General features: G+C 45.3%; 3 protein-coding genes across 3 annotated transcripts; all 3 read left to right on the top strand.

The window, feature by feature from the left end:
• The first annotated feature begins 52,825 nt into the window (after positions 1-52,825).
• On the top strand, positions 52,826-56,208 carry LOC139839084 (uncharacterized). Its single transcript, XM_071829133.1, has 2 exons — positions 52,826-56,075; positions 56,186-56,208. The coding sequence occupies exons 1-2, from the start codon at positions 52,826-52,828 to the stop codon at positions 56,206-56,208; spliced, it is 3,273 nt and encodes a 1,090-aa protein (XP_071685234.1).
• A 6,405-nt stretch (positions 56,209-62,613) lies between these two features.
• On the top strand, positions 62,614-64,331 carry LOC127347112 (putative cyclic nucleotide-gated ion channel 9). Its single transcript, XM_051373337.2, has 3 exons — positions 62,614-62,913; positions 63,005-63,116; positions 63,205-64,331. The coding sequence occupies exons 1-3, from the start codon at positions 62,702-62,704 to the stop codon at positions 64,093-64,095; spliced, it is 1,215 nt and encodes a 404-aa protein (XP_051229297.2). The 5' UTR covers positions 62,614-62,701; the 3' UTR covers positions 64,096-64,331.
• A 4,909-nt stretch (positions 64,332-69,240) lies between these two features.
• LOC127347111 (protein FAR1-RELATED SEQUENCE 5-like) lies at positions 69,241-71,790 on the top strand. The gene has a single exon (XM_051373336.1). The coding sequence runs from the start codon at positions 69,241-69,243 to the stop codon at positions 71,788-71,790; it is 2,550 nt and encodes an 849-aa protein (XP_051229296.1).
• The last annotated feature ends 299 nt before the right edge of the window (positions 71,791-72,089 follow it).

Below are 72,089 nucleotides of genomic sequence, written 5' to 3'. Positions count from 1 at the left end.
TCAGCTAGATTTCTAGTTTTCTACGTCGCAGAACAGCTTTTGTATCACTTTTGCAAGATATATGTTTTGCTGCCAACTTATAGAGCATGCAGCAACCCGACAGAGTTGCTTTAGTTTGCCGGTAAACCTGGCGGAGATCTCATTTTGCCACTTTTGCAAGATATATGTTTTCCCGCCGACTTAAAGAGCATGCAGCAACATTTAGTTTGCCGGTCAACCTGGCGGAGATCTCATTTTGCCAGTACTTGATCATTTATTCCTCCGTTACTGAAATTATTTGTGTTACTGTAATTAGTTGTTACATCTTAATTGCTCAATCTTATTTATTCCAACATCTGTTGTTTGACACATTCAAAATTGGTTCCTTGTAGGTAACAGATCCGGCAATCGATAGAACATCAGCCGAGATTGCGTGCACACTTGAGAAGAAGTTGAAAGCAATTGCATCTACTGCTAAGAAGAGGAAGGGTGGAAGTCAGAAAGTTACTGCTTAGATACACTGCTTAGATACTATCATCAAATTACTGCATAGTTACTGTCATTGTCTTATGCATATGTGCAAGACAATGCCTCCAAAACTGCAAAGTTATGCATCTGTATTGCAATGTGATTACTGTGATTGCCTTATGCATCTGTGCATGTTAGTACTATAATGTGACCACTATGATTGTTATTACTACTGTAATATGACTTATACCCTGACTTTGACCAAATCTGTGCATGTTAGTACTGTAAGGTTTTCAGAGGCATTTTGTTTACTAGCTTGTAAAGATATTTAGAGGCACATCTCAAACTGCCTCTAAAGACATTTAGAGGCAAATTTCAATGTGCCCCTGAAAACCTTTAGAGGCAAATCTCAAACTGCCTCTAAAAACATTTAGAGGCAAAACACTAAGTGCCCCTAAAAACCTTTAGAGGCAAATCTCGAACTGCCCCTAAAAACCTTTAGAGGCAAATCTAAAAGTGCCCCTAAAAACCTTTAGAGGCAAATCTCGAACTGCCCCTAAAAACCTTTAGAGGCAAATCTAAAAGTGCCCCTAAAAACCTTTAGAGGCAAATCTCGAACTGCCCCTAAAAACCTTTAGAGGCAAATCTAAAAGTGCCCCTAAAAACCTTTAGAGGCAAATCTAAAAGTGCCCCTAAAAACCTTTAGAGGCAAATCTAAAAGTGCCCCTAAAAACCTTTAGAGGCACTTTTCAAACTGCCCCTAAAAACCTTTAGAGGCACTTTTCAAACTGCCCCTAAATGTATTTGGGGCATTTCATTCAAAGTGCCCCAAATACATTTAGGGACACAAGCATCCGGGGCACTTTTTATAGTGCTACCTATTGGGGCACTTTGAAGTGCCCCTAAATATGGACCGTACAGTAGTGCACGGTGCATGGGCCAGTAGGCCACTCCGCGTACCACGACAGCGGGGCCTAGCCGGCGCAGCTTACCGGCATCCATCTTGGCGCCGGGCATCCTGCCTTCCGGCCCCCAGCTGCCGACGTCGGAGGAGAAGATCCGCAGCGCCGTGAAACTGCGGCGGTTGTAGACGAGGAGCACGCGGAAGAAGCCCAGCGGAGTGCTGGCGGCGTCAAGATCGTCGCCCGTGAGTATGGCGCACGCGTAGTAGCCGGGGCAGTCCTCGCCGGCGAGGGAGGGAAGCACGGACACCTCCCCAGTCATGGGGTTGTAGACGCTGAGGGTGAGGCCTTGGGCGCGCTCCTCGCGCCGGAGCTCCAGGACGAGGCGCCCGTTCCGGGACGCGACCGGGCGGGCATGCTCGAACAGGCCGCCCAAGAGATGGGAGCCCAGCGACAGCGTGCCTAGGAGGTGCGAGGCGGACGCTGTCGGCACGAAGCTCGGCTGCGCGGAGTCGCAAGGTCGGCGGCGCCTGTGGAAGGCGCGGACGTCTTCGTTTTCTTGATGGAAGAAGCCGAGGGTGAGGTGCGTCTGGTACCGTGTGGGCGGAGGTAGTGAGCGGCAGATGGCGGCGGCGTGCGTGGCCACGGCGAAGCCCCAGCGGCGGCACGTGGAGGAGAAGCGCGCGACGTCGGCGGCGCCCGAAGATGCGCGGGCAATGATCTCGGAGAGGACGTTGGCCGGTAGGGCCCCATCACCATCGGCGCGCCTGGTTCTGCTCCGGCGGTGGCGTCGCGACAGCCAGCCGTTGGGGTATGGCGTCGCCGCGGAACGGGCGCGATCGAGGTGTCGTCGAATCGGCGGCATCGATCGGGGCTTGTTAATGGGATCCTTCTGTTTCTGTCGAGGGCATATTTGTAGGCCTGGGCCGGGGCGATCGCGCGCCTGGATCAGCATATGACTCGTCGACGGATTGCTCTCCGACTCCTGTTCCTGAACAATCTGTATCTCCAACTCTCCATAAGTTCATCTCAAAAAAACCCTACATAAGTTCTAAAACAAATTTTAAAGATAAAAAAGTTTAAAAAATAATTGTGCTTCCTAAATTGTCATTCAGTTTTCACACGTGACTTGGTCAGCAGAGGTCATGCCAAAAATCGCATCATACTCCCATCCATATACTAAGTGTCAGAATTTTAGTTTAAATTTAAATTAATTTTAAACTGACACTTATGGATTCTGAGGGAGTACGGAGATTTTGCTCGTATGCTGAAGCTGTATGTCGTGTAGACCAGCCGCTGAATGGAGAACCTACAAAACTGTCCGCTCTACAGCGAAGAGCTTTTCCCAGGTGATCCACAAGATATAAAATACATAAACTAACCAGTCTAAGGATGCATTATTTGAAGAATGAATAGACATCCATCCTGAGTGAAGGTGTCAGCACTAGAGGCCAAACAAACCAAAATAATCACAACCAAAGAAAAGATGACAACCAGCTACACTCTTTTTATCAACAAAAATAGGAATCATCCAATAGACATTCAATCAAAAGAACATGCCGGGTTTCCTTAGGAGAAAATTCCTTATTTGACACTACACTAAAATGTAGTTCCTTATTTGACACTGAAAAACTTTTTCTTCCCAATTTGACACTAGGTCTAAAATTTGTTCCTTGTATGACACTACCGTCTACTCTGTTAGACTATTCCGTCCAAATACAAATTAGGCTGGTCAATTTTTAGTTGGAGTGACCAAATTACCCCTGATATACACGTGAGTACAGATCTGAGACCGAACCATGCAGGACTCCAAGTCTCCACTGACGTTGCAAAACCTCTCACACACTCACGAATTCAGTGGGAAACGAATGAGAGAGACGCAGTTTTGTGCTGCGTACAACATACAAACATACAGCTTTTCACCTTGTATTTTCCTTATTTATGTGGTCAAGCATCTGATCCGCTTACAACTGAAAACAAACGGAAAATCAGCTAACAGAGCGTGTATGCCGGTCGTGCCATCCCACGTCCACTCGCACGTTGCTGCAAGGGCATCTCCAGCATCTCCAGCGGCGCGACGTGAGCATCCGTTTGCGTCCGTCGGGCCGAAAGTGCGTCTTGTACCTCCTCCAGCGGGGCGACGCAAAGTGATCACCATCCGCGGCGACGTAAACCTGACCTAAATATGCGCCTCGGATCCGGCGGCGCTCAAGGACGATGACGCCAACACAAGGCTACAACAGTGCTTGCAAGAGAACGCGGCAGCGCACCAAGCCATAACGGCCGCACGGGAGGCGGCGGAGAAGCAGGCGAGGGAGCGACGCAACAACGGGGCCAGCCCGTCAGGTAGCAAGTAGTCTAGGTTCTAGAACTACTTTGTATAGTTTCTATGTTTTGAAATGTACTACTTTTATTTGCTTTCAAATATGTTGCAAATCTACAAATGGATCGCCCCGGTGGAAGCACACCCAGACGCAAATGGACGCGTGGACAAAAAATGTCCGCGGGGCGACGGAAACGGACGCTCGCGGCCATTTTTTGGCGTCCGTAATGCGTCGCCCCGTTGGAGATGCCCTAATGCCGCTGCACGAACTGGTATCGTACCATCCCACGAAGCTCGTGCATCAGCCTAACTAACTAGCAGGGTGCGGGGGCAGCAAAGGCTCGTCTGCGGCGGGCGGCCAAGGTTTGGCTCGGCAAAGCGTCAGTCGGCGAGCTTAGCTTTGGGGTCTGACCATGGTGTTGTAGGGTTGGGCGTGGATGCGAGCTCGATTTTGGGCACGGCTGAAAGGTTGGGCCACAGAGCGATCGCGGGCTCGGTCTGAGGTGCGGCCATGTCCTCCCGCCAGACAACGTCGTGTAGTCGTGGCGCTCAACTCTGGCGAGATTCTGGTGCAGATTCGTTGGAGACTGGGGAGGAAGTAGGCATGTGCTGTGAAATTGATCGCTTGGCGTGATGTGCACTAAAAAGGGAAAAATCCTCAAATGTTGAGATTTGCACACATTGGGATGCGTGATTTGCCTGCTATGCTACTGCCTGATAATGTATGTGGTAGTTGGTAAATGTCGATGAGTCAGTCTCGAAAAAAAGATGTCCATGAGGTATGGAGATGCATTGTAGAAATACAAAATTAGTGTACACCACTAAATGCAAAGTATAGACTCAATACAACATACACAAAGGAGATGCTGCGTACGCACTCAGATACAGAGCACTGTTGCTGGTAGCCTAAATAGGTTTTTTTCCTGATAAAGATTTTTTTTTGTCACACAACGCATCAGGGGCATAAAAGTCTTTTCATGTGTCATCTAACACCGTTAGTAGCAAAAATGGACGGAGTGTCATATAAGGAACAAATTTTAGAGCTAGGGTCAAATAGGGAAGAAAAAAAAATTCGGTGTCAAATAAGGAAACACATTTTAAGGTAGTGTCAAATAAGGAATTTTCTCTTTCCTTAGTATGAAAAGAAACATACAGGTCAAAACACAAAGGCATCTGTATATATGAAGGCATTAGGGACAGAGGTGTTTTGACTAAATAGAGTTGATCTTTTTTACATATAGTCTCTTGTCGCACTCAGAAGCATAGAATCATCATCCAAACAGAAGCTGTTCACCGCTATGGTAAAGAGAACATTCGACGGAAGGATTTTCCTCAAAAATGTTGTATATTTCCGCCCATTTTCTGTTACTTCCCAAAACATTTGTGGAAAGTTGCACGGCCATTGTTTTCATCTGAGTTGCGCATCGGAACAGAAGTTTCAAGAAATCAATTTCGTGGTCAGTTCCATTGAAACCATTTATTTCCACTTGTTCAAGAGCCGCCAAGGAGACGCTCTGACTTCTCCAGTTTCGTGGTAGATCACAAGCACATTCTGGTGGGCATGATTCTTCGTCCTGAAACAAAAGTAAAGTAATGTTGATTCTTCATATGCGAAAACAACATCAACTTATGCAGCTAACTCAACACATTTTCAAAAGTGTATACATCAATGATCTTGGTTAAAGAATCAATTACCACATGATGTTGAATGACCACCTTAAGCCTTCTTATAGTGGAACGAATTTCAAGTAGGTTCAACACTGCTGCTCCAAAAACATGTTCTCCGTTTAGTAGATATAGCTCCATAACAGAAAAGGCGGGGAGTTGTCCTATATGTTGATTAAAGTTTCGCTGTGCGGGCGGCATATACTTCTGCAAATATTTAAAAAGTTACGTGTGAAAAGGAAATAATTAACAATATACCATGTACCACAGAAGTAATTTCATCAACAAAGTGATAACTGGAACATGCATGTTTGTGTGACTTATGATACGGTATTTATTATTGTTAGTTTCAAAAGAAGGTCAAATAAAGGTTTTATGTCTTTCTCGGAAGGAAGTGCCTTATAAGAGAGACATCAAAGTGGTAGTTGCCAAGTTTTATGCAAAGTTTATGAGACTGGATTTTTAGAGCACCTGCGTAGAGCGCACCATGTACTGTACTAGCACCAACTCTCTTTGTGTGGGGCCCTCTATAACTTGTCTTCTTTCTTCCCTGTGCAGCCCGTGAGAGAGAAAATGAGTGTGCTGCATGCATCTTTTTTAGAGAGAGAGTTTGCTGCATGCATTTTTTACAGAGAGTGAGGAGAGAGAGGTGAGAGAGCGACAACTTTTTCAGGAGAGAGTAGAGAGAGTTAGGAGAGAGAAGAGAAACTTTAGAGAGGGAGGACTGTAAGAGACTTTTGACTTTTTGAGACAGAGTGGCAGCAGATTTTTTTTAGAAGTACTCGCATGTAGCTGGCCCTGCCGCAGAAATCCTGAGGGGAGGAAACAAATTTGACGGAGGCGATACGGGTGCGCAGGGCGCACGTGCTCCACCACTCTTTCTCCTTTATGCAAATGTAAACTGAAGTATACACCAAGGTGAGTAAACATCAGCCAATCATTATCTTTTTGTGGATAAATTTGGAACTTCTTGCGATAGACCCCCATGTATTAAAAAATATCCATAATATATTTAAACATGATAAAATTGGTTGACCAAATCAAAATAACTAACCTTACCAACAGAAAATTAAAATCAAATGTCAATGTTCTTCAGTCATTGAGAGAATCTCATAGTAAATTTGTAGAAATGATTCCTAGTATGCTGGGTGTAATTTAGGATGATTTCGCGATCCCACGACCCCGGCCACTCCTGTCCTCATGATCTCACCACTACGTTGTTGTCGCCCAAGAGATTGCCAACACCGTGAGCTCATTATTGTTTCGTCGGATACCAACGAGAACGAGGAGCGCCTAGGCTTAGTTGGAAACTACATATCCTCGCCTGATGAGCTAAAAAAATTAGGGTTACCCGATTGGGGTTTTCATGAACTTTTGTGGATTTAAATTTGATTTGTGAATTTCTAATCGACGTGTGCATGCGTTTTTCCGGGTTTGATAATCGAGTGCAAGCACTAACTCAAAGAAAAATATTAATTTTGGAATAGCTGAAGTTCACAATCTACGAGAAGAAATCTGATGAAAGGAAGTAGGTTGAAGAGAAGCTAGAGCTAGCACGTGAGGCAACCTGAAAGATGGAGAAGCAATGAAGAAAATTGAGGAAGAAGGAAAGAAGTCAATCAAAGAAGATAAGATAATTCAAGAAGACAAGACAAATTGAGCTACACTTGGCCAATATCCTCCATGAACACAAGATTAATGCTGATGTATCTAGGTTGGAGATCGATGAAGCTCAAAACATATGCTCCTAGAAAACAAATATGTCTACGGTGCTATTTTATCCTAGTTGCGATTGTAATTGCAATATTAGGATTATTTGAAGGCATGAAGCAGTTTTATGTCGTATGTTAGACCAAATATAATATTCGGAATTGCTTCACACACGATAATTCACCTCCGATCCCTGTACGACACTTCCTCCATCTCATGCTACTTACTTCTAAGCTAACATCTAGCCCAAATCCACAATACTGCCGAAGCCCATCAAAATATGTCCGACTCCACCTCTTCCCCCTCTTCAAAGTGAGTGTAGAATAACTAGCAGTCTGTCACTAACCTCTCACATTAGTGCATCTTCAACGGCCTGACTTAAATGAACACAGAGCGACCATTTTTAACCGCGTAGTCTGTCGTAATATGCGTTTGCATCCACACTCAGCAGCCCGACATATAGTGGACGGTCTGCCAGCTGAGACGTCTCTGCCTCCAGCTGCTCGGCCTGGAGGATGTACGCGGCCGTCTGTTCCTCCACGAACGCCTCTGTCGCGTGGATGGCGGTAAGGTCCGGATCATACGGGTAGGCGCAGCGGGCCATCTCAACAAGGCGAGCCCAGGTGCGGTCGTGCTCGGCCATGGATGATTTCTATGGTTAGTGGGTTCAGTTGTGCCTTCTCGTCCGCCGGCGTCGACCATATATTGTCACGGCGGGGCGGGAAACACCAATCGCGCGCCAGCCGCTTCCCGCGCGCGAAAAACGACATCGAAATGCGCCAATCTATTGGTCGTGCACGGGAACCGCCAGCCCCGCGAGGGAAGCGGTAATCGCCAACGGCAAGCCTCAATGGGGCCTTGACGCTGTTAGGGTAAAAAATGCGTCGGCCCTGCTCCATCTCTAAATTTCATGTCGAGCCAGCAAAATTGTGAGCTCCACTTGTCCCTACAAGCTGCATCCAGGCGGCTAGCACAATCTGATTTATGCCACCGACGAGCATAGTCGCTGAGAACATCCCCACTGGCGGCCCCTAAATAGGCGCTGGCAACTGCGCCGTCCCTCGATTATGGGGGACGCCATCACGCCTTCCTCCGTTTGGGAAATACAGATAGTAAACTGGCGGCGGTGTGAACTGGTGTGAGCGCACCGCTTCTGCCGGCCTCGTAGTTGTGCGCTATGGATTTGAGACAGCTGTGGCTAGGGTTGGGCGGAGACGGCGGTGGCTAGGGTTGGGCGGAGACGGTGGTGTCGACGGGTGTTTTAAATTAGCTGCACCGGCCATTACACGTCTTGAAAAATGCAACCGACACCATGTCTCGCTGACGGACGCGCCCATTTGGAACCCCGCGTGGTGGAACCGGCACGAGGCTGCCAACGGTTTTATTGGGCTCGAAACGGTGCCAGCGCCTTATTAGGCGCGCCATTGTGACTCCAATTTTGCCGCTAGCCCCCATATCGGTGTCGGGGGCTCTATTTGACTCGCAGGTGGAGATGCTATGATCTCCCTTGCTACAGTCTCAAGCTGAATCCTTCAGCCTGATGACGGTAGCCTATCTAATCAATCTCACGTAGAGCTCACCTTGGTGAAATTTCTACACGAATTGGTTGCTACCGCTAGTCCGCTACTAGAACACTCCGCCCAAGCAACAAAGAGATAAGGCAAAGTGTGATGGCAAAAAAGATAAATAAGGCAAAGTAAAAAAATAATGATTATTTGCCAGGTTGGGCCTACCAGAAAGAGAGAGCTGGGCCGATAGTTGGACCCAAACCCAAAATCGTGTTTACCTCCCGTTGCCTCGCGCGAGTAGCAGTGCAGCCACATAGGATCGTACGATTATCGGACGATGTTTGTCGTATGTATAGCAGGACTCTATAATATTTATGGAGCACATTTTAGGAAAGCTGCTAAATACGAAGAATTTTGACTTGCCAAAAAAATTCACTCCCCTGTCCCAAAAACGTCCTTTTGGAAGTGAAATATCATGGATCTAAGGGGAGATGCTCTAAGCACATGCATACAAGTATACAATAGCCCACCTTAAAAAAAAGTATACAATAGCACAACCAACATATATTGTAAACTCTTGAAGAGGGCTTGTAACACATTTGTATTCCTCCATCCACTTCCCATGTTCGATAACAAAAACGTATATAAAGTAAGAAGATTTATCATCGTGCTTTTAGTGGGTCTTTAGCAATATGATTTTGGGAAATTACTCACTTTTTTCAGTTATGTATATTGTTTGGTATTAAGTTAATTTGAGAAACCTGGCAGCATGCGATGCCCTATTTACGACTAGTCTACCTGATCTCGATAACAAGGACTATACATGGAATTAGGTTGACATTTGAACACCCATATCTAGTGATGAGGACATCCCTACCTCACTACTACCTCCGTCATTAACAAATGAAGATGAACCTGCTGTGAAGCTCAAGTCCAATGAAGTTCGGATTGGACCAATTACAAGAGCTCGTGCGAAGCTACTTAAACAACATGTGAACTTGTTTCTAAACGATATTTTGATTGATGAGAACTTTATACTGCCTAAGTCCTATTACTTATGTATCATCAGGTATCAAGAGGAGACAAGCATCGCACGAGGAGAGGAGCAGCTGGACATGAAGACGGACGTCAAGAGGGCCGTGAAGCTGGACATGGAGCTGGACATGAAGATATCTCATGGACGCGCGAGGGAGGAGCGGGAGGAATGCGCGAGAGGAGAAGAAGAAGTCCAGGCCGGTCCAGAACCCGGTCAGACCGGCCCCCAGACCGGCCAGCCCGGTCCCTGGTCCGGTCGACCGGTCGTAAACCGGCCACCAACCGGAGGGAGCGTATCGTACCGGACAGAAACCGGAAACCTCGCAGTTTTCCGGTTTCCGACCGGTTGACCGGACCACAGACCGGACCGCCCGGTCCACAGCCCGGTTGACCGGATCCCAGACCGGACTAGTCCGAGTCTGTCTCGACCAGATCTATTCTGGGTCGGTTTTACTTGTATTTTTCGACCAGAACTCGTCCCGGACGCCTATATAAGTGCCTTGGACGACCCCCTAGCTGCTTTAGACCACGTTTAAGATAAACCCTAGTTCTTAGTTGTTTGGTCTGCAAAACTATTGAATTCCCTACACCATATTGCTTGGATATTGTGTAGATCCTGTTTAAGTCTTGTGTGATCTGCTGTTCCATTGGGAATTAGACGGTTGCAACTTACCGCTTCGTGGTCGGCGGCTACGTGCGCAAGTGTGTGGAGTTGCGAATATCTTGCAGGGTTGAGAGTTGTTGCATTGGCGACAGGGACCAATCGAGAGATCTCGTTGCGTCATACAAGTTATCATCCACTACATCGTCGTGTTTCTCCGCTGCCATCGCCCCGTGATCATCATCACCACCATTGCTTACTGAGAAGATCGGGCCACCCCTTATCATCTTGGTATCAGATTTCCAGTTTTCCTCGGTAAGCCATCCACAATCCACCCCATAGTTGAGTTGTGAGTGTTTTCCTATCCAGAAAAAGCCATAAAAAGTTAGGGTTAGGGTTTGCCATCGCCTTAGATTGCACTAATTTCGAGTTTTAGTTGCTTTTCGTAGTTGTTTTTGCGTATCTTTATCTTTCATCTAGTAGAATTGTTAGGGTTTGTGTTTTCTCTATCATCTAGTTATTATATCGTGTCAGTTTTGTTACTCCGAGTCCACATAGCGTACAGTGTGCTTATTCCCAACCATAGACACAGCCTATCGATATAAAGTGACTAGGAACTTCCCCAGAAGAGACTAGTTTTACCGCTCGACAGGCTGCTCGTTAGGTTATCGGTGCTTTGCATATTTCTGTTGGCCGTGTTATCAAGGAGTTGTGTCATATATCAAAAAAAATTTTGAAAAGAAGCAAAAAGAGCTACATAGCTGCGTGTGTTATACAAAAAGAAAAATCAAAAAAAAAGAGAAGTGTTGTGCTAGTTGAATCAAGTGAAGGCCTAAGTTTAATTTACTGCACCCGTAGTTGAGCAATCTTGTGCCTGTCTCGTTGAGCTTTGCTAGCGTCTTTCTAGTGCATTGCAACCTTTTCCTCCATATAGTTGCATTGCCCCATTATATCGCCTTGTGTGAGTATCATTGGTTGTCTACGGTCAGCGCTAGAGCTTGTTATTGGTGCAAATAGGTAGCCTACCTACAGCCCCACATATATCCTGCTTTGTCGTATGATTGTTCTTATACCCTTGGTATTCGCTTCGCTACATCCGTGCACTAGTTGTTACTACAAGTGGTAAGCAACACTAATTTACTTTGGAACGGTAAGATTTCCTTTTCTTATCAGTTTTGAGTGAGTTGTGAGAGTACCACCATATATTTTTGATTTAGTGCACTAACCTACTAATCATGTCTGCTAGTGATAATAAGATTGTTAATCAGGAAAACAAGAATTCGGCAGATATCATCACATGGAGGGAGTATGAAGCTCTTCGTAACGAGATGCGACGTGAATTCTGCACTAAGGATGATGAGCTTAAGGGTACAGTTGACGAGATCAAACAGACGTTGGATGCTACTAATATCACCGTCACTGGATTGGCTGATCAAATGACCGATATACATCGCAATCTTGCCGATATGCGCCTCGCTATTGAGAATTTGACTGCACAACAACAACAAGACGATGATGAAGATCCTGAGCTTGAAGATGACGCACACAATGCTCGTGGTGCGCCTCGTGGTCATCGTCCGCGTGGTTGGGTTCCACTTGGCCGCAATGGTCGTGGGCAAGATGAAGAAGATGGATTGGGTAAGCCCAAGTTTTCCATACCCAAGTTTGAAGGAGGAGCTGATGTTGAAGAATATCTCACTTGGGAGCTCAAGATTGAGAAGTTATGGAGCTTACATCCCAACTACTCTGAAGATAAGAAGATCAAGCTTGCTTCTTCTGAATTTGATGGTTATGCATTGCGTTGGTGGGATTCTTTGGTTCAGAATCATGACGAAGATGGTGCACAACCTATCCGTACATGGCGTGCTATGAAGGAGGTTATGACTTCTCGTTTTGTGCCTACAAATTACATGCGGAATATATTTGATAAGCTAACACTATTGAGGCAAGGTGTGAAGACTGTTGATGAGTACTACATGGAGATGGAGATGCTTATGCAGCGTGGTCGTGTCCGTGAGTCTCTAGAGATGACAATGCAGCGTTTTCTCAATGGATCGAAGTATGATGTTAAAGGCATTGTTCGACATTACACCTACACCAATATGAATCAATTGTTACATCATGCAAGAGAAGCTGAATCACAGTTGGCTGAAGAAGCAAAGGTTAAAGGACGTGCTACGGGAGCTAGGCGTTTTACACCCCGCGCGCCCTCTACGGCGCCGGCACCTTCGACGCGCTCCGTTCCTTACTCTACTCCGCCTAGCAAACCGGTCTCCAATGTATCTAATGCAAAGAAGTCCGAATCTGCGGCAAGTACGAGTGGTTCTGGTGTGTCTACAACGCGCAACCGCGATATGCTTTGCCATACATGTGGTGGCAAGGGTCACTTCAAGAGAGATTGTCCTAACCGCAAAGTCATGTTTATCAATGATGACAATGAGTATGAGACTGGAGATGATGTTCATCCAAATGCTCCAGAAGATGATGACTATGACACTGATGGTGAAGATGCATATCCTTCTGATGCTCGTACCATTGTTGTGTCGCAGCGTGCTCTTAATGTGTTGCCTAGTGCATCTACTCAGCGCTGCAATTTGTTCCAAACCAAAGCTTTGGTTGGTCCTGACAAGGCTTGCAAGGTCATTATTGATGGCGGGAGTTGCCGCAATTTAGCAAGCAAGGAGTTATGTACCAAGCTGAAGTTGAAGTACCTACCGCACCCGCATCCATATTATATTCAGTGGTTGAGCGACAATGGTGAGATGAAGGTAAACCATATGGTGCGTGTTGAGTTTGAGATTGGACCGTATAAGGATTGCATTGATTTTGATGTGGTTCCTATGACGGTTTGTCACCTCTTATTGGGTCGGCCTTGGCTCTATGACCGTTCTGTGCAACACAATGGCCGAGCCAATACATATCACTTGGAGTACAAGGGCAAGAAAATTAACTTACAGCCTATGTCACCACAACAGATTGTCAATGAGTCTCGTCAGAAGATTGAAGTGAATTTGGAGGATGCACCTCTAGATAGGCGAGAGAATTGTAATGTCGTGAGTGATATAACGAAAAGTGAGAGAGTGAATTCCTTAGTTTCATTAGCCACCAAAGAAGACATGAGAGAATTTAGTGAGGATCCTACGGCCATGCCTCTTGTGCTTTTGTACAGGGGTACGGTTTTGGTTTCTAACGACATGACCCCTCTTCCTCTTGGTGTTTCTAGTGTTTTGCAGGAATTCGGCGACGTGTTTCCGGAGGAGGTACCCGCAGGACTACCACCATTGCGAGGTATTGAGCATCAAATTGACTTGATTCCCGGAGCATCGCTGCCCAATAGGGCGCCATATCGCACTAATCCCGAAGAAACGAAGGAGATACAGAAGCAAGTACAAGCGCTACTCGACAAAGGTTATATCCGCATAAGCCTTAGTCCTTGTGCTGTTCCTGTTATTCTAGTTCCTAAGAAAGATGGTACTTGGCGTATGTGCGTAGATTGTAGAGCTATAAACAACATTACTATTCGATATCGTCATCCTATTCCCCGTTTAGAGGATATGCTAGATGAATTGAGTGGTGCTCCTGTGTTCTCTAAAATTGATTTGCGTAGTGGTTATCATCAAATTAGGATGAAAGAAGGGGATGAGTGGAAAAGAGCCTTTAAAACAAAATTTGGTTTATATGAGTGGTTAGTAATGCCTTTTGGGTTAACTAATGCACCTAGCACTTTCATGAGACTAATGAACCATGTTTTGCGTGATTTTATTGGCAAGTTTGTGGTTGTGTATTTTGATGACATATTAATCTACAGCCGCAATGAATCTGATCATATTATACATATTCGACATGTTTTGCAAGTGTTGCGTGATAATAAACTCTATGGTAATCTTGAGAAGTGCACATTTTGCAAAGATAAGGTCATATTTCTGGGTTATGTTGTCTCTAAGCATGGAGTAGAAGTAGATGTGTCTAAAATTGAAGCTATTCAAAATTGGCCTACTCCCATGAATGTGAGTCAAGTTAGAAGTTTTCATGGTCTAGCTGGGTTTTATCGCCGTTTTGTGCCCAATTTTTCTACTATTGCTGCACCTTTGAATGAATTGACTAAAAAAAGGTGTTGCATTTGAGTGGGGCGTTGCCCAAGATCATGCGTTTGATGAACTGAAACGATTGTTAACTTCTGCACCGTTGCTTGCACTTCCTGATTTCAATAAGCAATTTGAGATTGAATGTGATGCTAGTGGTATTGGAATTGGTGGTGTGTTGATGCAAGAGGGTCGCCCAATTGCATATTTTTCTGAGAAACTAACTGGTGCTAAGTTGAACTATCCTATATATGATAAAGAATTGTATGCTTTAATTAGAGTTCTTGAGGTTTGGCAACATTACTTGTGGCCAAAAGAATTTATCATACATTCTGATCATGAAGCTTTGAAATATCTGAAAGCACAATCTACTTTGCATAGGTGTCTTGCTAAGTGGGTTGAGTTTATTGAGTCTTTTCCATACATTATTAAGCATAAGAAGGGAAAATATAATATTGTTGCTGATGCTCTATCTAGGAAGACTATGCTATTAACTCATCTTGATGTTAAAATTCCTGGATTAGAGGTGTTATGTGATTTATATGCGACTGATCATGATTTTGCGGAACCATATCGCTTGTGTGTTATTGGTAAAGCATGGGAAAAATATCACATACACGATGGGTTCTTGTTTAGAGCTAACAAACTATGTGTTCCAGAATCGTCTGTGCGTTTGCTCTTATTGCAGGAATCACATGCTGGAGGTTTGATGGGTCACTTTGGGCGTGAGAAGACGCTACTCATGCTCGCTGATCATTTTTATTGGCCAAAGATGAGGCGGGACGTGGACAGGTATGTGAAGAGGTGCATTACTTGCAACAAGTCCAAGTCCAAGCTGAAGCCTCACGGTTTGTATACTCCGTTACCGGCACCTACTACACCTTGGGAAGATATTAGTATGGATTTTGTGTTGGGTTTGCCACGTACTAAAAGGGGCCATGATTATATATTTGTGGTAGTGGACAGATTTTCTAAGATGTCACACTTTATTGCCTGCCACAAAAGCGACGATGCGTCGCATATTGCTAACCTGTTTTTCAGGGAGATTGTTCGACTACATGGAGTCCCGAAGACTATTGTTTCTGATCGTGATGTGAAGTTCATGAGCTACTTCTGGAAGACACTTTGGGGAAAGCTGGGGACAAAGCTACTGTTCAGTACTACTTGTCATCCTCAAACTGATGGTCAAACTGAGGTGGTGAATCGAACCTTGTCACAACTGTTGAGATCCATGATCAAGAAGAACCTGAAGGAGTGGGAAGAGTGTTTGCCGCATGTGGAGTTTGCTTACAACAGGGCGGTACATTCTACCACGGAGCTGTGTCCTTTTGAGGTGGTGTATGGTTTCAAACCCATTACTCCACTTGACTTGTTGCCTTTGCCCATAGATGAGAGAGTTAATATGGAGGCATCCAAGAGGGCAGATTTTGTGCGTAAGATCCATGTGAAGACTAAAGAGTTGATCGAGAAGAAAGGCAAGAGCAATGCTGCAAGGATGAACAAGAAGCGCAAAGAGATGTTGTTCAAGCCTGGTGATATGGTCTGGGTACATTTTCGCAAGGATAGGTTCCTGAAGCTGCGGAAGTCTAAGTTGAAGTCTCGTGGTGCTGGTCCTTACAAAGTGCTTGCCAAGATCAATGATAATGCATACTCAATAGATCTTCCAGAGGATGAGTTTGGTGTCAGTAATTCTTTCAATGTTGCTGATTTGACACCATATAACGGAGAAGACCTTGGAGCGTCGGGGTCGACGCCTTTTGAAGGGGGGGGGGGGGAGATGATGAGGACATCCCTACCTCACTACTACCTCCGTCATTAACAAATGAAGATGAACCTGCTGTGAAGCTCAAGTCCAATGAAGTTCGGATTGGACCAATTACAAGAGCTCGTGCGAAGCTACTTAAACAACAGGTGAACTTGTTTCTAAACGATACTTTGATTGATGAGAACTTTATACTGCCTAAGTCCTATTACTTATGTATCATCAGGTATCAAGAGGAGACAAGCATCGCACGAGGAGAGGAGCAGCTGGACATGAAGACGGACGTCAAGAGGGCCGTGAAGCTGGACATGGAGCTGGACATGAAGATATCTCATGGACGCGCGAGGGAGGAGCGAGAGGAATGCGCGAGAGGAGAAGAAGAAGTCCAGGCCGGTCCAGAACCCGGTCAGACCGGCCCCCAGACCGGCCAGCCCGGTCCCTGGTCCGGTCGACCGGTCGTAAACCGGCCACCAACCGGAGGGAGCGTATCGTACCGGACAGAAACCGGAAACCTCGCAGTTTTCCGGTTTCCGACCGGTTGACCGGACCACAGACCGGACCGCCCGGTCCACAGCCCGGTTGACCGGATCCCAGACCGGACTAGTCCGAGTCTGTCTCGACCAGATCTATTTTGGGTCGATTTTACTTGTATTTTTCGACCAGAACTCGTCCCGGACGCCTATATAAGTGCCTTGGACGACCCCCTAGCTGCTTTAGACCACGTTTAAGATAAACCCTAGTTCTTAGTTGTTTGCTCTGCAAAACTATTGAATTCCCTACACCATATTGCTTGGATATTGTGTAGATCCTGTTTAAGTCTTGTGTGATCTGCTGTTCCATTGGGAATTAGACGGTTGCAACTTACCACTTCGTGGTCGGCGGCTACGTGCGCAAGTGTGTGGAGTTGCGAATATCTTGCAGGGTTGAGAGCTGTTGCATTGGCGACAGGGACCAATCGAGAGATCTCGTTGCGTCATACAAGTTATCATCCACTACATCGTCGTGTTTCTCCGCTGCCATCGCCCCGTGATCATCATCACCACCATTGCTTACTGAGAAGATCGGGCCACCCCTTATCATCTAGATAAAGTTGAGTCGATTAATTTGAATTGGAGGGATATTATTCTAGATACATATAAGGTTCAAATATGCATCTCCATCTATTACTTTTTTGAAAAAGAGGATTGACCCCGTGTCTCTGCGTCGACTGATGCATAAACCCATTACATCTCGTCTATTGTGTCATAGACAAACTATTATTTGGACATACATGTTGACATGTTGCTCATGTAGTCTCAGACAAGGATTTGGCTCCTGACAGGAAAAAAATCTCGGGGGTGCTCGGGATTCCCGGTTACCGCGGTAACCGAAAAATCCCGCCCGGTTACCGGACGAATTCAAAATCGAAAATTTAAATTCAAAGAGAATATTCGCTAAAATTATATAGAATATTCGCTAAAATTTAAAATTTTCGCGAAAACCAAAACATTCGGGATTTTTTTCCCGGTTAGACCAATTCCCGGGGGTGGTCAGGATATCCGGTTCCCGGCCGGGAACCAGATTTCCCGGGCGGTAACCAAATCCCTGGTCTCAGATAACTACCAGTTAATTAACATGAATATAAAGGTTCAGTAGACAACCATACCGTATAGTGAAGCATCTTAGCATCTATGAACAGCCGTAGGGTGCGGGCACTATTCTGTGTCAATAGTAGACGCCACGACTGGCCAACCCCAATATTTGGGTAGAAACTACGGCACTCCCATGAGACATCTTCCACCATCGGCGCTGCGAAGCACGACAAGGTGAAGAAGAACCACACTTGGATATCCATTGTCAGCCGCTTAAGCACGGGGGCCATTATGTGAATGCACTGCGTATAAAAGCTCTGCTTCACCACAAGCTCCTCGATCGTTGGCGAGTGAACCTTGATCGTGCCGATGGCGCACTAGAGCAACTCTAGGACGCGCAGGCGAGGACACCGCCTGACCAGCGCATCCGTGTCGAAGTGGCAGCGCGACATGGTCAGCCGCTCCAGCACCGGGAACTCGGCACCCTGCGCCGGCGGTGCCAGTAGTAGGTTGTACACGGTCAGCTTCATCGACGTGGCGCGGTCGAAGCGCGGGATCTGGATAGGGACGGATCGATCTAGATCTCCCGCATGGCAATATAGAACACGATGGTGGGCGTTGTGCGGTAGTTAACTAGCGATTCTAGCCCGTTACCCAAACAACTAACCCTGCTTTTAGTGACTCATCTGGTCAGCTAGCTATCCAAACTTTAAACGCACCCTAAGACGTCACGAGTCTTAGGGTGAACTGGCGTTGTTTGTGTAAACATGGCAATGGCCGAATCAACTGCATGCCCTATCTAGAACGTAGCTCAAGATACATGGCGCCGTTCTCCGTCGGACTAGAATATGTCGAACAGTTTTTTTCCGAGTTGAGTCGCCAAATACACCCCATTCAGCGCCAACTCCACAATCACCTCAAACCTGGCTCTTCTCCTATTTTGATCCAAAGCTCTGTCGAGACCAGCCATGTATGGTGTGCTCCGATCTTTGTTGTTGTTGGGTAAATGATTATCCTGCCATGTTGAAATACCAATATAAGTGAGATATTTGATCTATAAACTGAACTATTGTTCTTACATGCCATTAGATCAGTACTTGAGTTAATGGTTGTACACACCCGGTCACGTGTATTTTCTATGTGCAAAAAGACTCTTAACCAGTTGTCCATTTTCTGTGCAGATGGAATGGTGCATCCTCTTGTCTTTATTTTTTTACATGACAGAAAAACACATACAATAGTTTAAGTATGTCTACCATACAAACCAAACAATTTGCACCACAACAATTCATAAGAATTGTAAGTGTATGTATTTCACGTCACTCGATTAAACATAATATTGACACACTATGGATACTACATATGAAACATATCAAACGAGAATATATAGTGACACTACGAGGAAATAGACTATCGCCAGCGCACCAGCACGCGCCAGTGGGAACACGCCAGTGGTACACGTTACCGCCGGCGCACCTCCTGGTACGCCGGCAGTAACTCGACTTATCACCGACGCACCAGCTTAGTGTGCCGACGGTATATTTTTCAAAATTCAAAAAAAAAAGATAAATCTAGATCTAGATCTCGTCATGATGTGTTCTTCACGTTCTTCACAATGGGTCACCGGCCGGAAGGTAGTCGGCGAGCTTGAGGTGGTGGTTGCCGTGGAGGTTGAGGAGGTGGTCGCCAGACCGGAGGGAGGTCCGGGCGAGGTTGAGGAGGTGGTCACCAGAGGGAGGTCCCGACGAGGTTGAGGAGGTGGTCACCGGAGGAAGCTCGCCGGCTTGGGGAGATACTCACCGGATGGAGGTCACGGGGTTGAGAAGGTGCTTGCCGGGTTGAGGAGGAGGGAGAAAGAGGAGGGGGATCAGGAAAGAGGAGGAGGATGAGGAGGTGGGGGAAGAAAGAAAGTGAGGAAGAAGAAGAGACCCCCGGTTTGGTTTGCATATATAGCAAAGGTTACCGCTGGGGCACCAAATATGGTGGTGCGCCGGCGATAATTTTTTTATTTTTACATCAAAATATAAAACCTAAAAAAAGTCTCGTTTCCTTTTTGATACCGGGGAATCTAAAAATTGTCTAAACGTCCAGAGAGGGTTGAATCGAATGTAAAATTTCGCGTAGATACATTTTGATATAAAAAAATTCATCGGAGGTCGTATGCAACCAGAAATCCCGTTTTACCAAAACATGACGTCATTTTGCATAATATATCAAAATTCATTTTCTAAAATTTTCATGGAAACTAGATGACATAACACATGGGCATCTCGAAGGATTTTATTTTTTGAAACTTATATCATTTTATTTTATTTTTTCAAACACTAGAAAGGCGATCCAGGGGGTGGAGGAGAAATCAGAAGAAACCTTACCGCCAGAGCACCACCATCCTTGTGCGCTGGCGTAATTATTATACCCTTGGTGCACCAGCATGGTGGTGCACCGGCGGTAAGTGTCATTGCATAGAAGACAATAATCGAGAGGAGGTATCCTCACGAAGGGGAGGGGGAAGAAGATGGGGCCATAGGGCGGAGAGCAACCGGAACGGTGGTACGCGATTTACGCAGCTTCAGATCACGCTGCACGATGGCAACGCATACTGATGCTTGTCTGAAATTATCTAGGCGCTTGTGCGTCTTACAATGAGTTGTGTCATGCAGCTAGGGATCTCGGGATCCGGCTTATATAGGCGTCAGGATCTTAGGGTTTATACGGAGAGTCCTACCCGGATACAAGTTGTCTATCTACAAAATATTACATTGTCGTACACGTCAAGGATCCACTTATCCTAACTTATCGTATTGGATCCGGTTTCCTTCATGGACCTCCATGGATCCGGCTCCTCGTTCCTAGGCTGAACATCTTCCATCTTTAATCAACAGCAACTGGGCCACCAGGTGGGCCATATGCCACCACCACCATCTGTGGACCACCCGGGTTTGCCGGAATCGGATCATGTTGATGGAATACCAATGAAGTGTACCAACAACAGTAGCCTCTGAAGTTCTTCAATGATTCACCATTTTGACGTCTAGCTTCCGCTTTACTTCAATCCGGAGAGAATATCGAAGAGTTTCCAAACCAATCTTTATTTCCGAACTCGAAGCCGCCAGAAATTCCTCGCTCGTGATTTACGTGAATCATAATCTCTAGGAACGGTAACTGAATGGATTTTGCGCCTCTCATACCGCATGGTTTTCGTGAATCATACTCTCTGGCAACGGTTTGAATTTGAATTAACTCTAAAAATAGGGGCTCATTGAATGGACATAGAGCCCCCATGTATGGTTTCGGTAATTGATGACAATCCCTATGGACTAATGGTTGTATTGAGATTCTCTCTTAGGTTGTGTCCATAGGCAATGTTTGAGCCATATGTAGGTCTCAAGGTTGCAATGAAGAAAATCAAGTGCAATGTAGATGGCGGATGAAGACGGTGTCGAAGAGGGATGAAAACGGTGGCGTGTATGTTGAATAAGTGGGATGAAGATGGTGACATGTACAATGTTGAAGAGGGGTGAAGACGGAGCTTGCCGGATCGAGTGGAATGCGCAAGGTCAAGGTTTGTGCTTGGTAGGATAGTTGGTCGCATCATCGGAGAGAGCTCAAATCTTTCAATTGGTATCAGAGCCTCGGCTCTTATTTCGGGCTTAACCGCCTAAGAGTATGCCGGACGAGGAGTCCTCGGAAGGGGCCGCCAAGACGGTCTCCATGGAAGACTTCAATTCGTTGAAGTCCTCCATGGAAGCCCAAATGGAAAGCATGAAAAAGATGATTGCCGAGCTTTTGACTCCGGCCCTTCCCAAGGCTCCTAGTGTAGAGGTAAAGGACACAGGTGCGTTAGATGAGGGAGATGCTTCGGAATTACCCTCATCTACCAAACCCGTGGAAGGTGATAACTTAAACACTATTACATCTCCTAGGGGAACTAGTGGAGGTGAAAGCTACAATCGAGTAGCTCCACCTTTTCTATCTCCCGATATACCGGTTCCCCATCCTCATTTGAACATTCGGGGAGACCCACCTAAGTTTTCCATTGATAATTTCGATACTTGGCAATTTGAGTTCCGCTCTCATGTTTGTAGTGCCTCCAATGAACTTTGGAGAATCATCTTGGAGGGCTTCAAGCCATACAACCCCGACAAGTTGACTAGAAGAGAAGCGGTTGATAGTCAACTCAACAACACCGCCTTGTACATGATTCAAACTAGTGTGGGGACAAAGGACTTGCATCGTGTTCGGAACTACACCACCGCCAAGGAAGCTTGGGATGGTTTGGCCGCGAGTTGCATTGGAAGTGAGAGCACAAGGAGGAACAAGTATAATGCTCTTAAGAATAAAGCCGAAGGGTTCATGAGGCTACCGGATGAAGATCATGAAGTCATGTATGGAAGACTTCTCACCGTTGCCGATGCCTTCCGGCTTATCGGTGCCACCCACATCAATGACTCTTGGATCAAGGAGAAGTACATTGAATGCATGATGCCATTTGTACCCATTGATGTCAAGACTCTTGTGGGGAGGGAATGCTATTCCTCTCTCACCTCTCAACAAGTCGTGCACGAGATGCAAGCTCTCAAAGTGCTTGAGGAAACCTCTCATGATTCTCGCAATCGAGCTCTTGGGATGGCAAAAGGTTCCAACCTTGCCTTGGTGGTCAACCCCGTTGAAGAAGTGATTCCTCAAGAATCCTATAGGGCATCTTGGAGTATGTCCTATCCGGAAGATTTGCAATGCCACTACAAAGATCACATGGCCTTCCATGCAAAGTCGTTTTGGGTTGATCCCTCCAAGGCCAAGGAAGACAACATCAAGAGGAACAACAAAAGTGGGTTCACTAGCTTTGGTCCAAAGACAAGATCATGCTACAATTGTGATGACAAACGCCACTTCATTGCCGAATGCCCCTATGAGAATAGAGAGCTTCATAATGGGAGGCTCATTCCCAAGGACAAGAGCAAAGACACAAAGGGCAAATATTCAAAAGCCCCCAACAAGAAGTTCTACAACAACAAGACCAAGAAGGGCAAGAGGCCCTCAAGAGTTGTGCTAGTAACAAGGGAAGAATATTCATCCGATGAAGTTGAAAGTTCTAGTGGTGATGAAGATGAAGAAAGCTCAAAGGAATTGGCCGCCATCGTCACCACCAACATACCCTCTTCATCTCTCTTTGAATCTCCCAATGAGAACCCTCATATCAAGAATGCACATTGCTTCATGGCAAGGTCCTCCTTGGACACACCTATTGTGCTATCAACTCAAGAAGAGTATACCTCCGGAGATGATGATGTTGATGATGAAGAAGAAGATGCAACCTCTAATGGATTGGTCGCTCTTGCCTCCCTCTCCACTAACTCTTCATCACCAAGTGAATCCCCCAATGAGGTCATTCATATTGAGGAAGAAAGTTGCCTCATGGCTAAATCCTCCGAGGTATCATCTCCTAGTCCCTCTATGCCTAACATACCTAGTGATCTAGGGGTTGATGATGCTAGTCTAAAAGTGAAACAAGAAATGCTAGATTTTGATGATTTCATTCTCAACCTACAAGGCAACACTAAAAAGCATGTTTCAAACCTCATGGTTCGTATAGCTCAACAAAGTGATATGCTTGAGAAAAAGGGTCAAATAGAGAGAGAAGACTCTCTTGAAATCCATGCTCTTAAAAATGCTCTTGAGGAAAGTCAAGAAACTATAGCTTCTCTTGAGGAGAGTTTAGAAACTCTTGAAGAGCCTCAAGATAAAATTAACAAGCTCACAAAAGCTAGAGATCATGCTAGGGCTAAAACTAAAGTGCTTAAAAAGGAAATGGCCCAATTTGAGGTTGATCATGAGAAAATTGTGAAGGATCTAGATGAACTAGACAAAGCTCACAAAGCTTTGAAGAGTGAATTCACTCTCCTATCCAAATCCTATGAGCAACTTCAAATTAGGCTTGCTACATATGATGTGCCTAGTTCCTCTACTCCTCTATGTGATCATGCAAATATTGTTGAGGAAAATGCTAGGTTGAAGGATGAACTTGCTAAGGCCTCCTCTCCCCAAAGTAAACTTTCTTTGGATGATCTTTTGAGTATGCAAAGATCAAACAATGGGAAGGAGGGCCTTGGTTATAATGCCAAGGCAAAGAAGGCAAACAAGCAAAAGGTCAAGCCCGCACAAGAGAAGAAGAAAGCCATATTCACTATGGAAGAAGGGAATGCAAGTGAAGTCACTTATAATACTATTTTCATAGTGTCAACAAGTGGTTATCTTGCAAAACAAACCCTAGAAGAAGGAAAATAGACAAGTGAAGTCGCAGCTGGTATAATAAGGCTGCAGCTGATATAGGATAATCATGAAGAGAAAGTATGTGAAGTGAGGTACATCTTAACTAAAACTATGTAAGTAGCCACAGCTGGTAAGTAGATATTGACTAGAACCATAACATAGCCACAGCTGGTATCCAATAAGCTACATCTGGTACTAGGTAGTCTGCAGCTGGTACCAGATAGCCCACAGCCTAAACATTTCTTTACCCTAAAAGAAAGGGAGATTCCGCAGCTAGTATTTCACAGCTGGTATCTCGTGGTTGGTAAATATTTAGTCGGAGGATTCATAATGGATACCCACAACTGTGTGGATACACCGCAAAGAATTCTTCGTGAGACTTTAGAAAGGTACAAAATATAAACCAGACTTAAACCAACTACCTAACCTTGGAGTTTAATGATTATAAGAAAGAAAGTTTAAAGATCATTAGTAAACTCCAAGGGGGAGAGGAAGGCTGAATGAGAAGTATTAAGATATAATATTTGGAGTATGATGGACCAAGAAGAAGGTCTGAACTGAGAGGAAGTCCGATCTTATTTTTATAAGGTTGTTGGGAACTACTCATATAATAGTACTCTCAGGAGGATGTCAGACCAGAAGCCGAGATTCATATCTCGAGGAAATAAGGGTTAGACCCTAACTTGAGTGGGTAATTGATAATTACTCAGAAGTAAAAGACCTCAAGTAAGTCTAAGATAATGAAGTTGGATGAAGAAGTTATCAGAGGCTAATCAAAGCCTAAGAAAACAAAAGACCGAAGGGTTTGACCATATCAAAACTAATGATTATTAGAAAGATTCCTTTCATGGAACCTAAAGAAACCAAAAGGAAGATAACTAGCAGAAACTAGAAGCCATGATTGGATGGACTAAATGAGTCTAATCCATTCGTAGGACTAAACAACCAGGACCATGCCTATCGTAATACCTTACCAAGTACCATTACTTTCGTTATGGTAGTAAGGGAAAACAATACCCTACCTTAAATAAATCTTTTAGAATTAAGGTTGGACATCGCAGTTGGTACCCCATAGTGCCATATTACATCGCAGCTGGATTACCACAGCTGGTAGAACCAAGTTTTTAGTACCCAAATAGGAAGATGTCACCACAACCATTAGTAAAGACCATTAACACAATAAGACGTCATAATCCAAGAACATATTTCTTTAAGACCCCCATGAACCTCTCGAAGGGGAACATATTGTGTAGAAAGACAGGACCGAGGATGGCAATCTCTTCGACAAGGTGAACCAGGAGATGTGTCATAATATTGAAGAAAGATGGTGGAAACACCAACTCAAAGCTAACAAGACATTGCACCACATCCTTCTGTAACCTTGGAAGACTAGCTGGATCGATTACCTTCTGAGATATCGCATTAAGGAATGCACATAGCTTCACAATGGGTATTCGAACATTTTCCGGCAGAAGCCCCCTCAGTGCAACCGGAAGCAACTGCGTCATAATAATGTGGCAGTCATGCGACTTCAGGTTCTGGAATGTTTTCTTCTCCATATTTATAATTCCCTTTATATTGGAGGAGAAGCCAGACGGGACCTTGATACTGTAAAGGACTTCAAAAAAGATATCCTTCTCTGCTTTGGTAAGAGCGTAGCTGGCAGGACTTAAGCGACTCCCTGTATCCTTGTAATCCTGTTCTTGCTTGTCTTTTGGGACTTTCATACGATACTGGTCCTTCCGTGCTTCTGGTGTATCTTTTGTCTTCCCATACACGCCTAAGAAACCTAGCAGGTTCACGCAAAGATTCTTCGTCACGTGCATCACGTCGATTGAAGAGCGGACCTCTAGGACTTTCCAATAGGGTAGATCCCAAAATATAGATTTTTTCTTCCACATGGGTGCATGTCCGGTAACGTCGTCATTCGGAACAGATTGGCCGCCAGGACCCTTTCCAAAGATTACTTTTAGGTCCTTGACCATATCAAGTAAAGCATCACCGGTACGGAGTTCAGGCTTCACCCGGCGATCTGCCTCATCTATCTGTAATTCTATATGTTGTGTTTGTCAGGATCCGATGGATAGAGAATACCATGTCATGTTAATTATCAAGTTATTACATATGTGTTGTTTATGATCTTGCATGCTCTCCGTTACTAGTAGAGGCTCTGGCCAAGTTTTTACTTTTAACTCCAAGAGGGAGTATTTATGCTCGATAGTGGGTTCATGCCTGCATTGACACCTGGGACAGTGACAGAAAGTTCTAAGGTTGTGTTGTGCTGTTGCCACTAGGGATAAAACATTGGCGCTATGTCCGAGGATGTAGTTGTTGATTATATTACACACCATACTTATTGCAATTGTCTGTTGCTTTGCAACTTAATACTGGAGGGGGTTCGGACGATAACCTGAAGGTGGACTTTTTAGGCATAGATGCAGTTGGATGGCGGTCTATGTACTTTGTCGTAATGCCCAATTAAATCTCATTATACTTATCATGTCATGTATGTGCATTGTTATGCCCTCTCTATTTGTCAATTGCCCGACTGTAATTTGTTCACCCAACATGCTTTTATCTTATGGGAGAGACACCTCTAGTGAACTGTGGACCCCGGTCCATTCTTTTAATACTGAAATACAAATCTGCTGCAATACTTGTTTTACTGTTTTCTCTGCAAACAATCATCTTCCACACAATACGGTTAATCCTTTGTTATAGCAAGCCGGTGAGATTGACAACCTCACTGTTTCGTTGGGGCAAATTACTTTGGTTGTGTTGTGCAGGTTCCACGTTGGCGCCGGAATCTCTGGTGTTGCGCCGCACTACATCCCGCCGCCATCAACCTTCAACGTGCTTCTTGGCTCCTCCTGGTTCGACAAACCTTGGTTTCTTTCCGAGGATCTGGAGGAGCAAGTCATCGGGAAGGGAACTGATCCGATCCACGCCATCGCCGTCCGCTAAAGAACGACGACGGGCTCCGTGCGGCGGTGGCGGGATGAGTCGACGGCCGGACCGTAACTCCATCAGTGAACTGGCACAGAAGGCAGCCAAGGGCGAATCGAGTAACCGAGTACTAGAAAATGCTAGGATTCAGAGATGAAAGAATTTTTTCAGTGGGGCAGTACATTCTAAGACACCCAGGATTCACAGTTGACCAGAATGGCGCAACTGAAGCCACGCTCCAATAGGTCACTTGCTTGCGTCATGAGTCCTAACTTTTGACTCTCAGCCTCTCAGGCCTAAGATAGTGCGAGGGAAAAAATAGGAAGCGCAACCTGGTCTTTACCTCTGATTCCCATTCCTCAACCCTCGCTCGTCTCCAATTATCTAGGAGGTTTTAGATTTGAGGGACTATGATTGTCAGCCAAACTAAAATAAAATTAATTCCATTGGATCAATCGTTAATTCTGTTTCGCGTCTTTAATCTATCCAAACGTATATCTAAGACAAACCACTGGCTGGCTGAATCCATGCGTGTCCATTAGCCGCCGGTACGATCGACCATGCGAGCAAGTTCAACACCTGAGAACCTACCGAGTCAACGAGTTACCTGGTGAAATTAACGACGGTGCTCGCCTCCGTCCGTCCCCAAGTGTCCCGACCAGACGACGCTACTCCTTGCTCGCTCCCCACGACACGCCTACTCCTGTGCCCAATTGAGTTACCAGCCTGATGCATAAACCAAGCGTTAGAGATACAATACTCTGGCGCATATGTATGCAATTAACACCGCGTTAGCACGACAAGATCACATCATACCTGGCTATCTCATCTCCAAGGAGGGTGTCATCTCCTCTCCTCGACGAGCAAGAGTCAAAGTCTAAGTCGGTCGCACGCGCTAGCCGCACGCGGTCGCTTCACCCCTAGTGGTACTTATAGACAGGCGGGAGGAGGACAAGCTGTGGGTTGAATTTCTGCTCGAAATTTTAGGCTCTGTCAGCGCCATTTCCCTTACCTCCCTCCCGCTAATTTAGTTTCCATCCATATCCCTTGATTACATTACAGGTGAAGCCCAACAAACGGCTGAGATGCGTGGTGCCTCGGATCGGTGACTTGAAGGGTGCCGTTCTCCTTCCTTGATTAATTAACGGTGATTTCTTTCCCTAATAACTCAACATCCCTTTCTACTGTTCCATCCTTTGAAAGAATTCTTTTTGCCTAATAACTGCTCCAGGAGTCAACATCTCTCCCCGTTTTAATGTCGTGGATGGATTCGACCAATGATTCAATGCTCTTTGGCCTTAATTTGTGGCTATGTATACGGGCACATATGCATCAGGGCTCAGCTGTGTGTCCAGGCTGAGAAATGCATGCATGCCACCTACTCGTCCCTTTTGCTATTTTAGTTTCCATCCATAACTAATCCGTTCTCTAATAACTGCTCCAGGAATCAACGGAACCCAACATGGCCGGTGGATGGATTCCGCGAATGATTTTATTAGAAACAGTTAGGTTACATCTAAGCCGGTGGATGGATTCCCGAATGATTCGACGAGCAAGAGTTAAAATCTAACTCGGTTCTACGCGCCAGCTGGACGCGATAGCTCCACCCGTATTAGTACTTAGACAGCTGGAAGGACAAGCTGTGGGTTGAATTTCTGCTCGAAATTTTTAGGCTCTGTCGGCGCATTTTCCCTACCTCCCTCCCGCTAATTTAGTTTCCATCCATAGCCCTTGATTACATTACAGGTGAAGCACAACAGACGGTTACGATGGGTGGTGCCTCGGATCGGCGACGTGAAGGGTGATGTTCTCCTTCCTTGATCAATTAACGATGATTTCTTTCCTCTAATAACTCAACATCCCTTTCTGTGTTAGCCCAAAAAACATGTATGCATGCGCCACCTACTCTTCCATCCCGTGAAAGAATTCCTTCCCAATAACTGCTCCAGGAATCAGCATCCCTCCTTGTTTTAGTGTCGTGAATGGATTCGGCCAATGATTTAATGCTATCCGTTCTTAATTTTAAGCTGTGTATACGGGCACGGATGCACGTCCTAGCCAAGAAATGCATGCATGCACCTACTCGTCCCTTTCGCTATTTTAGTTTTCATCCATACCTGATCCGTTCTCCAGCAACTGCTCCAGGAATCAGTGGAAGCCGACACAGCCGGTGTGGATGGATTTCTCGAATGATTCTACATGCACCGTGAAAGCCATGCCAATGCCCTTGTATACACCACCGTTGCATCACGCCGAGCTCAATGCCCCTTCTAGCCACGAAATCCATGCATGCATGGAGTATTGGAGTACCACCTACTCGTTCCTTTAGTACAAAAGTCCTAATAACTGCTCCAGGTATTCACGTCATTCCCTGTATTAGTGGGAGCTGACGCACCAGATTGATTTGACGCTACAGAAATCCATGCATGTACCACCTACTATTTTTTTTCAAAAAAAATGGACAAAATTATCTTGATTTTAGACTAAATTTATACCCCTTTTACGGAACAGCAATCGGCTCATACCTCTTTTTCTTTGCTAGATATATATACATGAATCATTCGGTTGGGTTCCTAGAAATCAGCCCGTGCTTGACCTTGGTTGCTTTTAGTTAACCAACACAGTGAAGATAGATGTTGGAGCCAAGGATTCATACACAACAAATCAGGTGTCTACTTGCACACGGAATTGTATCTATTTCTGGGCAAGTATATGTATGTTCCACACAATCAAAACGGTGTCGTTTATACAGTAATACAGCCAGGAAGACAGAAAGAAAACAAGCACTACATGCATCTCTCATCAATGTGAAATGTTAATTCTATCAGTTTTGGCATAAAAAGAACCCACATGGATCTCTCACTCTTCCATCAGGTTGAATATGATCAGCCGAAGAAATTTCTGGTACCAACATTATATTGCATAGTATTATAAATAAAGGACATTCCATCCACGTAGATGCTTCTGCCCAAACAATACTCCACCTACTCATTACTACCTAACAGGCAGTGAACATGCCACTGGATCAGTCAATGAAATTGACAAAGGAAGCACGTCCGGCCGCTCCACTCCTTCCTTCAAGAGCAAGGGCCACGGCAACATGTTGCCTGTACATCCTATCACCTGCACCACCATAAACCAAGAAAGGTTTAGCTCCAAGACTGGCATAGGAAAATATTGCTCAACACACAAACAAGGATACACAGAAAATGTTTAACAAATGACAAGACCAGCAAAACTTGGTCAGCATTAGGATTACTTAGAACATACTCAAATAAAATGTCCATTATCTCTTAGCAACTGTGACAACACTACGCACCGACATAAGCACCAAAGGATGAAGATTAACAGATGGGTCTAAGCCGTAAGTTAGACTGAATGCCGTCTTAGGAAACAAATTACCACTCGCCACTGCTCAAGAAATTTGAGTGGTCTTCTTAGGAATGTAAGTAAAAAAATATTAAATGACAGGAGAATCTTTATTCCTTTTGATTCTCTAGTGTGCTAATGAAATCCTGTTCACCACACACGCAATATCAGAGAGGAACTAGAAACTTACATAAACGCACAATATTATAACAAAGTACAAAGAGGAGAGCGGAACTGGAAACTTACCTAAATGCCAGATATTATGAATTTCCCAGTTCTCTTGAGTACATGTCTTGCAACTCTCTTTTGTTAGTGGCCTACCAAAGTAGTATGTACCATCTCAAGTTCTGATTATTTATTTAATTGAGATTGCTGCCAAGCATAGATGTTAACCAGAACTCAATCAGGATTCTGCAGAATATCAGTCTAGACGAGGTTAAAATATTCCTCTTACAATTTCCTGGGATAAACAGAAATAAAATTAATCGATGAGAAATTACAACTAAGTTTAATATCTGCATCAGATAGTTTCTACTATGAGATGTCAATAATTAGAACGCAAGTGTTTGTAGAGCGGAATGAAAGATCTCCGCAAAGCTGTGAACAAAAAAAACTTCAATAAAAACATCTTCTGTGGGCTGCAACAATATCACTGGAGAGAGAACATGAAATTGAGGTTCACTCTTTAGAACTGCATATTTGCAGGCTAAAATGCACAAAGTGCTCCTTCAACTTCCAACTATGGCCTACGACTGTATTACGAGAGGCCATGGTTGAAACCAGTCACAATCGTTGACACCATCAGGAACCACGGAGGAAACCTGGGAGATTCCATAGGCTATCTGAATCAGGATGCAAGGCAATTAATCACATAAAGTTCAAAGAGTAATTGTTTCAAAAACAAATATAAACTTGCAGAACAAAAAGGAACTGTTAAACAAAATAACACAATAACAATTTGAATCTGAGAAACTATAAATTTAGCACAAAGAAAAATGCCAAGAAGTTGAAAAAGAAGAGCTTCACTAGGACTAGCATGAATCAAATAACAATAGGACACTACATGTACCAGAAAGCACATGCCACCAACAACACCAGCTGAATCTGCAACCTGAACGCACCTATCATCTACTACTGATAGTAGTCACTCATCTATATATGTATTTATACATTGTGGTGTTGATTAATGAACCTTATTGTACCTAACTATTGTATACAGGTTCAGGTTAACAAGTGATGAATAAAACATCCATGTAACAGACAACATTACCTACATACTGTATGCAAGTTCCAAGTTGGATGAAAAATGGACAACCGACAAAGCAACATGCCAATCAGTAGCAATGTTTACATTACATGCATATATTCCAGTGATATGAACCTATTTTATATAAAATGTAACCACATCTACTTTTTAATCACCAACTGTCTATTTACCACTACCAAACAGGAGAACAAAATCAGGAAAATAAACACGGGATTTTATTCCTCTACCAAGCCATGGGATAATTTAACCTTTGCAAGTAATCTCATAAGTGTATTATTACATATATAAGAATTGCAGAAAAACAAAACCAGAAAGAGCTAGGCGTGACATCATAGGAACCATGAAATATTTCTGCAAAAAGGACAATACATGTATCCACATTAATCACCAAACAAATAAAGACTTGTTTCATCTTATCCGAGAATAAAAAGAACACCAACACGGAAGATAAGTATCCTTCGGTAGTACTAGACCCACAAGAAGATAGGTAACTTCGGTTTTCAAGCACAAAAATATACTCCCTCCGATTCATATTACTTGATGCTATATAGATGTATCTAGACATATTTTAGTTATAGATACCTCCATTTTAGCATCAAATAATATGGATCGGAGGGAGTACAAAAATAATTATGAGATGGGAAATATAAACATACCGGCAAGATTGCTTCAACATTTGTCATCATTATTGCTTTCTTGTAGCTGCCATTTGCCAAAGTAATTAGTAGGTTCATCCATTCGACAAAGTCAAGAAACATACCCCTTAAAGGAGCCAAACTATTCACGAGATACTTGAGACAATAAGTCATTTAATCAAACCAAACAACATGGATAAGCAACACCAATACCTAATTGATCTAGCAATGATATAAATAAGTTGAAATAGTGCAACAACATCATGACGGTGAAGAAGATACTGCAATTGTTTGGCCAAGCATTAGGGCTGCATGTCAATTACACGAAAAGCACAACTACACTGATGAACTACAGCGACATGGATGCCATGAAGGTTTCGGTGGACCTTGGCTGCCCAATCGTCGAGTTTCCCATCGGCTACCTGGGCATCCCTCTCCCACTTAGGTGGCTGGCCACTGCCCAGCTACATCCGGTGGCCGAGAAGATGCGAGGAAAGCTACCAACCTGTAAGGCTCGTCTGATGAATAAGCCTGGCTGCCTCGTACTCATCAAGTCTGTGCTCAATGACATCCCTGTGCATCAGCTGCTGGTCCTCGCACCGCCAAAGAAGAGCATCAAACAATTCAAAAAAATCGAAGGAGGGTTCTTCAGGGAAGGCAGGGCAGATGCAAAGGGAGGAAACCACCATGTCAATTGGAGGCGTGTCTGCAGGGAAATTGCTCCAGGTGGCCTTGGAGTGCATAGTCTAGGCTGTGAAGGTCTGGCACTGCACCGGCTGAGCCACACCGACACAGGTGCCTGGAGCAACCTAGAGCTCCAATTCTCCCGTGTAAGAACGTGCAATCTTATTTGCCTCTACCACGATGACCATTGGCAAGGGAGGACCGCTGGCTTGGAGGCCGCTCCATCAGTGATATTGCGCCTCAGCTACATGCCTGCATACCCAAACGACGACGTATGTCAAGAACAGTGATCGAAGATTTGCATGAGAACGTCACTGCCTTACACTCAATTCATTTGATCTAAAGAAAAGGAGAACCAAAAACTCAACTAAATCACGGCCTCGATGAAGAAACCGCCTGCCGCAGCTTGCACCACGGTGAACTTTCCGTCATTGCATGGTAGCGAGACAGTAGTCGCCAGCAACAGCCCATGCAGGCAACCACCGAAGGAGCTCGGGGAGACCGACACGCCCAGCTGGATGACAACCACCTGTGGGGGTAGTCCTTGTTCAACTTCTTGTACCCTGAATCAACACAAATCATTTCACTTTTGTGACATCGCTTGAATCATGCTAAAAATGCAAAACCAAATCCTATCCATATTACCAACACTAAACCAACCAGTATGTTATAGGTTGTCCAGAGCACAGAACAACCATGGCTTGATGGACTTTCTATCAGGGCATGTACGATGCAAGGACGTGCTTACAAAAATAAACCAAGAATTTTGTTAAGCACAGGTGCTTATTTGTATAGGAGAGGTGCCTACTTAGGCATCAGCCTAGTGTAAATAAGCACCATTGCATAAGCAAAAACCGGTTGATTTTGCTAACTCCCTAAGCACCTCTCTACGCAGCTTGCATTGTACATGCCCGCAAAGAGCAAGTAGACGAAAAAGAAAAAGAAACCAAGAATTTACCTTATTCGAGAGTTCACCGAAATGGAAGTGATGAGAACATGGGAAGTTCTCGACAAAGTACATGCATGCTCCTAGGCTTGCGATGATATGTTCACCTACAAGAAGTGGAATCAGTATCAAGTACTTGCAATGTTCAAGAAGATTTCAAACAACAGCATTATAGATATATAGAAGGAGACTCTAAAATATAACCAACATCATATCTCTATAACCAGCGGAAAAGCACAAGTGATCCCTGGCACAGATGGTCCCGTTTCCTGGACCGTCCAAATGCGCCAAGATCGGTGGTACCCAGATGTATTTTGTGTTGAATGCTATTTTTATAAAGAAAGCCATGCAGCTTCCTAGCACACGTCTGCAGACGTATTCAATTTAGTCTCCATCGCTGCCCCCGACTAGTACAGAATAGCTTGACGGAGTGGACCGCGGCCTCAATGTTCTGTAGGAGTGTTGGGTGATGTGCCATATGGTGGAGATGGTCGGCTCTCACGCCATAGTCATTCAATGAAGACTCGCCCCGAAACCTAACCCCTGCACATATATTCTCCTTCTACAAGCCTCCTCCCCATCTGCTTTCCCCGTTGATATCAATCACTTAGCACATCGACTCACCATCATGTCCCTCCGCAGCAGCATGTCCTCGTCCACCTCAAGCGCTAGATCCTCCCTTTAGTGACTTTGCCCCCTTTTTGGTGATGAGACCATGATGTCTACGTTCCCCCTCCTTTCCTGTAGACAGTGTTGGGCCTCCAAGTGCAGAGGTTTGTAGAACAGCAGCAAGTTTCCCTTAAGTGGATACCCAAGGTTTATCGAACTCAGGGAGGAAGAGGTCAAAGATATCCCTCTCATGCAACCCTGCAACCACAAAGCAAGAAGTCTCTTGTGTCCCCAACACACCTAATAGGTGCACTAGTTCGGCGAAGAGATAGTGAAATACAGGTGGTATAAATAAGTATGAGCAGTAGTAACGGTGCCAGAAAAGTGCTTGCTGGCGTGTAGTTGATGGTGGTAATATTGCAGCAGTAGTAACACAGTAAAACAGTAAACAAGCAGTAGTAACTCAGTAGTATTTAGGAACAAGGCCTAGGGATTACACTTTCACTAGTGGACACTCTCAACATTGATCACATAACAGAATAGATAAATGCATACTCTACACTTTTGTTGGATGATGAACACATTGCGTAGGATTACACGAACCCTCAATGCCGGAGTTAACAAGCTCCACAATAATGCTCATGTTTTAGTAACCTTTAGTGTAAGATAGATCAATAGACTAAACCAAGTACTAGCATAGCATGCACACTGTCACCTTCATGCATATGTAGGAGGAATAGATCACATCAATATTATCATAGCAATAGTTAACTTCGCAATCTTCAAGAGATCATGATCATAGCATAAACCAAGTACTAACACGGTGCACGCACTGTCACCTTTACACACGTGTAGGAGGAATAAAACTACTTTAATAACACATCACTAGAGTAGCACATAGATAGTAGTGATACAAACTCATATGAATCTCAATGAGATCATTGTATTGAAGTGCATGGAAGAGAGATGAACCACATAGCTACCGGTACAGCCCCGAGCCTCGATGGAGAACTACTCCCTCCTCATGGGAGCAGCAGCGGTGATGAAGATGGCGGTGGAGATGGCAGCGGTGTCGATGGAGAAGCCTTCCGGGGGCACTTCCCCGCTCCGGCAGGGTGCCGGAACAGAGATCCTGTCCCCCAGATCTTGGCTTCGCGATGGCGGCGGCTCTGGAAGGTTTTCGTGGGTTTCGTCAATTGGTATCGGGTTTTCTGATCCAGGGGCTTCTTATAGGCGAAGAGGCGGCGCAGGGGGGTCACCAGGGTGCCCTCACCACCAGGTGGCGCGGCCAGGGCCTGGCCCGCGCCCAGGTGTGGTGTGGGGCCCCCCTGGCCCATCTCTGGCAGCTCTCGAGTGTTCTGGATGGTTCCGGGAAAAATAGGAACCTGGGCGTTGATTTCGTCCGATTCCGAGAATATTTCGTTACTAGGATTTCTGAAACCAAAAACAGCAGAAAACAGGAACTGGCACTTCGGCATCTTGTTAATAGGTTAGTTCCAGAAAATGCACGAATATGACATAAAGTGTGCATAAAACATGTAGATAACATCAATAATGTGGCATGGAACACAAGAAATTATCGATACGTTGGAGACGTATCAGCATCCCCAAGCTTAGTTCTGCTCGTCCCGAGCAGGTAAAACGATAACAAAGATAATTTCTGGAGTGACATGCCATCATAAACTTGATCATACTATTTGTAAGGCATATGTAATGAATGCAGCGATCAAAACAATGTGTATGACATGAGTAACCAAGTGAATCATAAAGCAAAGACTTTTCATGAATAGCACTTCAAGACAAGCATCAATAAGTCTTGCATAAGAGTTAACTCATAAAGCAATAAATTCTTAGTAAAGGTATTGAAGCAACACAAAAGAAGATTAAGTTTCAGCGGTTGCTTTCAACTTATAACATGTGTATCTCATGGATAATTGTCAATGCAAAGCAATATAACAAATGCAATATGCAAATATGTAAGAATCAATGCATAGTTCACACAAGTGTTTGCTTCTTGAGGTGGAGAGAAATAGGTGAACTGACTCAACAATAAAAGTAAAAGAATGGTCCTTCAAAGAGGAAAGCATCGATTGCTATATTTGTGCTAGAGCTTTGATTTTGAAAACATAAAGAGAGCATAAAAGTAAAGTTTTGAGAGGTGTATGTTGTTGTCAACGAATGGTAGCGGGTACTCTAACCCCCTTGCCAGACAAACCTTCAAAGAGCGGCTCCCATTTTATTTTATTTTTGGGTGGCACTCCTTCCAACCTTTCTTTCACAAACCATGGCTAACCGAATCCTCGGGTGCCTGCCAACAATCTCATACCATGAAGGAGTGCCTTTTTATTTTAGTTTTATTATGATGACACTCCTCCCAACCTTTGCTTACACAAGCCATGGCTAACCGAATCCTTCGGGTGCCGTCCAACAATCACATACCATGGAGGAGTGTCTATTTTTAGTTTGTTAATTTGGGACTGGGAATCCCATTGCCAGCTCTTTTTGCAAAATTATTGGATAAGCGGATGAAGCCACTAGTCCATTGGTGAAAGTTGCCCAACAAGATTGAAAGATAAACACCACATACTTCCTCATGAGCTATAAAACATTGACACAAATAAGAGGTAATAAATTTTGAATTGTTTAAAGGTAGCACTCAAGCAATTTACTTTGGAATGGCGGAGAAATACCATGTAGTAGGTAGGTATGGTGGACACAAATGGCATAGTGGTTGGCTCAAGGATTTTGGATGCATGAGAAGTATTCCCTCTCGATACAAGGTTTAGGCTAGCAAGGTTATTTGAAACAAACACAAGGATGAACCGGTGCAGCAAAACTCACATAAAAGACATATTGTAAACATTATAAGACTCTACACCGTCTTCCTTGTTGTTCAAACTCAATACTAGAAATTATCTAGACTTTAGAGAGACCAATTATGCAAACCAAATTTTAGCATGCTCTATGTATTCTTCACTAATAGGTGCAAAGTATATGATGCAAGAGCTTAAACATGAGCACAAAAATTGCCAAGTATCACATTACCCAAGACATTATAGCAATTACTACATGTATCATTTTCCAATTCCAACCATATAACAATTTAACGAAGAGGAAACTTCGCCATGAATATTATGAGCTAAGAACACATGTGTTCATATGAACCAGCGGAGCGTGTCTCTCTCCCACACAAGCATGATGTAATCCAATTTATTCAAACAAAAACAAAAACAAGAAATATACAGACGCTCCAAGTAAAGCACATAAGATGTGGCCGAATAAAAATGTAGTTTCAGGGGAGGAACCTGATAATTTGTCGATGAAGAAGGGGATGCCTTGGGCATCCCCAAGCTTAGACGCTTGAGTCTTCTTGATATATGCAGGGGTGAACCACAGGGTGCATCCCCAAGCTTGGAGCTTTCACTCTCCTTGATCATAGTATATCATCCTCCTCTCTTGACCCTTGAAAACTTCCTCCACACCAAACTCGAAACAACTCATTAGAGGGTTAGTGGACAATAAAAATTAACATGTTCAGAGGTGACACAATCATTCTTAACACTTCTGGACATTGCATAAAGCTACTGGACATTAATGGATCAAAGAAATTCATCCAACATAGCAAAAGAGGCAATGCGAAATAAAAGGCAGAATCTGTCAAAACAGAACAGTCCGTAAAGATGGATTTTATTAGGCCACCAGACTTGCTCAAACGAAAATGCTCAAATTGAATGAAAGTTGCGTACATATCTGAGGATCACTCACGTAAATTTGCATAATTTTCTGAGTTACCTACAGAGAATTAGACCCAGATTCGTGACAGCAAAGAAATCTGTTTCTGCGCAGTAATCCAAATCTAGTACTTACTTTACCATCAAAGACTTTACTTGGCACAACAAAACACAAAACTAAGATAAGGAGAGGTTGCTACAGTAGTAAACAACTTCCAAGACACAAATATAAAACAAAGTACTGTAGCAAAATAACACATGGGTTATCTCCCAAGAAGTTCTTTCTTTTTAGCCATTAAGATGGGCTCAGCAGTTTTAATGATGCACTCGCAAGAAATAGTATTTGAAGCAAAAGAGAGCATCAAGAGGCAAATTCAAAACACATTTAAGTCTAACATGCTTCCTATGCATAGAAATCTTGTAAATAAACAAGTTCATGAAGAGCAAAGTAACAAGCATAGGAAGATAAAACAAGTGTAGCTTCAAAAATTTCAGCACATAGAGAGGCATTTTAGTAACATGAAAATTTCTACAACCATATTTTCCTCTCTCATAATAATATCCAGTGGTATCATGAGCAAACTCAACAATATAACTATCACATAAAGCATTCTTATCATGAGTCTCATGCATAAAATTATTACTCTCCACATAAGCATAATCAATTTTATTAGTTGTAGTGGGAGCAAATTCAACAAAGTAGCTATCATTATTATTCTCATCATCAAATATAGGAGGCATATTGTAAACATAATCAAATTCACTCTCCATAGTAGGTGGCACCAAAAGACCACTATCATTATAATCATCATAAATAGGAGGTAAAGTATCATCAAAGAAAATTTTCTCCTCAATGCTTGGGGGACTAAAAATATCATGAAAACCAGCTTCCCCAAGCTTAGAACTTTCTATATCATTGTCAACAATGGTGTTCAAAGCGTTCATACTAATATTACTACCAGCATGCAAAGAAGATTTTATAGGTTTTTTAATTTTCGCATCAAACAATCCAAGTTTTAAATCAGGAAATAGAACAAGAAGCTCACTCTTGTACATTATGCCAAACTAGTGTAAACAAGAAACAACAAGATGCAATTGCAGGATCTAAAGGAAATAGCTTTGAGCACACACACAACGGCGCCGGAAAAATACTTTACCTGGGACCGTAGTATGAGTGCCTTTTTACCTTTCCTCCCCGGCAACGGCGCCAGAAAAGTGCTTGATGTCTACGTTCCCCCTCCTTTCCTGTAGACAGTGTTGGGCCTCCAAGTGCAGAGGTTTGTAGAACAGCAGCAAGTTTCCCTTAAGTGGATACCCAAGGTTTATCGAACTCAGGGAGGAAGAGGTCAAAGATATCCCTCTCATGCAACCCTGCAACCACAAAGCAAGAAGTCTCTTGTGTCCCCAACACACCTAATAGGTGCACTAGTTCGGCGAAGAGATAGTGAAATACAGGTGGTATAAATAAGTATGAGCAGTAGTAACGGTGCCAGAAAAGTGCTTGCTGGCGTGTAGTTGATGGTGGTAATATTGCGACGGTAGTAACACGGTAAAACGATGAAACCACCAGTAGTAACTCAGTAGTATTTAGGAACAAGGCCTAGGGATTACACTTTCACTAGTGGACACTCTCAACATTGATCACATAACAGAATAGATAAATGCATACTCTACACTTTTGTTGGATGATGAACACATTGCGTAGGATTACACGAACCCTCAATGCCGGAGTTAACAAGCTCCACAATAATGCTCATGTTTTAGTAACCTTTAGTGTAAGATAGATCAATAGACTAAACCAAGTACTAGCATAGCATGCACACTGTCACCTTCATGCATATGTAGGAGGAATAGATCACATCAATATTATCATAGCAATAGTTAACTTCGCAATCTTCAAGAGATCATGATCATAGCATAAACCAAGTACTAACACGGTGCACGCACTGTCACCTTTACACACGTGTAGGAGGAATAAAACTACTTTAATAACACATCACTAGAGTAGCACATAGATAGTAGTGATACAAACTCATATGAATCTCAATGAGATCATTGTATTGAAGTGCATGGAAGAGAGATGAACCACATAGCTACCGGCACCCCGAGCCTCGATGGAGAACTACTCCCTCCTCATGGGAGCGGCGGTGATGAAGATGGCGGTGGAGATGGCAGCGGTGTCGATGGAGAAGCCTTCCGGGCACTTCCCCGCTCGGCAGGTGCCGGAACAGAGATCCTGTCCCCCAGATCTTGGCTTCGCGATGGCGGCGGCTCTGGAAGGTTTTCGTGGGTTTCGTCAATTGGTATCGGGTTTTCTGATCCAGGGGCTTCTTATAGGCGAAGAGGCGGCGCAGGGGGGTCACCAGGGTGCCCTCACCACCAGGTGGCGCGGCCAGGGCCTGGCCCGCGCCCAGGTGTGGTGTGGGGCCCCCCTGGCCCATCTCTGGCAGCTCTCGAGTGTTCTGGATGGTTCCGGGAAAAATAGGAACCTGGGCGTTGATTTCGTCCGATTCCGAGAATATTTCGTTACTAGGATTTCTGAAACCAAAAAGCAGAAAACAGGAACTGGCACTTCGGCATCTTGTTAATAGGTTAGTTCCAGAAAATGCACGAATATGACATAAAGTGTGCATAAAACATGTAGATAACATCAATAATGTGGCATGGAACACAAGAAATTATCGATACGTTGGAGACGTATCAGACCATCACCCAGATATGTTGTCGTGGTACCCATGTGCGAATCTACAAGTGCTGCCACTATAGCGTAAGGATCTACAAGTCGGCGCACTAGCCCTGCAGCTGCAGCCACCACAACCCCACCCTGCAGGTGCAAAAGTCCTCCAGGGGCACTCCATCTAGGTTGCCCTGCGGTCGCACAACTCCATCTGCATATTTTTGCAGGCTTAAAGGCACAAAGTGGTCCTTCAACTTTCACAATGGATCCAGAAAGTTTTGGGCAATGTACTCCTCCTTTGTTATCAAGATAGGAAGAACCTTTGCTTCTGAATTTGTACTGTCTATATACTATGGCAAATAATCAGATAGCACAAGAAACCAGAATCAAATAATTGCACCGGTGTGTGTGTGTGTGTTTATTTCATCCAGCCATAAGGATAAAAACATGTTAGGCAGAAAACCACGGTTAAACAGGAAAATTGCGTTGATATTTGAGTATTGAGCGAGTACTGAATAATTGTAAGGGGTAGCTTATTAAACACAATATAAGAGTTCTCAAAGATGCTTCAACCACTACGTTATCGATGAGATGTGAGGCATAGCTTCCTAATCAATCTGCAAGGAAGGGATGAACCTTCTTAGCTTAGAAAACTCCACGGCATCAAAAATGATGTTTACAGGATACATAATAAGCTAATATAAGCACTTAGTTTTGATGAAAAAGAGAGGATTTCATTAGCAAAAAAATATCTAGTGTTGTAACCCGACAACAAAACTGATGCAGAAAGGCAAGAGTAACAGGAAACAAAGCTTTTGGAGATTTTGGCTTCATTAGAAGAAGAAAGGAAAAAAACTTTTACATTCTAGAAAGCAATCACCATAACTTCAAATTATCTAGAAGCTCAAACTACCAATAAGCTCAAATTACAGGCCAGTAGAAGAAACCTAACCAAGATGGTTGGCAATTAGAGAAGGAAAAGAGAACACAACACAACACAACAATTCAATGTAATAACAGTGAACTCGAAAAGAGAAGGTCCCAGAAGCACATGTACTGGAAGAAAGTTAAAAATAGGACCATATTATTTCCTGAGCTTTCAATTCCCCCCAGAAATTCTTAAACTAATACATGCTCAAAATTCAGACCCTACGAAATTTTTTGAATACCAAAAAAGAGCTGCAAATTCAGAGTGAATATCATTACCCAAATCTAAGAATCTGGAAGCTGATTGGATCGGCATGACAAGACAAATTGCAAAAGTATGCATTTGCCCGTATACATTAAAAAAAACCCAACAGCCCTAGAAGCTTCAGAAACCAATACAATACAACATGCATCTCATGGATTGTTCGAGAATCGAGACCACAAAAAATCGAACAAGTAATTGTCATCAATAGGAAAGCATGGTGTATCAGCTTTAGGAACCTTGGAAATTAGTGAAGGGCCACATCATTTAAAAAGGATGTTCAATAAGGATTATTACAACACCGACATCTTGACTAGCAGGTAACTAAACCTCAGTACCAAATCAACAAACTGGTACCACTGCCACTCTTCCCAATTCTTTTTGAAAATAAACTCAAAAAATAGGTCATAATTCAGACATATATATTTGAATTCAGTATTGCACCCATTTCATGTAAATAGTATGTAAATAAGGAAAATGTGTTTAAAATATTAGAAACTCACCCCCATGTGGCCATGCAAAGGTCCATGAGTAGTTTGCATGTTATTAGGATAATAGTAAGTTGCATCAGCTTCTAGAAGGCGACATGGCCTGACAGAAGAAGTCAATGGAGTGAAATCCTTATCATTTGGGTTCAACTTGAATTCCTGGTCTAGAAATAGCAATTGTTAGTGCACTTGACACAGGTGAGCAATAGGAAACAAAAGAAAAAAAAGCATGGACAAGTATAATATGCATCACATACCGAACCTTAGCATCTAGGTTGAAACTTGTTTTGTCCGAGCTAAGAGATCCCATCGAAGAGCTTGGCAACGAGAAGCATATATGGAACACTCACAGCTGAGTTCGCAGGACCATGCTAGGATGTTGATGATGTATTACTAACAGGTCCTTGAGAAGAATTCACATATTTAGGGACCCGAGGAAGTTTAGTGGGTACAACAGAATCTGGTGTCAAATCAGCTAGTGACTAGTCTCCTTAGCCAGAAGACGAAGGCTCGGGATGCACATGATATTGAAGATGTCCCTTCCAGATCTGTCACAAAATTATAAAACTATCATATGCTTGCTGCTAAAAAATAATTCTGTAATTTGGAATGTTTGCAGTAGAAAAGTAATATTAACAGGGCCACTACATTTAGATATAAAACACAGATTGTTTCTAGAGGAAACACTGTGTCAATCCAAAATATCCTGAAGAGGTAAGGATTCACGCACTTTACAGGAGAACATGGGTCAAACAAATAGACAAGCTTATATCATTTAATGGGTGAAAGGAACCGGTATTATTATCAATGATAACATTAATAAGAAGAATATCAATATAAAAAATCTAAGTATACTACCTATGTTTTAAAAGGTAAGGCATGCAGGCAATTGAAGAACCTTAAATCTTGAAATGCGAAAATTTTAGTACATCTCATAAAGGCCCAAAGTCCCACAACATTCTAAGGTCACAAGTTCCTCTTGTCTTCGTCACTTATGCTATCTTTACTTCGCTTATTATCCAACCTAAGGTTCTTAGTAATGTACTAATTGGTATGTAGCAGATCAGTATATTTCTACTAAAAGTCAACTATCCTAGAATGCCCCTGCTAGGCATGTCCATGGCAATAATGATAATGAACAACACATTACAAATAGCATTCAGGTATATAGCAGTTCAGGAGTGACTAAATTAACAGAATCTCAAGTTTTCCTGTAGATTTGCAATCTAATGCAATCAAAGTCATCACGCCATACAACAGGAACAAATTCTAAACTTAGAACAACATGGAACGATGCCATAGGTCAGGGCAGAGGATAAGAGTTGGAGCTCACCTAGGACGGATTGTAGTCGATGCCAATCTCAGTGCACCAAGTGGTGTCATCCACCCGGAATGCTAGCCCACCGCTGGTCGATGCTTGCGACGACTAGTGCAGGAATCTAGGGCCGCATCTGAGGCCGAGAAGCCGTACCCGCAGCAGCAGATCGGGGACACGGATAGGGAAAACAACAACAACAACCCCCAAACATGTGTGCACTAGCAGGAGCACAGGGAGGCCAGCCTTGATCTCCTTTTCTGCACGGGCACAAGCATGATCAATTATACATATGCAGAATCATGCCATTACCAAAATAGGAACAAGAAATAACTTTAGAGCCATCATGTTATATATAAAAAAATAACCCACTGCAACTAATGAAAAATGAACAAGACATGATTTTTTACTAGGACTAAGTTTTGGGAGAATTCTAGCGTAAGCAAATAATTAACTTTAAACCAATATCAGGAACAGAGCTACACTTTGAACAGAACATGTACAACTACGACCTCATGTGTAAGAGTGGCATGCAAAGTCATCATCAAGAATGGTTAGCACAAGACGCACACGTACAAAAGGGCATAAATGGTGTCTTCAACACCACCGGCATAATACATGATAGCTACCAGATGTCTTCATTAAATAAAAATCCCACATGTCCTCTAAACATTCCAGGAGACAAACTACAAACCAAAGACCATTGACATGCATACCAGCCAATTAAGCGGTCTCCCACAAAATCACGCTTGTGATAACACCATCAGATAACAACAGCACAACAATATAACAGAACTTTGCGTCAGCCAATTCTTGCATGTTCAGCAACGAAGGGTTAAATTGATCTTCGCTATGATCAATCAGACTCCAAACCAAGATTTGGTCCATTACATGCTTTGCAAGAAGACAGATGCATCTCACCAACAGAAGTTATGAACTTTTTTTTGAACAAAGTTATGAACATTTGAATGGATCTTAAAATTCAGATAAGAACTAACTAGCATAATACACACAAAGCGGCACCAGAAACAGACATAGAGATGAAAGATCTACCTCACTGGAAATGGCAAAACCACCTTGATGGTGACATGCATCATCATTATCAGATGCAACAGCAGCAATGTGTCGTCGGCTAGGTTAGGGCAGGGAGTATTTGCACGCCTCTCAGTTCTTGGCCCTGGCAGTGGGGAGGCCCGAGAAGGATCGCACATGCTTTGTGGCGGCAGCGCTGGCAAGAGAGCAGTTGTGGTCACCACTAGCCATCGAGCTCCGCCTCTCCTCCCGATGTCTTGCTTATTCACTCGAAACATGACAACTTATAATCATTTTTTGCTGTCAAAAGTGAGTGGTGCACGATTTCATTAGCAAATCTGCAATGTATAGTAGGATTATACAGAAGCAAAAAAAACAAAGGAATATTTTTATACTTTCTTTCAGAGATACAACATGTATTATGTTCAAAAGGTGGCTCAGACAAAATGACCACACTGGGAAGAGGTTTATGCACACAAATCATAAGTGCTTATCTGATGATCTAAGCATGCAAGCGCATACCAATAGCTTCCAAGTTTTTACCATGCGATTTGGTTACCTCAAATGAATACATACACCGAGAAAGTTGTACAAAAGATGAATAACAGAACAAAGTTCATACTCAGTTTACGATGCATATAAGAATACCACAGTGATACATTTGCAAGCAGCATAGACATGTTGTTGAATCAATCACACACAAAATGTGAGTATTTTAATCTTTGGCCCACATAATGGGGTTATTGTGACCCGTCTAGACCCACTACAGCCAAAGGAACTTAAAACCTTACTTCTTGCACAAGCATCAGACGACAAACCAAACTACACGCGTACATTCATACGCCTATTTCACTACTAGTGTAACTGCAATTACATACTATTTTCTGGTGAATCAATAAACCGAACCCGTGAATGCAGCATCAGTATATGATGAACTACTCCAAATCATGCTCTGATCCAATAGGTGCTTTGCGAAAATATTATAAAGAGCTCTGAATGTGTCCTCTGGAAGTTTGATTGATCCACTAGATGATTCAGAGAAGAGTTAAGGTACAGATCACACAGAGAACAACACTAGATGGATCTAAGAGGGATTTATACCTCCCTGTGGCAAAACAACCTCGACGAAGATAGGGAGCAGCAGGAGCAGCCTTTGGTCGTCCTGCAGCTAGGTCGAGGCAAGGGTGCTTACAGCATGGCGTTGGCACTGGCAAGAGGGCAATCATGGTTGCAGCCCACTGTTGAGCTGCGAAGCTCCTCCACTATCATTGTCTCCCACCGGCGAAAGCATACATCTACTGCCTATGCAAAAAAGAAAACCTTTTTTACTGGGTGGAACAAAATTTCCATTCATGGAAGTATATAAATTTCTCTACACATTCTACAGGAAAAGGAACAAAATTTTAGCAAAAATACATAAAGCAGAGAAGAGAGAACTCACCGGTAGGCACGCATCAGCTCAGGGATGTGGCCGGTGGCCGAAAGACGCTGACAGCAGCTCGAGCTTGATTGTCAGCAGCAGCGGCCAGGGCAGGTGACAACCAGCTCGTCCTAGGTGCCTTCCCGCCGCCATCCCAGCGCGCCACGGCGATCCCCTCCTGCAAGCCGCAGTCACACGTCATTACCAACGACTAAAGCGCAAAGTTTCAGTGGGGTGCCTGAATAATCGAGGTATACTAAGTTAGACCACATCAGACTTTCAGTAGTACATACACAAGATATGAAATTAGACAGGAAATAACACATCTAAGATATAAGATGTAGGAGGCAACTTGGTAGCAAATGGATAATTCTCAAACCAATCTGTAGAAAGCTACTGCAGTAAATCCATAACTGACACCTCATGAATCTACAAACACCAATCTGAACGAAGTAACTGTAACCACCGAAGAAGACATTCCATTCTAAGCAATCTGAATTTGTGTGATAAAAAAACATGCATAGCGTGCATGGCTGAGCTCGTGTGAGTTGTGAAAAGGTTCGCCTAGAGAAATAAAATCACATCTGCTACACATTCTTCGTCTTGCACACAATGGATTGTAACCATCCATGTAAAAGTCCTGCCAGATCGGTTCTGTATAGAAAGATTAGAGGTCTCACCGGCGGCGTGCACGTCGGAGGAGACATACCACAGGCGCTGCTGCGACCGATTTTCCTCGCGCGGAGGAGGATGCGAGGAAGGCGGCGGCAGGGACAAGGCGGGCGTCATCTCCTTGCCTGCGTCTGCTGATCCCCTCTGCGGGGTCGCGTCCTGGTGGCCGGCGTGCAAGCATCTCCGTCGACCGGTAGAAGCCCCCCATGGCGGGATCGGCCGGTGGCCATGGAAGTCCAGGAGCGACCGGCCCCCATGGCTTGGGAGCCGTCCGGTGAGGCGCGGCGCACGAGCAGGTTGGGTTAGCGATTGGAGGGGCGTGGATGCGGAGTCAGCGGGGGGTGGGAGACGGAGCAGCGCCGGCGAGCAGCGGCGAGGGGCATCGCCCGCATAGGTGAGCGGCGGCGCAGGCGGTGGGTGTTGTTGGATGATGGCTCAGATCGGCGACCCAAACAAGGCGGGTTTTGTGTGATTTGATTGACGAATAATGTTTGCCCATAATTTCCGTTCCGTCATTTGTTCGATTCCAAAATTTCCGACGGCATTTCCATACACGAACTGGACGGAGAAAAAAGGGCACCGAGTTTATTTCCAATCGTAATTATGTTTGCTCACTTATGTCCCTACCATAATTGTTGCAAAAAAACTTAATTACGGTAATTGATCAAAACATGCAAAGGTGTCTCATTTAAAAAATGTTAAAATCTACGTGAAATGCCCAAGTTGCTAGCTTAGCATTGCTAACTTTTCTTTTCTTTTGCAACTTGCTGCAACTCTCCCTCTAGTCACGAGCTACATGAGAGATAAATCTAAAGACATGGTGCACGACCACCGCTGCAACAATTGCCATGCTGGTTGCAGCCGTTGTACGTCAACTACTCCTACTCCAGGTGGACGATGGGGGTTTGGAGCAGAAGCACGCTCCTCCAAGCCGACAACGGCCTCGCCCTGTCTAGATTGTGTGTGTCGGCACCGTCTTTGCTGGCCTCGAGGCTCGAACCCCACTCGCCTTGAAGCTCATGTGCTCGATCAATGGCATTCCTTCATCACATTGTTAAGTGTCGTAGACGGCACTAACACGAGCATGGGGGTGGAAGACCCGTGGACGGCCAAGGCATGCGCCTGTTGTGGCCATACAAGCATGCATGTCCTTTCACATCACCACTGAGCTGTGTAGAAGGGGTTTCCTCACCCTCTCTCCCTATAAATATCCCTCCCCAGTCCCCCTCTCTCCGAGGAGGAGTCCAATCATTCTCTCACTTGATACCACTAGATACTCTCCTCGAGGTAGAAGAGAGTCAGGGGCAGGCCCTGTTGGCCCCCGCCTCCGCCACTGGCACATATGTACGTGATATTAAGAACCCTCCTCTTCAATTCTTGGAGAGCTCAACGAAAGAATGCCTAGATATCTACAAACCACGACTTCATCTGTTGTTGCTAGATTATGGTCACCCATTCTATCTCCGGTAAAATTCCAACCGTTGGTTTTGTCCGGTAGCTCTCTGAACGGAGTGAGAAGAATAATAGGAGGATATGAGCACCACCGTCATTACTGGGAGAGGAGGGAGAAGAAGGTGTCGCACCACCACAACCACTTCTGTTCCTCTACCACATCCACCGTCCTCTCTGCTCGAGGGCCGGCTCTAGCCCAGGGCAGCAGGTGCGACTGCCCGGGGCCCATCCAAACTTGGAGCCCATAACGAGTCATGCAATACTAGTACATAGGTAGTGCATCGGCTCAACAAAAAAAAAATAGTACATAGGTAGTGCAGGGTAGAAAAAAACAGCACATGCCCACATACTCGTTTCCCTAAAACAAAGGAAAATATTAAATTGTTCTCTAGGTACCTCTTCGTTCTCATACGAACCCATCAGGCACGGAGGCATGCATGATGGAGCGACGACAAGGAAACTAGCTACATAGCAGAGCAATATTCTACAGGCAATTTTCAGATTAGTTTCTATTAGCCCGGGCTCTGCATGTCGTACTTTTTTATTTTACCAATCTGGTTATTGATTCGTATTCTTTTTCCACGGCAGTTGCCCCTTTCTCAATCTCAATAATTTTAATTAATTTCTACAGACTACACTTGCAGCTGCTTCTTTAGCATTGATTCAGTATTCAGATAGTACATCACCTGGTTTTCGATGATGGGATAGTTCGGTTTGGGATAAATGAATAAATAACTGCAACGTTCAGGTGTGATCTCTTCTTCTTTTTTATGTTGCCCAAAAAACATTTATAAGAATGCGAGGAAAGAAACATGACGAAATGGGAAAATAAGTTAATTGAATCTTCAAAAAAAGGGCTATCAGTAAATTGCATTAAGGCGTGACAGGAATTGTGAGAAATTAGATATCAATAATGCCGAACAACAACAACAACATGATGAGACTTCCGATGCCCAAGAGTATACTGAAAATTGTAGCGACCATTAGAATCCTAGAAAGGTAGATGAACAATTATTTTGTCCATTAATTTATGAAATTGGCTTATTTTCTTTGGTATAAACGTTGGGCCCATTCATTGAGTTCGCCCTGGGGCCTCTGAAAATCCAGACCCAGCCCTGCTCGAGGCTTGCACGCTTAAGCGGTGCCTCACCGCCCCATACTTCCCAGTCCTCCTCCTTCAATCCACCACCCTAACCGTCACTGTAAACTCTGATGCCACCATCTTTATCTCTAGTGCTAGCGCACCCTCTCCCCCCCCGACACACACACAGACACCTCGGACTATTCTCGTTGTCACCTTCTCTGTGTTGGCTCCTGTGATGTTGTAGTGGTGGTGAGGGTGGTCGCCGAGGGGGGCCATGGTTTTGGCCACATGGTGGGAGAAGATAGCATGAGAGAGAAGAGAAAATGAGGGGGAGAGGGAGGAAGCATGGATGTGCAAGTTGGTAAGCACGCTAAGTTTTCAATCCTTTTACGCATGCAATGACGAAGAACATGCATGCATGTCCGAGGGGGGGGGGGGCAAATAATGTATACATGGCCAACCGCGCCCACATAAAAATGCAAAGAGTGTTGACATTCTTTTCATGGCTAGCTAGCTTAATTATTGATGAATGTATGCTTTTATGTATGTACCATGTGTAGACCTATCATATATATGTTGGTTGGGTGGAGGTCACCACCATGCTGCAGTATGTGATTGAAGTAAAAGTAATTAACAAAGAAACAATGATACCGGTGGAGATGCTCTAGTATGCATGCACCAGGATCGAGAACGAGGTTTATGACCACGAAGAACATGATGGCCACCTTCCTTGATGTTGGCAGTCGCCTAATATCAAATCGATGCCACCATGTTGTGCCACATGCTCCTCATCATCGTCCGTGATCACCAATGTGAGGAGGGCGACCAGGGCCGGGAAGCGGTTTTTGAGAGACAACACCGATAGTAACGTTGTCAAGAATGAAAATAGGTGGAGGGCCATGGAGTCGAAGGACTTTACATACAACTAGAGAGAGATGATCTAGGGTGATGCACCCAGCATACCCCGATGGTAGCACCCATATTAAAATTCATACACAATACAAAGTTTTGTATTGTGTCTTTCTATTTAAATCAACCTTATGTACGCATACTAGGGTTTTTCTTTTTAAATCAACTCCATGCAAAAAAAAAAGATAAGGTTTTCAAGGGTTTTTCCATGATTTACATGTCCATGGAAAGGGAAACATGTGGCCTTCACCCCAAAGTTGTTACTTTATGTAAATTTCGTATTTTAGTGGTAGAATAGGGTAAAGAAATACAAACTTAATAAGAGGCCAAATTCTTAGAAATGTTGGTTCGGTTGCTTCGAAGTTCGAGTTTTCTCCAATAAGTCCAGGAAATTGGGATAGTCATGTTTTAAAAGAGGTGCCACTTAGAAGTTATGTATCCATTTTACTATGTACAAAAACATTATATACCATTTTATGAGTTCCCACAACAAAGCTAGGGCTTCCGACAATGTTTGACATGATTTCATGTGTCCCAATGTCCTACGCGCACCCATAACAAAAATAGGCTAGTTTTTTACACAAAAATCGGTGATTTTATGTGACTTTCCTTTTTTATTGATATAATATAGCATAGAAAAAAGACAAACTCAAATATATGTCAAGTTCTTAAAAACGAGGTTGTTTCGAAGCATGAGTTTTCCACTACAAGTCCAAAAACTTCCTCAAGATAGTCTTGTTTGTGAAGGAGACGCCACTAAGTGTACGCAAGTTTCCAGTTTACATCAACTACATATACCCATAATAGGACTCGAGTCCAAAAAAATAAATATAGGGTTTTAGAGGTTTTTTTTGGCGTGATCTCATGTGCCCCTTCCTGGCATCGTTTCTAGAGAAACTCTATTGTGTGTGACCATTCCTCATGTCGTTTATAGAGCAACTCTATTATGTGGAACTCGTGACGTCAACCCCCTTAACTTTCTATCGTAAGTGGCAATTACATGTGATTTTTCTATTTACACCTCCCTTATATGCCCACATATTAAGCCCCAATAAAAGAGCGGGGGAGATTTTTAAAGTGGGATTGCGAACTAAAAGTCCAAAATATTTTTGCAAGATTGGTTCTTGCATTGATTTTCATGTGTCCCTTAATTTGTTCTATGGCTCTCAGACCCTAAATTTGTTCCAAATTGGTGATTTATGTCCTTTCGTATTTGTTAATTGTAAAACAAAGCCACGGCTATGATGAGAGAAAGTTTCAGGAAAGGGGTGAGAAGAAACAGAGTGGAAGAGAGAGAGGTAAAGAGATGTCAAGATAAAGCGGTGGGTAAGAGAGGCAGATGGTGAACTCAAAAGGTGGTGCTTTACGTAACATTCACACAAAATAGGAGAAAACAAGAACGTATAGAAAAAATCCGAGTGCCTTACAAGGACATCTGACAAGCATTTTACGCAGGAGAGTTTGCCAAATGTTTCGTGCACGGTACCGAGTAAGAGGACACCATTTTCAACTCACCCACTAACGATGCCGAGCTTGAACACATGTCCATCATTTGTAAGTGCAATTAAGGCGCATATCAAGAAGACCCCATGGACGTCTAGGAGGACGAGGAAGAGGCCGACGAGGGCGAGGAGGGAGGAGGGGGAGGCCATCACCGACGACAGCCATGAGGAGGAGGAGGAGGAAGAGGACGAGGGTGGAGACGGCTGGAGGCGGTGGCAAAGAAGGAGGCAAGGGCTAGGGCGAAGGCGAAGGCGGAGGCGCAGCCGGCGAGCACCGACGACGATGAATACACCAATGACTACTCGTCGGAGGGGGACACAAGCTCCTCGGACGTGTCGAACGTCACTATCTCTTCGGAAGACGTGACGAGCAGGAAGCGGCTCCGTGAGGACGACGAGATGGGGCATCAAAGAAGAAGTAGTTTGAACATATATTTTCGCAGTTTTTATGTTTAATTTGTTTCAATATGCTGCACTACTTTAGAAATCTCGATTGTACATGTAAATTCCTTCTCTTTATTTGCTACGACACCACCCATCAAGACTGGGCGCCGTCGACGCGACCAAAGACGGGCCTTAGCCCGCCAAGCACGGCCCGTCACCGAGAAGGCCCAGCCCAACAACTCCGAGGTCACGGCACGAGACAAATAGGCGTTAGGAAAAGGAATCACACATCGTTGATGATTGTACTGAGCGTTGCTCATCCCCTCCGTCTGTATCTCTCTTCCCTTCCTCCTGTACTGGATTCATCCAGATAACTCGATACTATGATCTAGTACCTGTGTGTGACGCGAGGATATGATCTAGTACCCTAACATGTGGTATCAGAGGTCGTTTCGATCCCGGAATTCGTCTTCCCAGTCGCGAAATCGCTGATTTCCGTCGGTAAATCCTGTCGAAGGGTGCGGATCCACCTCGGATTCGCGCAAAACACCGCTGGTGTACCCTAGATCGGTTCGACGGGAGGATAGCCAGGCGCGACGGCGAGATCCGGTCGCCCCACTCTCACGCAGCGAGTCGAGATGGCGGAGGTGTCCATGGCGGATCTCCGCAACCTGCTGGCGGCCGCGGCGGCGGCCAACAAGGCCACAGCGGAGGCGGGACAAGTCAACGCCGAGCGCATCTCCGAGATCAACTCCTCCCTGGAGAAGCTGACTCTCGCGCAGCAGGAGAGCACGAGGACGGCGTCGAAGATGGAGGTGACGCTTGAGCGGGTGATCTCCGCCAACACGGCGCTGGATCGCTCGGTAGCTGATTTGCGCCAGTCGATGGAGCGTGTGGCGACGCGGGTAACATCTGTGGAGGCAACCGCGGCCAAGCTCTCGACGCATGAACAGCCCAGCGGGCGCCGCTCGTCACATCGAACCCAGGGTGTTGGTACTGGAGAGGATCAAACCTCCAGTCGCGCCCTGGTAAAGGGTGAGCGATCTGTCACCTATGATCAGGAAATTTTTGATAGCGATATAGAGGAGCATGACATATCTGATAGTGAATACACAAAGGATATACACCACCATAGTCGTAACAATTTTGGTTCTCGGTTGCCCAAATCAGACTTCCCTAAGTTTGATGGGGAAAACCCCAAATGGTGGAAAAAGAGTGCTGAAAAATACTTTAAACTGTATAACATAGAGTCCAAATTGTGGGTTGATTTTGCTACCATGCATTTTAAAGGGAATGCTGCATTATGGCTTCAAACCTATGAGGCGTTGCATAGCATTGATAGTTGGGCAGCTCTGTGTGTAGGCGTTTTCAGTAAATTCAATAGAGACAAATATGGTAAAATCATGGACATATTTTTTGCTCATAGGCAAAGTGGTAGTGTAGACGACTATGCTCATAAATTCGAGGAACTCATGCATAAAATCCTGCTTTACAACCATGCTTATGATGAGACCTTCTTTGTTAGACGATTCATTTTGGGACTCAAGTCTGACATCCGTAGAGCTATAACATTACATAATCCTGGAACTGTTGATCTGGCGTATTCTATGGCTCAAACGCAGGAGGCAATGTTGGTAGAAGATACTCATTTCGCAAGCACCAAATTCAGTCAAAAAGAGGCCATGAAATTCAAATTCAAACAGCATGCTCCGTTACCTGGCCTCCTTGGGGCACCTCCAGAGGACAAGAAGAGTGAGGCTAAACCACAGCAACCTCCCTCTCGCTTTGATTCTCTTCGAGCTCAACGAAGGGCCAAGGGTGAATGCTTCAAGTGTGGTGGAAAGTATGGGCCGACACACAAATGTCCTGACCAAGTGCAACTTAAAGTTCTCGAAGAAATATTGGAGTCTCTGCAGATTGACGACCCCACTCCAGTGGACACGGACACTGACGCTACTGAATCTGAGACTGACAATTCAGACACTGAAGAAACGATGAAAATTTCAGTGCAAGCTATGTCGGGAACAACAAGCAAACGCAGCATGCGGTTGCAAGGTCAAATTGGCAAGTTCACTGCTCTCATTCTCATTGACTCTGGGAGCTCGAGCACATTCATCAGTCAGCAGTTAGCTGAACGTCTGCAATACAAAACTGAAGATATTCCTCCAGCCAAGGTACACGTAGCAGGTGGTGGGAAGTTAGCCTGTACAACAATGTTACCAGCAGTCACTTGGCACACACAAGGCCATCAGTTCGTCACTGACCTGAAGGTACTGCCCCTCACTTCATATGATGTGATCTTAGGAATGGATTGGCTTGAGAGCCAAAATGATGGCAAGATGTGGGTAAACTGGAAGAAGAAGACAATGCGTTTCAAACATGAGGGCAAGAGAATCACTCTCCGTGGGGTGCTAAACAATATGGACAGTTGCACTCTGATATCTGCAGCAAGTTTGCATGGGCTAATTCACAGTGGGGAAGTGTGTCAAATCCTGGAGTTACAGCATTTGGCAGAAACACAGGAGGAGACTGAACAGCAAATTCCAGAGGAGGTTCAGGCAGTGCTGCAGGAGTATGACACGCTCTTTCATGATCCAAAAACTCTAACACCTCACCGCAAATTTGACCATCATATTCCTCTGTTACCCGGCACCAAACCAGTAAACGTCAAGCCTTATAGATATGCCCCTCACCAGAAAACTGAAATTGAAAAACAAGTGGCGGAAATGATTGCAAGGGGCATTATTCAAGAAAGCTCGAGCCCATTTGCTTCTCCTGTTTTGTTGGTCCGCAAGAAGGATGGAACTTGGCGGTTCTGCATTGATTTCCGAGCACTCAACAGCATTACTATCAAAAACAAGTATCCTATGCCAGTGGTGGACGAGCTTCTGGATGAGCTTGCTGGGGCACAATGGTTCACTAAGCTGGATCTAAGGTCTGGATACCATCAGATCCGCCTCAACCCGGCTGATCAACACAAAACAGCATTCAAAACTCATCAAGGCTTGTTTGAATTTAAGGTGATGCCCTTTGGGCTCACAAATGCTCCGGCCACTTTCCAAAATGCCATGAATTCCTTATTTGCTGACCTCATGCGCAAGTGTGTGCTCGTGTTCATGGATGACATACTCATATACAGCCCATCTATGAGTGAGCATTTAGTTCAGCTGCGACAAGTTCTCCACATACTGCAGCAGAACCAGCTCTCCATCAAACGAAGCAAATGTATGTTTGCCCAGCAGCAACTAGAGTATTTGGGACATATCATCAGCAAGGAAGGGGTGGCCACGGACCCAAGTAAAATCAAAGTTGTCCAAGATTGGCCAGTTCCCACTAATGTCAAGCAAGTAAGGGGATTTCTAGGTCTTACTGGTTACTACATAAAATTCATTCAGCACTATAGTCTCATCAGCCGTACACTGTCAGATTTGCTCAAAAAAGACACATTGTTTCACTGGACTCAAACAGAGCAACAAGCTTTTGAGCAGTTAAAGCAGAAAATGTTGGAAGCACCAGTTCTTGCGTTGCCCAATTTTTCCATTCCTTTTACTATTGAAACTGATGCATCCAAGCGTGGAGTAGGAGCAGTTCTCATGCAGGCAGGCCATCCAGTGGCTTATCTCAGCAAAGCCCTGGGACAGATAGCTCAGACCCTCTCCACTTATGAAAAGGAGTGTCTAGCTATATTGTTGGCTGTGGACAAGTGGCGCCAGTACCTGCAACATGCACCCTTCACCATTGTTACAGATCACCGCAGTCTGGTCCACTTGGCTGATCAAAAGATCACAACAGACATGCAACAGAAAGCCTTTGTCAAACTGATGGGGTTACAATACAAGCTTGTATACAGAAAAGGAAAGGACAATACTGCAGCTGATGCTCTCTCTCGCAATCCAGCTGCTAATGAGCTATACAACATTTCGTTGGCTCGTCCCCGATGGCTGGAAATTATTGTAGCAGGCTACCTCAAGGATGCAAAAGCTCAATTGCTTCTCCAGGAGTTGAGCTTACACAGCCCTAACTCACAAGGATATGCTTTGTGCAATGGCCTCATTAGGTACAAGGATCGTGTATGGATTGGTAACAATAGTGAAGCACACCAGGCGATTCTTCTATCCTTGCATTCCAGTGGTGTTGGTGGGCATTCCGGTTTTCTTGGAACCTACCAACGAATCAAAGCTTTGTTTGCCTGGCCGAACATGAAGCAGCATATAAAAACGTATGTTCAGCAGTGCCAAATCTGTCAGCAAGCAAAGTCAGAGCATGTCCGTTTACCTGGTCTTTTGGATCCTTTACCCATCCCAACCGAAGCCTGGAGCATCATTAGCATGGACTTTATCGATGGACTGCCCAAGTCAGGCTCCTACAACTGTATTCTAGTTGTCATTGACAAATTCACTAAGTATGGCCACTTCATACCTCTTACACACCCCTACTCTGCTATGACTGTCGCACAAAAGTTTGTGGACACAGTATACAAGTTACATGGGCTTCCCTCCGTCATTATTTCTGATCGAGATCCCGTTTTCACAAGCAAGATTTGGCAAGCATTGTTCAAGCTCTCTGACACCAAGATGAACATGAGCTCAGCCAACCACCCTCAAACAGATGGACAAACAGAAAAGCTTAATCAATGCCTGGAAACTTATCTGAGATGTGCAGTCCATGCTACACCAAAGAAATGGGCCAAGTGGCTTCCCTTAGCTGAACATTGGTACAACACCAATTTTCATTCGGCTCTCGGTAAGACCCCTTTCCAGATACTGTACGGCTACCAGCCTAGGCACCTGGGCGTTAGCAACTTGCAGTCGGACACTCCACCAGAGCTGGCAGCTTGGTTGGAGCACAGAAAAGAACTCACTGCTATTATTCAGCAGCATCTGATGCGAGCCCAGCAAAGAATGAAGCACCAGGAAGATAAAAAACGCAGTGAACGGGAGTTTCAAGTCGGGGACAAGGTATACATGAAACTCCAGCCTTATATTCAGACATCTATGGCTCGTCGACCAAATCAAAAGCTGGCGTTCAAGTACTTTGGCCCGTATGAAATTCTGGCTCGCATTGGGAAGGTGGCATACAAACTTAAATTACCCATTGGCGCCAAGATACATCCTGTCCTGCACGTTTCGCAATTGAAGCTGGCGGTTCCTCCTAATCAGGTCCATGATTCTGACTTAACATTCCTTTATATTACTGATGATTCGATCTCAGTCTATCCCAGTGAAGTGCTCGGGCGACGCATGATCAAACGCGGCCGCGGATTCACCAGCCAAGTCCACGTCACATGGAATGGACTACCGGCATCACTGGCAACCTGGGAACCTGAAACGGAGCTCCGTCGTCGCTATCCTGGTGCAGCTGCTTGGGGACAACCAGCTTTTCAAGGGGAGGGGAGTGCTACGACACCACCCATCAAGACTGGGCGCCGTCGACGCGACCAAAGACGGGCCTTAGCCCGCCAAGCACGGCCCGTCACCGAGAAGGCCCAGCCCAACAACTCCGAGGTCACGGCACGAGACAAATAGGCGTTAGGAAAAGGAATCACGCATCGTTGATGATTGTACTGAGCGTTGCTCATCCCCTCCGTCTGTATCTCTCTTCCCTTCCTCCTGTACTGGATTCATCCAGATAACTCGATACTATGATCTAGTACCTGTGCGTGACGCGAGGATATGATCTAGTACCCTAACATTATTGAAATGAAAATGCAAAAGAAAGAGTTATTTTAATGTTTAGGGGACGCGTTTGGGTATTGTGATTGGGCAGCGACGCGCCCAAACATGGCACGAAGCGGAGGCATCCCACAAACGCTCGATCAGGCGCCGTTTGGAGGAGAAGAGTGAAGATGGGTTTAGTTATTTGGTTTGTCAAGAGAATCGTTGTATATGCGAATAGATACAGCTGTGTTGGTTGATGGACACGGCAAGTTAATTTCCGGCGCGAGCGAGTTAATGGGATTCCGAATGGAAATTGATCGCTCATTTTAATTATCGGCAGGTAATTAACGAGATTCCTTACTACTAATTTCCATCCCGAAAAGTTTGTGTTGGGTAGAAAATGATGATACACGTCGAAGTGAGAAGAAGACAAAGAAAAGGAAATTAAGGATGGATCCAACTCCCGGCGCGAGCGAGCGAATGGATTAGGCAGGAACTTGCGTCTTTGGGCAATTAACGAAAGTTGGTTCCTTAATCGATTTTGGTTTCGCGACCATGCATCCAGCGCGCGCGCGCACAGCAGATGGAGATGCCGTGGCGCGCGTACAGCTAGCATCCTTTAATTCCAGTCCCGGGAAGTTAATAATTATTGCGGGCTGGATCGTGTACGCGAGAAAAGAAAAGAAAAGAAAAGACGGCCGGGGACCAAATAAAATGAATTGATCGATGACTCGCACGCGCGCCGCGTGAGCACAATTAATCCATCCATGCGCGCGTGACGTATGTACGGGGCAACAGCTGGCATGGATCGATTTGGGAAACTGCTGGGCGTCCCCCGGGGGATCTGATTCCCCAGCCCCCGGGTCCCCAGCCGTCGGATCAACCATTTTGACGGTTAGATTTGCATGTAGCAAAAAAAGTCTCCCGGCAGCAAAAAATCACCCCCGGCAGCAAATGACTGAAGCAAAAAACGGTTCGTTCAGGAAAAAAAAATAAAAAAGGCTGGGCTCGCCAGAGACCTCGCCGGAGACCACGTAGCAAACATATTACGCAGATGTAGCAAAACCGCAAATAAATTGTAGCAATTTTTTTTTATTCATATGCTGCAAATCCTCTAAGACATTAACGGAGACATCGCCTGCAGCTGGCAGCAACGCCGTCCGAGGTTGCAGCAACGCCGTCCGTGGGCGACGCTGGTAGCATCGGCGGCGACCGCCTGTAGCATCGACGCCCTCGGCTGGTAGCACTAGTGAAAGCCACTAGTAGCATCCCAAATTGGGTTACACAGCGGCGTCGTCAACCGCCGGCAGCAAGGGTGTCCACGAGCGAAAGACTTCCACCGACGGGAGGCAGCAACGGCGCCCTTAGTAGGCAGCACCTACGCCCACGGCGCGCAGCAACGACGGCCATCGGTAGTAGCACGTCTGCCGGCAGGAGGTAGCAAAGGCGCCCGCAGGCCGCACCTCCGCCCACCGCAAGCAGCAGTGGCGCCCGCCGGTGGCAGCACGTCCGCCCCCCGCAAAAAGCAGCAGTGGCGCCCGCTGGTGGCAGCACCTCGAGTCTGTCCCCGACCACGCCTCCAAGCGGCCGCGGCGCTAGGGCGAGAGGACGGATGGGGAGGCGGCGGCTGCGCGCAGGGGAGGCAGAGCTTCATTGTTGGGGCCGATGAGGGAGAAGTTGCGGAGGAAGTGGCCGGCGACAAGGGCGCGCCGGCGCGGCGTTCTGCGGCCGGCGACAGGAACGGCTCCGGCAAACGGAGCAGCACCAGCTGATAGGAGCAAACTAGCAGCCGGAGCGGCATCCCTGCCGGCAACGGAGGAGGCACAGGGTCCGGCGGCGGGGATGGCATGCGGTCGGCGGTCCAGCGCGTGGAGAACAGCCGCAGCAGCAAACGTTGTGTGGTCAACGGGAGCAGTGTTCGTGAGGAAAGGATGAGGATGAAACGAGTGGATGAGAAAAAACAGACGAGGCGGGTAGAGGTGGACCACGTGCGTGGGCCTGCGAGCCACATGTCTGGCTGCGATCGATCCGATCGTACGGCCGCGCGTCCGGAGGTTGGAAGCGCGTGATCCCCCGGGGGGATTGGATCATTTTCCATCGAAACTGCTGGGCGTCCCCCGGGGGATCTGATTCCCCAGCCCCCGGGTCCCCAGCCGTCGGATCAACCATTTTGACGGTTAGATTTGCATGTAGCAAAAAAAGTCTCCCGGCAGCAAAAAATCACCCCGACGAATGACTGAAGCAAAAAACGGTTCGTTCAGGAAAAAAAAATAAAAAAGGCTGGGCTCGCCAGAGACCTCGCCGGAGACCACGTAGCAAACATATTACGCAGATGTAGCAAAACCGCAAATAAATTGTAGCAATTTTTTTTTATTCATATGCTGCAAATCCTCTAAGACATTAACGGAGACATCGCCTGCAGCTGGCAGCAACGCCGTCCGAGGTTGCAGCAACGCCGTCCGTGGGCGACGCTGGTAGCATCGGCGGCGACCGCCTGTAGCATCGACGCCCTCGGCTGGTAGCACTAGTGAAAGCCACTAGTAGCATCCCAAATTGGGTTACACAGCGGCGTCGTCAACCGCCGGCAGCAAGGGTGTCCACGGCAGGCAGCACTTCCACCGACGGGAGGCAGCAACGGCGCCCTTAGTAGGCAGCACCTACGCCCACGGCGCGCAGCAACGACGGCCATCGGTAGTAGCACGTCTGCCGGCAGGAGGTAGCAAAGGCGCCCGCAGGCCGCACCTCCGCCCACCGCAAGCAGCAGTGGCGCCCGCCGGTGGCAGCACGTCCGCCCCCCGCAAAAAGCAGCAGTGGCGCCCGCTGGTGGCAGCACCTCGAGTCTGTCCCCGACCACGCCTCCAAGCGGCCGCGGCGCTAGGGCGAGAGGACGGATGGGGAGGCGGCGGCTGCGCGCAGGGGAGGCAGAGCTTCATTGTTGGGGCCGATGAGGGAGAAGTTGCGGAGGAAGTGGCCGGCGACAAGGGCGCGCCGGCGCGGCGTTCTGCGGCCGGCGACAGGAACGGCTCCGGCAAACGGAGCAGCACCAGCTGATAGGAGCAAACTAGCAGCCGGAGCGGCATCCCTGCCGGCAACGGAGGAGGCACAGGGTCCGGCGGCGGGGATGGCATGCGGTCGGCGGTCCAGCGCGTGGAGAACAGCCGCAGCAGCAAACGTTGTGTGGTCAACGGGAGCAGTGTTCGTGAGGAAAGGATGAGGATGAAACGAGTGGATGAGAAAAAACAGACGAGGCGGGTAGAGGTGGACCACGTGCGTGGGCCTGCGAGCCACATGTCTGGCTGCGATCGATCCGATCGTACGGCCGCGCGTCCGGAGGTTGGAAGCGCGTGATCCCCCGGGGGGATTGGATCATTTTCCATCGAAACTGCTGGGCGTCCCCCGGGGGATCTGATTCCCCAGCCCCCGGGTCCCCAGCCGTCGGATCAACCATTTTGACGGTTAGATTTGCATGTAGCAAAAAAAGTCTCCCGGCAGCAAAAAATCACCCCCGGCAGCAAATGACTGAAGCAAAAAACGGTTCGTTCAGGAAAAAAAAATAAAAAAGGCTGGGCTCGCCAGAGACCTCGCCGGAGACCACGTAGCAAACATATTACGCAGATGTAGCAAAACCGCAAATAAATTGTAGCAATTTTTTTTATTCATATGCTGCAAATCCTCTAAGACATTAACGGAGACATCGCCTGCAGCTGGCAGCAACGCCGTCCGAGGTTGCAGCAACGCCGTCCGTGGGCGACGCTGGTAGCATCAGCGGCGACCGCCTGTAGCATCGACGCCCTCGGCTGGTAGCACTAGTGAAAGCCACTAGTAGCATCCCAAATTGGGTTACACAGCGGCGTCGTCAACCGCCGGCAGCAAGGGTGTCCACGGCAGGCAGCACTTCCACCGACGGGAGGCGACAACGGCGCCCTTAGTAGGCAGCACCTACGCCCACGGCGCGCGACAACGACGGCCATCGGTAGTAGCACGTCTCGCGGCAGGAGGTAGCAAAGGCGCCCGCAGCCGCACCTCCGCCCACCGCAAGCGACGATGGCGCCCGCCGGTGGCGCACGTCCGCCCCCGCAAAAAGCGACGGTGGCGCCGCCGTGGCGCACCTCGAGTCTGTCCCCGACCACGCCTCCAAGCGGCCGCGGCGCTAGGGCGAGAGGACGGATGGGGAGGCGGCGGCTGCGCGCAGGGGAGGCAGAGCTTCATTGTTGGGGCCGATGAGGGAGAAGTTGCGGAGGAAGTGGCCGGCGACAAGGGCGCGCCGGCGCGGCGTTTTGCGGCCGGCGACAGGAACGGCTCCGGCAAACGGAGCAGCACCAGCTGATAGGAGCAAACTAGCAGCCGGAGCGGCATCCCTGCCGGCAACGGAGGAGGCACAAGGTCCGGCGGCGGGGATGGCATGCGGTCGGCGGTCCAGCGCGTGGAGAACAGCCGCAGCAGCAAACGTTGTGTGGTCAACGGGAGCAGTGTTCGTGAGGAAAGGATGAGGATGAAACGAGTGGATGAGAAAAAACAGACGAGGCGGGTAGAGGTGGACCACGTGCGTGGGCCTGCGAGCCACATGTCTGGCTGCGATCGATCCGATCGTACGGCCGCGCGTCCCCGCGCGTCCGGAGGTTGGAAGCGCGTGATCCCCCGGGGGGATTGGATCATTTTCCATCGATCGATGGGTGCGGAATGCATGCGCGCGCACGTACACGTATGTACGCGCTTGGGGCAACAGCTCATCACGACTCGGAGCATTCTTGATTGTGTCAGATCGTGGGCGCGTTCTGGTACCTGCTGTCGATCGAGCGGGTAAGCGACTGCTGGAGGGCCAACTGCGACGAGTTCCCCGGGTGTAACACCATCTACATGTACTGCGGCTCCACGGAGGAGAACAACGACGAGTTCAAGGAGTGGACCACCGTGATCAAGCAGGTCATCTACGAGAACTGCGAGCCCGACGGACAGAACCCCTTCGACTACGGCATCTACTCCTCCGCCGTCACCTCGGAGGTCATCAGGTCCAAAGACATGACCACCAAGCTGCTCTTCTGCCTATGGTTTGGCCTCGCAAACTTGAGGTATCCCCAAGTTCTAGGCGCAGCTACCATGATCGATTTGTGTTGCAATGGTAGAGTACTAACTTTGGTGATCCATCGATCGATCGATCAGTACGCTCGGCCAGGGGCTCAAGACAACCATCTACACCGGGGAGTCGCTCTTCGCCATATCGCTCGCCACCTTCGGCCTCATCCTCATGGCCATGCTCATCGGAAACATTCAGGTAGCCCCAAGCCCCCACAAGATTGAACTAATTTACTGTCTGAAGTGTACTGACAAGTGACAACATGTGGGGGATTGCGCAAATGCAGACGTATCTCCAGTCCCTGACAGTGCGTCTGGAGGAGATGCGGGTGAAGCGGCGCGACTCCGAGCAGTGGATGCACCACCGCCTCCTGCCGCAGGAGCTGCGCGAGCGCGTCCGGCGCTACGACCAGTACAAGTGGGTGAACACGCGCGGCGTCGATGAGGAGGCGCTGGTCCAGAACCTGCCCAAGGACCTCCGCCGCGACATCAAGCGGCACCTCTGCTTGGGCCTGGTCCACCGCGTCCCGCTCTTCGACAACATGGACGAGCGGCTGCTGGACGCCATCTGCGAGCGGCTCAAGCCGGCGCTCTACACGGAGCACACCTACATCATCCGCGAGGGGGACCCCGTGGACCAGATGGTCTTCATCATCCGCGGCAGCCTCGAGAGCATCACCACCGACGGCGGCCGCAGCGGCTTCTTCAACCGCAGCATGCTCCAGGAGAGCGACTTCTGCGGCGAGGAGCTGCTCACCTGGGCGCTCGACCCCAAGTCCGGGGTCAGCCTGCCCTCCTCCACGCGCACCGTCATGGCGCTCTCCGAGGTCGAAGCATTCGCGCTCCACGCCGAGGAGCTCAAGTTCGTGGCGGGGCAGTTCCGCCGCATGCACAGCAAGCAGGTGCAGCACACGTTCCGGTTCTACTCCCAGCAGTGGCGCACCTGGGCGGCCACCTACATCCAGGCGGCATGGCGGCGGCACCTCAAGCGGAAGGCCGCCGAGCTGCGGCGGAAGGAGGAGGAAGAGGAGGGCCGATCGTCCAGCTTCAAGACCACCATACTGGTGTCCCGCTTCGCCGCCAAGATGCACAGGCAACGCTCCAAGCGGGATGAGGAGGTCATGATCCATGTCCCCGTGCCTAAGCCCCGTGAGCCTGACTTCGACATTGATGACTGAATATATCACACGGCCTTCGGCTCCAATTAGTACTACTTCCTAACATAGCTTAGCCTTCATCATCTGTACCGAGTCAATGATTTGACGTCTGGATAGGGTGGTGTGACAATATGATCTAGACAAACTTTAGTTATATTCCTTCCCTCTGTGGAAATATAAGACGTTGTGACACACTGTTTTACTACACTTAAATGTCTTACAATTTAGCACAGAGGGAGTATATGTCTGCTATTTCATACCGGATTGCTATGTCTAAGTCGACTGAGAATCCCTAAACTCTCGATCACCCAAAAAAGATCTTCCAAAAAAAACCATAGCATCTCTCTTAATTGACGATGTAACTTTGATTATGAATGAATAAAGAGGAATTATGTGTTAAGAGAAACTGAAATTGCATCATTTACAAAAGTTGCACGTGGTAATAAGGACTCACAAACAGGCTATCAACGCAAGGAGTGATACAAAGTCCACCTCATACCCACAAAAGTTTCCCCATCCATGATACTCAACTCCGCCTGCAAGCTTGTTGGATTAATGATGATATAAAATAAAATGATGTCATTGTATTTTTGTAGATTATGATTTAGAGATCACCGTTTTTTACACTAAATAGAGTCATAGTCCATAAAAATGACACCATACAAGTTATGGTATATACTCTAATAGTCCTTTCTTAAATTTTGGTATGCGTAGCGTAAGTAAATGAGTTTACAACCAAAATAGGATGATGAATGTCTTTATTGATTATCTCAGAGAACAATGGAAATTTTTCTCACTGTGAAGTCAAAGACAAAAGTGTTTGTCGACGTTTCTTGCTTATTTCCAAGAAATTATTTCCCGCAAAATATCTTCGTGGTTCGGCACGTAATTTAAGCGGACAATATAAAATTGAAAAAGATAGGCTCTTAAATATTGTTGAGATCCTTGGTTGCAAAGCGGAAACAGTCCCGTTATATGCTCAAGAGAGACATACCATGCGTAAGGCAAATGCTGATTTAGCTAAGCTACGTCGCGAAGAGGAGTCTAAGTGGAATGAGCGTGCAAAAGTCGTCGAAAGAGAATTTTCAAATTAGAACAAGAGGAAGGAACAATTTTGGGTCAGAAAAATTTCAAACATTATATCTCTGAGTATTACAAAAATCTTTTTGGACCGCCACCACCTAGTTCTTGTATTATGGTCGAATCAATGAATCATGATATAAAGAAAATTTCTGCTGAGGAAAATGCGATTTTGATTTTTGATTTTACTGTGGAAGAGGTTAAGAAGGCCATAATGCAAATGGAAAAGAATAGGGCGCCGGGACCGGATGGGTTCCCGGCTGAATTTTATCAAAAGTTTTGGGATATCTTGAAATCCGACTTGATAGCGATGTTCGAATGTTTTCAGAGAGGAGAGTTACCTCTTTTTCATTTGAACTTTGGGACGATCATCCTTATCCCCAAAAAAGAAAATGCCATCCAAATACGACAATATCGTTCTATTTGCTTGTTAAATTTAAGCTTCAAAGTTTTCACCAAGGTAGGGACTAATGGTGTTTCAAATATTGCTGAAAGTGTGGTCCAGCCGACCCAAACTGCTTTCATGCCTAGTAGACACATTCTCGAGGGTGTTGTTATCCTTCACGAAACCATACACGAACTTCATAGGAAGAAATTAGATGGTGTTTTGTTTAAGATAGATTTTGAAAAGGCATATGACAAGGTAAATTGGGGCTCTTTTGCAACAAGCGTTGCGTATGAAAGATTTTGATCCTAAGTGGTGTTCATGGGTTTAGAATTATATTGAGAAAGGTAGTGTGGGTATTAGAGTAAAAAATGACATAGGTCGTTATTTTCAAACAAAAAAAGGTCTTAGACAAGGCGATCATCTGTCTCCCATTCTATTTAATATTGTTGCGGATATGTTGGTTATTCTGATCGCTAGGGCCAAAGAAGATGGTCTGGTTGTTGGTCTTATTCCTCATCTTGTAGATGGGGGGGAGGGGGTCAGTATGCAGATGACACCATTTTATTTATGGAACACAACCTAGATAAAGGTCTAAATATGAAATTAGTTCTATGCAATTTTGAACAATTGGCTGGTCTTAAAATAAACTTTCATAAGAGCGAGCTTTTTTTTTTGTTTTGGGGTGGCAAAACAGGCGAAGAATGATTACAAAACTCTATTTGGGTGTGACACTGGTTCATTACAACCGTTTTCATTCTAAATACTCCCACTATCTCGTGAAACTATCTAGATATCTTCAAATTTGATAAATCTTCGATAATTGTTATAGGACGAAAGAAGCACGAAATATTAGGCTAAAATCTATGAAGAAAGTTTCTCACGCTTAATTTTAAGCAAATTACATTTAAACCTAGGCATTAGTATAGTTATTTGTTGATTAAAATTCCACCAACTTTGGTGAGAACTTCAGATCCCTTATAATGTAGAGGACGACTAAACCGCCTGAGTAACCAGTTTGAGGGATCGGCTAGGTGCCATCTAACCTCCAAAAAACAAAACAAAAAAATCCTCTAATAGATTTTAAGGGATCTGCTAGAGATGCCCTAAGTAATTAATATGCGGTAGATGCAATTCCACATTTATATTTACCATCCTTGTACTAGTTTGATAAGATTTTCCTATTATATATTTCATGGACTACAACATGACATGTATCTCACCTGCTCACCAGATTAAAAAAAAAAAGAGATCATATGATTCACTAGGAGTGGATTGCAGAGGCTGTAGGGGACCTGGATTGGTTCGTACACCCAAATTAGATTGATATATATACCTGTTTGGTTGAAGTAATGGTTTTCTCGCGCGCATGTATGTTGTGTAATTTCTAGAGAACATGCATATGGTAGATCCATCTATCAAATTGTGTGTATATGAATGGGAGGCATCGAGACATCTGAACTCTCTGCACAGTAGATTCGTGCCGGCAAATCTCTCCAGTTATGCACGAGAATGTACACTTTAAGCCGTCGAAGAGAGTGAGCAAGCAAACGCAGCAAAGATTGAACCGCAGCAGGAAACCGTTGACTTGTTAAATTGGACCGGAATGACTTGTTACTCAGGGTGCGTTTGGGTTCTTGGCAAGGGAGCTTTGCAATCTGGCATATGCATGTACGGCCGTGAAAAGCCAAATTTGGCTCTCCCGCATGGCAATATAGAACACGATGGTGGGCGTTGTGCGGTAGTTAACTAGCGATTCTAGCCCCTTACCCAAACAACTAACCCTGCTTTTAGTGACTCATCTGGTCAGCTAGCTATCCAAAATTTAAACCCACCCTAAGACGTCACGAGTCCTAGGGTGAACTGGCGTTGTTTGTCTAAACATGGCAATGGCCGAATCAACTGCATGCCCTATCTAGAACGTAGCTCAAGATAAATGGCGCCGTTCTCCGTCGGACTAGAATATGTCGAACAGTTTTTTTCCGAGTTGAGTCGCCAAATACACCCCATTCAGCGCCAACTCCACAATCACCTCAAACTGGCTCTTCTCCTATTTTCATCCAAAGCTCTGTCGAGACCAGCCATGTATGGTGTGCTCCGGTCTTTGTTGTTGTTGGGTAAATGATTATCCTGCCATGTTGAAATACCAATATAAGTGAGATATTTGATCTATAAACTGAACTATTGTTCTTACATGCCATTAGATCAGTACTTGAGTTAGGACGTGGCTACACAGTGCTATAGCACCGTTTTGCCTTAGGGAGTGACCCCCCTGTTGGAACCCACTTTTTTCCGTTTTTGGGTGTGGTCCCGGTAACCTTTCCAAAAACGGAAAGTTTTCTTTCCTCTTTTGTTCCAGCCGAAATTGTTGACTTGGCCCATCAGAACAGGACGAGAAAAAGTGGGACCACAAGTATACAGACAAGAAAAATTACATTTAAAGCCCAGTTCGTGAATGGACCAATCCAAAACAACACAGGGCAGAGTCCAGTTCTTCCCAACCTACCTGTTCTTCCTCTCTCGTCTACCTGTTCTTCCTCCAGCCGCCAGGCCAGTTCTTCCCCAAGCTCCATGGCTGCACACCTTGCTGCCTCAAGTTGATCAGAAGAAAAGTACATCTGAAGAACAGATCTGAAGAACAGATCTGAAGAACAACTCTCTGGAAAACAACAAATCAAGAGGTAAACAGACTCTAAATTCACCCCTGCCCCTCTCCCTCCAATTCCCCAATGCTCTCCCTCCAATTCCCCAATGCTCTGCTTTTACCAGCAAGAAAGTACATCTGGATCATGCAGATTCAACAGAACTTTCATGGGATAGCCCCAGATCATGCAGATTCAACAGAAAAACAGGGGAGATGCAGATTTTGAAAAAATATACATCCAAAAGGAAAAGCTTTTGCATAATAGGATGCAAAAACATGACAATAACAATGGATAGTTATATCAAACCATGCATATATAAACACATGTCATCTGCATGCTTCATAGTAGAGATAGCATATAGATCCAGAACAACAAGTAGGAAAAGTTGGTGCCTAGAACTAGATGAGAAAGTTTCTGGAAAATGCACTTTCAGTTGCATGGTTGGGTGAACCAGAAGTAGGAAATGAAAGAGTTTCTGGGGCTATCATGACAAAACATCTCTTGAATCCATTGGAACCATAGCATCATGCAACACTGGTAGGAAACTACAGCAAGTTGTCCATCTTGAAATTCCCTGTGTAGTTAAATGAAAAAAAAGATAGATAAGTGACTATACAAGCTGGACAGAAAACATTTGCAGTTAAACAAAAATATACAGTAGACAGCGTTATGAGGAAGACAGTACTACATGGATGCTTCTGTGTTTTGTATGTTTAAATTTCAAGTTCCATTTATACAGAAAGCAGTAAAATGATAAAGTAGTCAGTAGTACAAGTTGGTTTTTTGTCTTGTATGTATAAATTTCAAGTTTCTACATAAAAAATGAACTGACAGTATATGCTTGTATAAAAAATGCTTTGTTAGCAGTATGTGCTGTCCCATATAATTACATGCTTTCATGCCATTTTTCAAACAAAAAGTGATAGCAGTAGCACATGCAAAAACATGATCAACTAAGTGAAGAACAACACAGCTACTGTCATATGGCCTAACTGTCGAGTTTAAAAATACATTCCTGCAAGAAAATGCTAACATTTAGGTTCCTACTGACAGGTTATGGATCCTGAGTATGCTCCTGGATTTCTAGATCTGAATGAGCCAATACCCGAAGATGTCAGTTTGTTTGACGATTTGCAAGAAGAACATACACCAGTGAACACCGCAAGAACCTCGAGCAATGCAGATGTAACAAAAAGTTCTGAACAAAGCAAGCATGCAAGTGGTAGTAACATTGGTGCAAGTTCTGGACAGAGCAAGCATGCTAGTGGTAGCAACATTGCTGCATCCGCTGACACAAACCCTATAACAGGTGAAACACTTTCTACTGAAGATTCGGGAGGTGACGATGATGATGAAGTCCAATCAACTCCAGTAAGCCAAACTGAAGTGCAAACACCATATCCTGGCATGATTTTCGATTCATGGGATGAAGCGAAGATGCATTACAACAGATATGCTAAGAAGGTTGGATTCTCCATCAAGTGTAGTACATCCAAGAACTCTACACTTGATGGTCAGAAGGACAAACAGATGTTCGTTTGCAACAAGAATGGCAAGAATGAAGACATTAACATGCAAGAAGCGGCACCGGTTAGGCAGCGGAACAAAAGCATCACTAAGAAAACTGAATGCAAGGCTAGGCTAAGGATCAAAAGGAAAGGTACAAAGTGGCATGTAACATATTTCATTGAAGAGCACAATCACAATATGATAAAGAAGTTCTCTTTGAAGAAATATTTAAGGTCTCGTAAAGGAATTCCCAAGGAAGAAAGGGACTTTGTCAAGCTCTTGCATAAGGTGAATCTCTCTGCTGGAAGGGTAATGAGGATCATGGGAGAAGTCTACGGTGGTCTGGCCAATGTACCCTATGATAGCAAATCTGTTAGCAATTTCATGGCTACCATTAATGAAGATCAAACAATCAAGGACATGTCAAAGCTACTTTCTCACTTTGCAAGGATAAAAAAGGAAGACCCAGATTTCTACTTCAACTTGCATACAGATCATGCTGATAAGGTTGACCGCATATTTTGGGTTGATGGGCCAGCAATAGCTGCATACAAGAACTACAACGACTGTCTCTCATTTGACACCACGTACATGACAAACATGTACAATATGCCGTTTGCGCCATTCATTGGGATCAATAGGTATTGTCAGAGCATCCAGCTAGGTTGTGGTTTCCTAAAAAATGAAAATGTGGAGAGTTTTGTGTGGCTCTTTCAAGAGTTTCTTGAAGCAATGGGCGGCCTCCAGCCCCAAAACTTCATTACTGACCAAGATGCAGCGATGAGATCTGCAATTCTTGCTGAATTTCCAAATTGTTGCCACAGAAACTGTAGGTGGCACATTATGCAGAATGCGCAGGCAGTTTTGGGAAATTTCTTGTCAAAACATGAAGAGCTAAGGCAAGAGTTGAATGCAATTATTGACTACAGCATGTCAGTTGATGAATTCGAAACAAGGTGGGCAGATATGCTTCGCAAACACAATGTAGCGGACAACACACATCTTGCAGATTTGTATCACTTGAGAGCAACTTTTGTCCCAGCTTACTTCAAGGATCGCTTCTTCCCGTTCCTACAAACTACCGCCCGGAGTGAGGGTTTTAATGCTGTTCTGAAAACATACAGTAACCCTCACTACAGTATGCATCACTTCTTTGAACAATACTTAAAGTTGCAAGAGAAAATTAATGTAGCGGAGGATTCAGTCGAGTTTTTGGATGAAGATAAGACTTTTAGGGTGTGGGGTGACTACCCTATTGAAGAGCAAGCACTGAAGGTTTATACGCGACCCATATACTTGCGTCTCAGGGCTGAGCTTCGTAAAGTGACATCCTACAATGTGCACCTTATTGGTGGCCAAAGTTATGATGTCCTCCCAATTAAAGCCTACGTCTATGGCTATGGTAGTAGGAGCTACCAAGTTGAGGCTAATGTCGAAACTGAAACTTACAGCTGCGAATGCTGCAAGTTCAGTAGGGATGGATTGCTTTGCTGTCATATATTCAGAGTAATGGTGCAATTGGGTTGTATTAACAAAATTCCAGAGAAATACATACTAGACAGGTGGAGAGTACAGGAGGAAAACATTGTGGAGGAAAAAATGGACTTGCCTAAGCAGCCAGTGGGCAGGAAGATGAATAACAAAGAAAGGCAGCAGTTGCGTTACGGCACTCTATGCAATGACTACACCAGAGTAGCAAGAATGGCATCAACATCAGAAAAAGGAAAAGCAATTGCAGATAAATACATGCTAGCTTTGGAGAAAGAGTTGTTGGAAATGAAAGCTTCTGAATCTGCAAAGAGGAAGAAGAAAAAACAGACTGCTCCATCTTTTGATGAGGGACCAGATGTAGAAAATGTAGGTGACGATGGGCAAGGGAATTCTTCAAAGTTTGACCATGTTGAAGATCCGGTTTATATTGCTAAACAAGGTCGTCCAGCTGAAAAGAGGAAGAAGTCTGGACTGCACCTGAAGGCTACAAAGGTTGTGAAATGCAGTGTATGTGGGTCAATCCAGCACACTGCGGCTACATGCAAAGATAAGATAACGCCAGGACCAGAATCAAAGGAAAACGATTTCTTCCGTGACATGGTCTAGCTTATTGAAAAATGCAAAGTTGTTTCGTTTATGATTTAAGTTGTAATGAACTTAGCTTTGTGTTGACGTCAAACTTAATGTGGTGGTGGGTGGCATGATAATTTTACATGCATGTGCTTCATGATGTAATAAGAGAATGCAAAAAGTGTTGAACTGCTGTCCATGTGCTTACTGTTAGCATATGCACTTTGTAAGAACATTCAGGATTTTGTCTTAGGGATGTATAAAAACACATGCAATCAAACAAATTGTATCAGAAAAATACAAGCAAACATATATATATATATATATATATATAT

Source organism: Lolium perenne, chromosome 4 (assembly GCF_019359855.2).
Source record: "Lolium perenne isolate Kyuss_39 chromosome 4, Kyuss_2.0, whole genome shotgun sequence".
Lineage (NCBI taxonomy): Eukaryota > Viridiplantae > Streptophyta > Magnoliopsida > Poales > Poaceae > Lolium > Lolium perenne.
The sequence above is the reverse complement of the archived record's forward strand: the minus strand, read 5'-3'. Positions and strand labels throughout refer to the sequence as shown.

What these genes read in the sequence shown, in the direction of transcription:
- LOC139839084 (XM_071829133.1), top strand. Translation starts at nt 52,826, where the DNA reads ATGGCGGAGGTGTCCATGGCGGATCTCCGCAACCTGCTGGCGGCCGCG. An exon ending in TGCAGCTGATGCTCTCTCTC is followed by an intron (nt 56,076 to 56,185) that starts GCAATCCAGCTG and finishes TTGCTTCTCCAG; the next exon opens with GAGTTGAGCTTACACAGCCC.
- LOC127347112 (XM_051373337.2), top strand. Translation starts at nt 62,702, where the DNA reads ATGTACTGCGGCTCCACGGAGGAGAACAACGACGAGTTCAAGGAGTGG. An exon ending in TTTGGCCTCGCAAACTTGAG is followed by an intron (nt 62,914 to 63,004) that starts GTATCCCCAAGT and finishes TCGATCGATCAG; the next exon opens with TACGCTCGGCCAGGGGCTCA. An exon ending in TGCTCATCGGAAACATTCAG is followed by an intron (nt 63,117 to 63,204) that starts GTAGCCCCAAGC and finishes GCGCAAATGCAG; the next exon opens with ACGTATCTCCAGTCCCTGAC.
- LOC127347111 (XM_051373336.1), top strand. Translation starts at nt 69,241, where the DNA reads ATGGATCCTGAGTATGCTCCTGGATTTCTAGATCTGAATGAGCCAATA.